The sequence below is a fragment of the Rattus norvegicus genome, chromosome 13 (assembly GCF_036323735.1).
Source record: "Rattus norvegicus strain BN/NHsdMcwi chromosome 13, GRCr8, whole genome shotgun sequence".
Taxonomy (NCBI): domain Eukaryota; kingdom Metazoa; phylum Chordata; class Mammalia; order Rodentia; family Muridae; genus Rattus; species Rattus norvegicus.
The window spans coordinates 3,399,122-3,471,210 of NC_086031.1; positions in this window are offsets into that span (position 1 = coordinate 3,399,122).

The window sequence follows — 72,089 nt, forward strand, 5'->3', positions numbered from 1 at the left end:
TGAATTCTTTGTTTAGCTCTGAACCCCATTTTTTAATAGGGTTATTTGTTTCCCTGCGGTCTAACTTCTTGAGTTCTTTGTATATTTTGGATATAAGGCCTCTATCTGTTGTAGGATTGGTAAAGATCTTTTCCCAATCTGTTGGTTGCCGTTTTGTTCTAACCACCGTGTCCTTTGCCTTACAGAAGCTTTGCAGTTTTATGAGATCCCATTTGTCGATTCTTGATCTTAGAGCATAAGCCATTGGTGTTTTGTTCAGGAAATTTTTTCCAGTACCCATGTGTTCCAGATGCTTCCCTAGTTTTTCTTCTATTAGTTTGAGTGTGTCTGGTTTGATGTGGAGGTCCTTGATCCACTTGGACTTAAGCTTTGTACAGGGTGATAAGGATGAATCGATCTGCATTCTTCTACATGTTGTCCTCCAGTTGAACCAGCACCATTTGCTGAAAATGCTATCTTTTTTCCATTGGATGCTTTTGGCTCCTTTGTCAAAAATCAAGTGACATAGGTGTGTGGGTGCATTTCTGGGTCTTCAATTCTATTCCATTGGTCTATCTGTCTGTCTCTGTACCAATACCATGCAGTTTTTATCACTATTGCTCTGTAATACTGCTTGAGTTCAGGGATAGTGATTCCCCCTGAAGTCCTTTTATTGTTGAGGATAGCTTTAGCTATCCTGGGTTTTTTGTTATTCCAGATGAATTTGCAAATTTTTCTGTCTAACTCTTTGAAGAATTGGATTGGTATTTTGATGGGGATTTCATTGAATCTGTAGATTGCTTTTGGTAAAATGGCCATTTTTACTATATTAATCCTGCCAATCCATGAGCATGGGAGATCTTTCCATCTTCTGAGGTCTTCTTCAATTTCTTTCCTCAGTGTCTTGAAGTTCTTATTGTACAGATCTTTTACTTGCTTGGTTAAAGTCACACCGAGGTACTTTATATTATCTGGGTCTATTATGAAGGGTGTCTTTTCTCTAATTTCTTTCTCGGCTTGTTTCTCTTTTGTATAGAGGAAGGCAACTGATTTATTTGAGTTAATTTTATACCCAGCCACTTTGCTGAAGTGGTTTATCAGCTTTAGTAGTTCTCTGGTGGAACTTTTGGGATCACTTAAATATACTATCATGTCATCTGCAAATAGTGATATTTTGACTTCTTCTTTTCCGATCTCTATCGCCTTGATCATCTTTTGTTGTCTGATTGCTCTCGCTAGAACTTAAAGAACTATATTGAATAAGTAGGGAGAGAGTGGGCAGCCTTGTCTAGTCCCTGATTTTAGTGGGATTGCTTCAAGTTTCTCTCCATTTAGTTTAATGTTAGCAACTGGTTTGCTGTATATGGCTTTTACTATGTTTAGGTATGGGCCTTGAATTCCTATTCTTTCCAGGACTTTTATCATGAAGGGGTGTTGAATTTTGTCAAATGCTTTCTCAGCATCTAATGAAATGATCATGTAGTTCTGTTCTTTCAGTTTGTTTATATAATGGATCATGTTGATGGTTTTCCTTATATTAAACCATCCCTGCATGCCTGGGATGAAGCCTACTTGATCATGGTGGATGATTGTTTTGATGTGCTCTTGGATTCGGTATGCCAGAATTTTATTGAGTATTTTGGGTTCGATATTCATAAGGGAAATTGGTCTGAAGTTCTCTTTCTTTGTTGTGTCTTTGTGTGGTTTAGGTATAAGAGTAATTGTGGCTTCGTAGAAGGAATTCGGTAGTGCTTAATCTGTTTCAATTTTGTGGAATAGTTTGGATAATATTGGTATGAGGTCTTCTATGAAGGTTTGATAGAATTCTGCACTAAACCCGTCTGGACCTGGGCTCTTTTTGGTTGGGAGACCTTTAATGACTGCTTCTATTTCCTTAGGAGTTATGGGGTTGTTTAACTGGTTTATCTGTTCCTGATTTATCTTCGATACCTGGTATCTTTCAGGAAATTGTCCATTTCCTGAAGATTTTCAAGTTTTGTTGAATATAGGTTTTTATAGTAAGATCTGATGATTTTTTGAATTTCTTCTGAATCTATTGTTATGTCTCCCTTTTCATTTCTGATTTTGTTAATTTGGACGCACTCTCTGTGTCCTCTCGTTAGTCTGGCTATGGGTTTGTCTATCTTGTTGATTTTCTCAAAGAACCAACTTTTGGTTCTGTTGATTCTTTCTATGGTCCTTTTTGTTTCTACTTGGTTGATTTCTGCTCTGAGTTTGATTATTGCTACTATAGACCATGGGATTTTTCTACTCCTTTCTAATCTTGACGATCTTTCTCTTCTCTTCTTTTATCTAAGAATGTGGTTGTTTTCTGAATGGCAACGTATGGCATCTGCTTTCTACTTCTACTCTGCCTTCTACTCCTCCTGGGTGTATTTGCTTGTTTTTGTTCTAGAGCTTTTAGGTGTGCTGTCAAGCTGCTGACATATGCTCTTTCCTGTTTCTTTCTGCAGGCACTCAGCGCTATGAGTTTTCCTCTTACCACAGCTTTCATTGTGTCCCATAAGTTTGGGTATGTTGTATCTTCATTTTCATTAAATTCTAAAAAGTTTTTAATTTCTTTCTTTATTTCTTCCTTGACCAGGTTATCATTGAGTAGAGCATTGTTCAATTTCCACGTATATGTGGGCATTCTTCCCTTATTGTTATTGAAGACCAGTTTTAGGCCGTTGTGGTCCGATAGCACGCATGGGATTATTTCTATCTTTCTGTACCTGTTGAGGCCCGTTTTTTGACCAATTATATGGTCAATTTTGGAGAAAGTACCATGAGGAGCTGAGAAGAAGGTATATCCTTTTGCTTTAGGATAGAATGTTCTATAAATATCCGTTAAGTCCATTTGGCTCATGACTTCTCTTAGTCCGTCGACATCACTGTTTAATATCTGTTTCCATGATCTGTCCTATGATGAGAGTGGGGTGTTGAAATCTCCCACTATTATTGTGTGAGGTGCAATGTGTGTTTTGAGCTTCAGTAAGGTTTCTTTTACGTATGTAGGTGCCCTTGTATTTGGGGCATAGATATTTAGGATTGAGAGTTCATCTTGGTGGATTTTTCCTTTGATGAATATGAAGTGTCCTTCCTTATCTTTTTTGATGACTTTTAGTTGGAAATTGATTTTATTTGATATTAGAATGGCTACTCCAGCTTGCTTCTTCTGACCATTTGCTTGGAAATTTGTTTTCCAGCCTTTCACTCTGAGGTAGTGTCTGTCTTTGTGTCTGAGGTGTGTTTCCTGTAGGCAGCAGAATGCAGGGTCCTCGTTGCGTTCCCAGTTTGTTAATCTATGTCTTTTTATTGGGGAGTTGAGGCCATTGATATTGAGAGATATTAAGGAATAGTGATTATTGCTTCCCATTATATTCATATTTGGATGTGAGGTTATGTTTGTGTGCTTTCATTCTCTTTGTTTTGTTGCCAAGACGATTAGTTTCTTGCTTCTTCTAGGGTATAGCTTGCCTCCTTATGTTGGGCTTTACCATTTATTATCTTTTGTAGTGCTGGATTTGTAGAAAGATATTGTGTAAATTTGGTTTTGTCATGGAATATCTTGGTTTCTCCATCAATGTTAATTGAGAGTTTTGCTGGTTACAGTAACCTGGGCTGGCATTTGTGTTCTCTTAGGGTCTGTATGACATCAGTCCAGGATCTTCTGGCCTTCATAGTTTCTGGCGAGAAGTCTGGTGTGATTCTGATAGGTCTGCCTTTATATGTTACTTGACATTTTTCCCTTACTGCTTTTAATATTCTTTCTTTATTTTGTGAGTTTGGTGTTTTGACAATTATGTGACGGTAGGTGTTTTTTTTCTGGTCCAATCTATTTGGAGTTCTGTAGGCTTCTTGTATGTCTATGGGTATTTCTTTTTTTAGGTTAGGGAAGTTTTCTTCTATGATTTTGTTGAAGATATTTACTGGTCCTTTGAGCTGGGAGTCTTCACTCTCTTCTATACCTATTATCCTTAGGTTTGATCTTCTCATTGAGTCCTGGATTTCCTGTATGTTTTGGACCAGTAGCTTTTTCTGCTATACATTATCTTTGACAGTTGAGTCAATGATTTCTATGGAATCTTCTGCTCCTGAGATTCTCTCTTCCATCTCTTGTATTCTGTTGGTGAAGCTTGTATCTACACCTCCTTGTCTCTTCTTTTGGTTTTCTATATCCAGGGTTGTTTCCATGTGTTCTTTCTTGATTGCTTCTATTTCCATTTTTAATTCCTTCAACTGTTTGATTGTGTTTTCCTGGAATTCTTTCAGGGATTTTTGTGTCTCCTCTCTATGGGCTTCTTCTTGTTTATTTATGTTTTCCTGGAATTCTTTCAGGGATTTTTGTGTCTCCTCTCTATGGGCTTCTACTTGTTTATTTATGTTTTCCTGGAATTCTTTCAGGGATTTTTGCGATTCTTTCAGGCATTTTTGCGATTCCTCTCTGTAGGCTTCTACTTGTTCTCTAAGGGAGTTCTTCACGCCTTTCTTGAAGTCCTCCAGCATCATGATCAAAAATGATTTTGAAACTAGATCTTGCTTTTCTGGTTTGTTTGGATATTCCATGTTTGTTTTGATGGGAGAATTGGGCTCCGATGGTGCCATGTAGTCTTGGTTTCTGTTGCTTGGGTTCCTGCGCTTGCCTCTCGCCATCAGATTATCTCTAGTGTTACTTTGTTCTGCTATTTCTGACAGTGGCTAGACTGTCCTATAAGCCTGTGTGTCAGGAGTGCTGTAGACCTGTTTTCCTCTCTTTCAGTCAGTTATGGGGACAGAGTGTTCTGCTTTCCGGCGTGTAGTTTTTCCTCTCTACAGGTCTTCAGCTGTTCCTGTGGGCCTGTGTCTTGAGTTCACCAGGCAGCTTTCTTGCAGCAGAAAAGTTGGTCTTACCTGTGGTCCCGAGGCTCAAGTTCGCTCCTGGGGTGCTTCTCATGGCTCTCTGCAGCGGCAGCAACCAGGAAGACCTGTGTCACCGTTTCCGGGAGTTTCAGTGCACCAGGGTTCCAGATGGTCTTTGGCTTTTTCCTCTGGCGTCCAAGATGTGTGTGCAGAGAGCAGTCTCTTCTGGTTTCCCAGGCTTGTCTGCCTCTCTGAAGGTTCAGATCTCCCTCCCACGGGATTTGGGTGCAGAGAACTGTTTATCCGGTCTGTTTCCTTCAGGTTCTGATGGTGTCTCAGGCAGGGGTCCTGCCGCTCCTGGGCCCTCCCCCACGGGATCCCAGAGGCCTTATACAGTTTCCTCTTGGGCCAGGGATGTGGGCAGGGGTGAGCAGTGTTGGTGGTCTCTTCCGCTCTGCAGCCTCAGGAGTGCCCACCTGACCAGGCGGTTGGGTCTCTCTCTCACAGGGTCTGGGGGCAGAGAGCTGCTGCGGGCCGGGATCCGCGGGTGTGGGACTTCCGGTAAACACAGAACGTGCCCGGTCCTAGAGGAATTCTGCTTCCCTGTGTCCCAAGCTCACCAGGCAGCTTTCTTGCAGCAGAAAAGTTGGTCTTACCTGTGGTCCCGGGGCTCAAGTTCGGTCGTGGGGTGCTGCCCATGGGCTCTCTGCAGCGGCAGCAACCAGAAGACCTGTGCCGCCCCTTCTGGGAGCTTCAGTGCGTCAAATGTTTTAAGAAAAATGAACAGGAGTTGTGGGGAGGAGGTATGCCTATATACTCTGAGCGTATTTATCTTTTATATGGGATGCCTGAGTGTGTCTGGAGGGAAGTAATATAAATAATACCTTTCAGACAGACTAACCATGTGATCCCAAGGCAAAATAAATAAATAAATAAATAAATAAATAAATAAATAAATGAATAGCATTTTTGTCAACCTTGTCAAACCTTAAGAGCTTGCATCATTCCTTCAATGAATGTGTATTATGTTGCTGCCATGATTTGGACATCACCCTCAGTTCTAGTGGAGCAGGCACAGCAACACAAATCTCCATGATATGAAAAGTGAGTATGGAGAAAACTAACTGTGAAGTTCTTCTTTGACAATCAGGACATGCTTTTCAGTGGAGGTAATATTTGAAAAAACTTTTGAGGAAAATGAGAAAGTAAGTGTTTAGATTATTATAACTGTTATTTTTTTCAAAAGCCTATTTTTAGTGATGGTTTGTAAGTGCTTTAACCTCCCTTTTATCCCACTACCCCCCAGAGAGAGTGGAAAAGGATGGGGAAGTAGAACTATTTAGAAATGGTTTTTAAGAGCAACTCTTGTCTCTGTTGTGTGGAAATAGGCAATTCACTTCACAGCAGTAGCTTTGTCCACTTGCAAATACTTCACAGATACATCAACAGTACAGTTTGGTAGTGTCTGGATAGAAAAGAGGAATGAGCAGTGGTGGCACTACCTAGCAGATACAGCCATGCCTCATACCCCATACAAGTCAACTGTAGTGGGCAGGGTGAACAGGAACAGCAAGAAAAGTTCTTGACTGTGGTTCTCTCATCAAAGGGGAGATCAGGGAGGATTCAATACCAACAAGTATTGCTCTGTAAGCAAGCCAAGCTCAGCCTTCATCACTGTCCATTGAATCTTTATATACCCTCTCCAAGCATCATGTGTCATCCACAGGTCACACTTTCTTAGCATGTATATTGCCTTAGCATTTGTGTGCAACTATGTCAGCTGACATAATTCTGTCAATCAACCCAAATCTGAGGAAGTGGCAAGAAACTGCAGCCAGCACAGAATAGTTTTGGTGTGTTTCTATCCATGGAGTCCAAAGAAATGGAGCTCAACTATGGAATGCAAGGCTGACAAATGCATGTGTGTTGTTAGCAAAGTATCCTTCACCACAAATCCTCTCTTGTGCTTGCTTTAGCAAAACATTCTTTCCCATGTGTCTGCTTCAACCTTAACACTTTTATCTGTGTCCACTTCAGGAAAACACTCTTTCACAACTTTGTCCCAAGAAAACATCATCTAAAAAACTTACTTTTCAAAAAACGCTGAAGGTTTCACTCTAGACTATGGAGGATAAGATCTTAGTGACTGAATTAGTGACAGTAGTAGATACTTAAGAAGACAACCAAAAGGTCAGCATTCTTGGATGAGCAATGAGGAAAGTCAAAGGAAATGGAATCATGGGAGTACAAACACACTGACAACATTGTACACTGTATGGCCAGTTAGGACAGTGGAATGATCTGGGAAGGAGCAGGGATTTGGTCCAAATCTTTACAAAAGAGTAGACATAGAGAAGTCACTCTGAGACCCACAGGATGCTTTATGCTTAGAAATATGTCAGTTCTAGAACTTCATTATCCTGTAAAGCTTATGTACTAATACACAAGTATTCAACATTATTCAAACAGTGTTTGAACACTCATCAGAGCAAAAATAATCCATATCAAAAAAAAAAAAAAAACTATGGGTAAAATTGTGGTTGATCTATGGTCTGAGTGCCCTCTTGTATGGTGGAAAAGCAAAAGAATCCTTGGAAGTATGTGGACCAGCTAGCCTTGACTCCACAGTGGTGACCAAAATTGAACCTGTTTCAAACAAAATGGAACATGACAGCATACACAAGACAACATCCTCTGATCGCCACACATATCATAACACATATGCATTCACACATAAACATGCACCCATCACATTCACTCATTTAACATACATTTGTAAAACAAGATTTTAAAATGAACTATGTGTAACAAAACATCTAAAAGCAAATGTATCTGTCAGCTACACACTTGTATATGTGCTTCACATATGCATATCATATCCTATGTGTATATGCAAATTTTCTTTCAGACATTAGTAAACACATAATTAATTTACATGCTTATACATTGGGTGTATCTGACATTCATTTGAATACACATAATAAAAATATATATGTGCAAATATTTACATATGTACATTATGTTCACAGAAAGTAGCCACCGTAAAGTGTGATTCAAGAAGAGTTTTTGCTTCTTCAAATCCCTGTGCACATTCTACAACCTCACATGATGATTTTATATAGAAGTTGTATAAAGTCCTGTGGGGCTTTACTTAATGACTGTGTACTTAATACACATAGGTTGCAACAATGAGTGGTTCTTACTGCAGCATTCTCCTGGATTTTAGTTCAATTATTATTTGGTTGGAAGTCTCTCGCCTGGGGCTGGCATGACTGTGGACTAATATGTGAAATGCCTAGTACTTAAGAAGTAATCTATGTGAGTTTTACATTAACAGACCAAGAATATGTCCAGGATTCCTGCCCAAAAATAGTATGAAAAAATAATTCTGTTACAGAGAGTATTGCCCCATTTGAATATCTAATTTCTAGGTTTTAAGGTATTTCTAATTACAGATAATTGCCTTTTCAGTGGTGTAGAATTCTCACAAGTTCCATCAATCCCATTAGGCAACAGAAATAAGGATACAACAGTGGGCAAGACATTTGTCTGATAAGTTGAATATAAGATTACTGAGATCTCTCTGAAATGAAATATTCTTTAGTGACATAATATGAACATGAGACCTTCCTTGGCTTGTTAGAAGAAAGTGGATACTTTGTGCAGTGTAAATAGTCTTCTATATAAAATCATCATGTCAAATATATGAGCCCAAGAATACAGTTCAATATTGTTATCTAGGAATAAGGAGAAGGGTCAGTTAGTAAAGCGCTAATTTTTAAATCCTGAAGAACTCAATTTGAATCTCCACCATCTATTTCAAAAATGAGTATATGGCTGATATCTGAAAACTTAGTCTGAGCAAGATGGAGGAAGAAAAGTTCCTGAGACTTGTGGTCAGAAATGTCTGTTAGTTTTGTGAGCTTAAAGTTCAGTCAAAGATATGACTCCAAAACTCCAAGTAACAAATCGCTAATGAAGAGAGAGATCATTAGCCTCTGGCTTAATCACATATGTACAAATTGGAATTTGCATAGTCACACACACACACACACACACACACACACACACACACACACAAACCCACACACTATGAACTTCTTTTATGTGGATACAAAAGAGGGCAAGATGATAGTTCAGTGGGTAAAGGCACTTGCTGCCAAGCCTGACTACCAGAGTTAGGGTTCCCCAAAACACATGGTGGATGGAGAAACCCTAATTCATCAAGTTTTTCTTTAATGTCAACATGCATATCTTGGCACATACCATCAACCCCGTACAAATAAAACATTCAAAATATTTTAAAGATTAATTGGGAAGGAAAGTGTCTGTTGTTGCAAGATGTTCTTGGTTAAATATGTTTATGTTTATGCTCATTTCCTTATATAACTGCTTATTGAATATGTGACTCAGAATTTTAGTATTCTAATATGGTATGTAAGAAGGCTCTAGTTAACAGAGTCTCATACAAATGACGAACACAGCTTTTGCCATATTCTTTAACATCTCTAGAAATTGATTTCTGCTGTGTAAGTTGACACACTATGTATTAGGGGTTTTCTGAAGCAGAAGGATAACATAACCCTCAAAATGCTTAGAAGCTTGAGAATTCCTTCAACAACAATTTCTAGCCCCAGAAATATTTACCATAAGCTTCTGAATTTGGTCTTTATAAAAACACTATTTATTAACTATACGATTAGTTCATTTCTAATATTTAATAAGGCTGAATACAGATAATTTTCTAAGAATGTGTTATTTATGTACAATATAGAGAGCTGAGACTATAAGAAGTACACAGTTTCACTACTAATGGGTTCACAGTTATCAATTGTTGGAACATATGCAAATATTTGTGAACATGTTTACAGATATAGATTTGCACCTTTAGTCTACACTGCAAATATTATAGTTTACTTTTAATTCCCTGCTTTTGCATTAGTGAGTTTTTAATTATAATTTTTAAAAATGTCTAAAGAATAACAGAAATGAGTGAACTTTGGGAAATTTAAAGCATGAGAATGAGACAGTCAGGGAGAGAAGAAGAGAGTTATCAAAGGAAGAAAGAGGAATGCATGTTTTAATATTTTGCTATTCTTTATTGTTGATCATTGGATTGATGATCACTCAATCATAAAGACACTAACCTCATGCATAACTTAACCTGTGTGACTCATTTTGTGAAGAGATCATTGTGCAAGTCTTAAGTATTTTCTCTTGAAAGCTTTTATATAACTACCTGTCTCTCTCTGTTTCTAAGCTAACAATGTGGGAACAAATCTTTTCCTTCACCCTCCCCCCAGAATCATATTTTGGAAAAAAATCAATTAATTCTTTAAAAAGTCTTTTTATGATTTCAATCTGTGCCCCAGGTCTTTCTGGAAAAAGCTTGTCTCCCAAGTATATTCAAACATAAGATCACAGGTGATACCACTACTACTGCCCTAATATCTGGTCCAAGTAGGATCTACTAGATCCCTTAGGTCACACGAACCACAGAGCAGCTTCAGACACAATGCTCTTATTTGCATCTGTACCCCAGATCTGATCCTGTGCCATAGCACTCTGAACCCAAAACCAATCTAGAAAGAGCATATCTCCCAGTAAGTGCTGTCACAACTAAAATCACAGGCCTACAGTCTCACAGAAGGGACAAGCTCCAGTCTGAGACAGCAAAACCAGCTAGTTCCAGAAACAAGCAGATGGCAGGAGTCGAGCACAAGAAGTTAAGTAGCAGAAACCAAGGCAGCTTGTCATCATCAGAGCCCAGATTTCCCACAACAAGCATACCAGAATAGCTGAAGGGGTTTGCAACTCCATTAGAAAAAAATACCAACCAACTAGAGTCCCAGGAACTAAAACACTACCCAAAGACTACACACGGACAGACCTATGGCTCCAGCTGCATATGTAACAGATGATGGCCTTGTTGGGCACAAATGGGTGGAAAAGCCTTTGGTACTGCTTGATGCTCCATGTAAGGGATTGTCAGGTCAGAGAGGTGGGAAGGGGTGGGTGGATGGGGGTGGGGGAGTACCCTCATAGAAGAAAGGATGATGGGATAAGGGGTTTAGTGATGGGAAACCAGGAAAGTGGATAAAATTTGAAATGTAAATTAAAAAATCTAAAAATAGGGGTTGGGGATTTAGCTCAGTGGTAGAGCGCTTGCCTAGGAAGCACAAGACCCTGGGTTTGGTCCCCAGCTCCGAAAAAAAGAACCAAAAAAAAAAAAATCTAAAAATAAAAAAGGTTACATTTGTAAACAATTATAATGGATTATACAATTTTTATCTACTACTTCACATATTATTTTCTTTATATTTCTGAAGATAGGTATTTAATATAGTTGAAATCTATGTGAAATATTACTAGATCTATAAATGTATGACATGTAATATTAGTAAGTCAAGTAGTAGGGAAATTTGAATGTAAACAAACCTTTTGAGTAGAGTTGAAGTTCATTTGACATCCTAGAGTCCCTATTGCTATGATAAAACACCACTACCCAAAGCAAAATGGGGAGGAAATTTTTTAGTTTATCTGACAATTCTCCCATTAATGAGGGAAGTTTGGATAACTCAAGCAGAACAAGATTTTACGTATTAGGACCTGAAAGAGGCATGCTGTTTACTGGTTTTTTCCTTATAGTCTTTTTATCCTGCTTTATTATATGACAAAGGTTGCCCTCTGATTTCCATACAAGTCACATTTTTTGACCTTACATGCATCACACACACACACACACACACACACACACACACACACACACACACACATGCATGTACAAACATACACAGAAATTAAAGAAATAAAATGATTAATAAAAATAAAATGATTGCAATAAAAATAAGTTAGATAAAATGAGAATAACAAAATTACATGATAAACATGGAGTACATAATAAAACTAAACCAAGTTCTTCATCATCATTTCTATGTAAATGACTCAAATTATTTCATAAAAAATACATGAGAAGAATAAAGGTTGGAAAAAGAGAGTTAAATATTCTTTAGGAGATTCATTAACATCTTGGGACACAAATACTTTAAAAATTAATAGACTGAAAAGCATTTTAATGCAAATATTAACTGACTAGAAATAAGTATCATCTAAAGACAAGCCAGGTTTAATGTCAAAAAACTAGCAGGATATAAAAGCATGAGGTTTTGCACTGAAAATAAAATGGTAAATTCACAAAGAATCCATAAAAATTGAAACCACTCTTGAGCTGTTTTCAAGCTATCAAAGCTATATCAGCTACAAAATATGGGCAAATATATTGGCAGCATTAAAAGGATAAATAATTATACAATAAAAGAATGTGCATCAATACAGCACTTCCAATAACATCTATAACATCCAGACAGATCACCAGTAAAGAAACACAGGACATAAACAACACTGGAAATAATTGAATTGAGTAGCATTGTATAAAATTCAAAACTATCTCCTGACCAAAATCTATTCAATAAAAAAAGTTCTAGAACTACATGTATCAAAAACAGAAAATTAACAAGTTTGACAAAATTTAGAAAGACTAGAAGTTTTTCAGCCTTGGTGATAGAGTAAAATAGTACATTTATATCTGGTAAGTTGAATAAATTGTCATTCTCTATGAAATCAATAATAGAACTGCATGCAATTCAGTAATTCTCATGTGTATGTATGAACCATATTATTTATTCAGTTTATTTTATTGCTGCCCTATTTTTGAGAACAAAATCATGGAGACAAGTGAATTATCCATGTAGAAATAAATGGGAAAATAAGCAGACAGCAGATTTGCCTGGACTTACCACATGGTACTTCATTCAGATCTGCATATTGCCCTTTCTGCATAGGAAACGTAAGGATTAATAGCATGTTATGTATTCTTCTGAATGAGTCAGCATGAAAGAATGTGAAGGAAAGTGTTTAAACCAGGTATATCAACACAGGCAGATTTCCTTTATATGACATATTTTAGAACAGAGATGGAATGAGCAATGCAGTTTGCTGGGTGTCCCCCGCCAAGCCTGCACAAGTAAGTTTTTCTCTAGTGCCCACATGACAGACGGAAAGAATGAAAGAGTTGATTATGATACAGGCAGAAGAATAGACCACAAGTTGCTAAAGTATTTTCAAAATGGAGAATGAAACTTTGGTGTTTGATGGGTTTCACTTTGAGGGAATGGGGATGTCTTGGGAGAAATGGTGATTAAAGTTTCACAGCAGTGTTTGTACTTTGTGTCTAGAACTTACAACTAGTGATATCAGAATATCTATAGTATATCCCAATAAAATATCACCATCATGGAATTGATGGTCTAAGATTGTAGACAACAAATTTATTAGAAATAATGGCTCACATATCACTCAATAGTTCTTAAAATGAAATAAATAGTTTATTTTTAAATTAAATGAGTGTGTATTTACAAATCACCACCGTTAGATTTGGGGTATGCAGTGTAGATTCAATTATATAGTTTTAGACCAAGGGGACCTAATTAGGAAATGGATAGAGAGAGAAAGCAAGAAAGGGTAACAGAGAGAAAGCATCATTAACAGAAGAAAGACTAGGTAATGATTTTGATGTCAAACTTCTAAGAAAGAAAAGATGCCTGTTCTATACATGGCTGTGAGTATGCCTCCAGGGTTATATACAAAGTGAATTCTGCTATCAGAGGTCTATGCCACCTCATTGCATCTGCCATAGTACATAATTGTCTTTTACTCTGAGGGCCTATGCACATTCCTCTGTCTGAAAACCAGCTATTATCCACCCCTGTCTCCATTCCCAGATGACTCATTCTGATCTTGGAGAATAACACCTAAGCTCCAAATTGATGTTTGCAAAATTGTTCTGAAATCCTTCAAAATGAGATAGGTCCAGCACAACCCTGTTTAATTCTATTCTATTCCAGGTTCACAAGGGCATCTCTGAGGGGTTAATCACAGGTAACATAGAAGATTTTACCACTGTTCATAGTCTTAAAGGATCAATTTGTAGCAGTTGAATTAAAATCTCAAGGGCAAAAGTCAACCATGAATAGAAATGGTCTATTGCTCATTCAGACTCTCACTTTCTATGTAGAGATTTTCAGCTTACAGGGACTACTCTTTTGCCTCCTAGTAAAGAAAATTACAGAAGTCCACATATATTTAACACTTTACTACTAAGCCACTCAGAATATGCTGCCTGGGCCAGTGTTGAAAGTTTCATTGTCACCCTTCTTCCTGTCAGCTTCACAAATACCTGTCAATGCTGCTCCTTTGCTCTGTGAACTGTCTGTCAATAGATGCATAGAATAGCTGTAAGTCTTGCTTCTATTCACATTCAATACAGAGAAACATTTCTCCCCCTATCATCTTTTACAGAAGTAGAATAGAGACCAGAAAAAATCCTGCTTTTCAATTCCTTACCTTAGTGCCCTAAGATGTTATTTCTCACTTATCTAGAGCTTTTCACCCAGCAAGGCCAAGAAAACCTCATATCTGGTTCCCACTGTGTCAAGGTTAAAGATAAGCACATGACCACACACCTGGTTCTGTGAATTGGAGCTCAGATTCTCATCCTTAATTATTAAGTACTTTTGCACACTGGGAAATCTCCCCAGCTCAAGGATAACTTCAGATAAACATGGTTTAAAGACTGTCAGAGATGAGCAAATAATAGTTTGTTATACCATTAGTGACTTCCCATTCTCCTACCACATTCCATGTATATGAGCTGTGACTCTAGAAATAAAACAGGGATTCCGCAGGCTTTGTATCTTCAAAGGAACCCATCGGCTGCAGAGATTGCTTGGAGTTAAAAAGTGCTTACTCCTCTCTCATAAGGACCAGAGTTCAGATCCCAGCAACCACAACTCTCTGTAATCCTAGTAATGGACCTTCCTATTCTGGAAACCATGAGAAATGATGCACAATCACATATCCTCACAGAAACAAAAATTAACATAAATTATAATAAATAATAAAACCTTCAAGATCAGCACATTATTGAAAATCACAACTATATTATGCCATTCATCATGGATGTCTTCTTAAATCAGGCTCTATCATGATGTTTCACAGAATCCTAGTGGACCATTACTCCATAACACTCATTATTCTGTTTGCTGATAAGCTGTGACTGAAACAGTGTTGTATGTCACAGTACATCCTAAATGAAGAAATATTTTATTGTGACATGCATCTCCTAAAATGAAGGAAGTAGCTCTATTTATGTGATGAATATGGGCATCCTATGTATTCTGTATTCAGTTAATATGTGACCACACCATTCTCTAAATCACTTTTAAACCCACAGAATGGATGGAGAAGGAAAATTTCATTTCCAAAGAGTAGCAAGATTATTTCTGACCCTCTGATACATACAGTCAAGTCTATGGGGGCCTCTCAACCAGAAAAAATAAATGTGAGTATTGACCTTCTGGATGATACTTAGAGAAAATATTAGATATTCTTTGGTAAAAATTCATTGTGAGGATTCTGTGACATTCTGTAATTTGCTGTACAAGTTCTTTTTCTTCTCACATTAGGTCTCAGAATAAGTTGATATGGCAGAAAATGGAAGGTTTAAATTATATGATAAACATTGGAAGTCCATCATATGACATATTAAATGCCTTTTTTAAACTCAAATCAAGTTAGACAACTGTGATAATAAACATTGCAGTCAAGAGATCATTATCAGATACTGTTTCTAATTGTATATTTTCATATTGATATCATATATTCAAGTCATCCTTTAATCAAATTTCTTTTTAAAGAAATGGAGATTGTGTAAGTAAATGCATATGTTTTGTGTGTGTATATATGTGTGTGTGTATGTGTGTGTATTCATGTGTTTGTGTACATGTGTGCAAGTGCATATGAAGGACAGAGGATAAAATTAAATGTCATTTCTTTTCAGATTTCACCCATTTTGATTTTTGAGTCAGAGTATTTTAGTGGACATTCAGCTAACCTTGATATTTAGTGAAACTAAGGAAGGTATCTGTTTCTCTTTCCAGTACTGAAACTACAGGAGTGTTCTTCCACAGGTTTTATTTTTCACACAAATGAGTGGTGAAACTAAAGTCTACATGCTTACAGTTGGTTAAGCTATCTCCTTAAGCCCTAACAATAATTCATTTAAAAAGGATTAATTTTTACTTCTTTTCTTAACCATGTAAGCATGTGCGCGCACGTGCATGCAAGCGAGAGAGAGAGAGAGAGAGAGAGAGAGAGAGAGAGAGAGAGAGAGAGAGAGAGACCTGAAATGGTGCTGGGAATTGATCTCTGGTACTAAGCATAGACTAGCAAGCACTGTTGACCACTACGCAGCTCCCCAGCTCCCAGAACTTAAGATTCTTTAGATTCTATGACTTCTATGTCAACTCAAGGTTTGATTCCAATGGCCTGAGATACGAAGCCAGGATCTTTACCACTTTTCTTACCTAACACAAAACTCCACCTATAAGATGTAGGAATATTAAACTATAGTAACACAAAAATCTTCCAGTTCAATATCAGATATTTTTGTGGTTACAGACTCAATGAAGTACAGTTTGAGATTCAGACTCTTTTATTGTCCTTTCTCCTTCCATGGGTTAACTTCCCCACTTAACAATATTCTCTTAAGTATGTGTTGATCTTGATGGCATAATTTTTATTTTCTTATTAATTTTTATTTTCCAGTATTAGCAGAAGGTAATTTAATTGCATCTTTTTGCCCAAAACACATTTATTATTTCTTGTAGAAAGATAAATTTTAGTTCCTAAATTCAAGGAATTTATCTACATATTTTCAATATGAGATAAAATATTTAAAAGTAGACACCAAAGTGAGTGATATCTCCATCTTCTAGACTTTTGAATGTGTGGATTTCTTTAACATTGCATGCTAAACATGCAGATCTTGGAAAGTAGAAAGAGCAATGTGTACTATATGGAACATATGCCATATTTTGGTAGAATGAAGAGAATAAAGGAAGTGGGATTCCATGGGAAAGAATAAAAAATAATCATGCTTTACCATGAGAATCTCTAAGTAAGTGACTTAATGTATAAAGTGTGAATAAGTCAGGTAATATCAGTTCTTTCATCTTCCATGTTAATTTCTGTGCCTCAGGAATGTTTTGAGCACTAGAGAAGTAAAAATCAAAATACAAATGTCATGCTTCCCTTCTCTACAGTATCCAGTTTTTGAATAAAACTTAGCAGATAAAGGTATACAATGGAAAAAAATGAGTGATTTTATTTCTATTTTTCAAATGTATGTAAGGAAATTTTCAGCTGATCAGAAATCTACACGTTATTACCTCTACTGATTGCAATGAATATTTCCAGTAATGAGCCATTCACTTTTCTTTTCTTTTTTTTTCTTTTTTTCAGGGCTGGGGACCGAACCCAGGGCCTTGCACTTACTAGACAAGTGCTCTACCACTGAGCTAAATCCCCAACCCCCCATTCACTTTTCTTGACTCTTGCTTCTGTGAGCAAAAAAGACCTCATATGTATTTTGCTAATGAATATAAGATGAGGAAAACCCAATAATTGCATGAAGGAATGGTGGTTTCATCCCCTGCCCTCCTTCACTCCTGTTTTCTCCACAAAAAAAGGCAGCCTTCAAGGACCCATTTATCTACATGAAATCACTAATTTAAAACTTTACTCTCCAACCTCTCCCCTCATGATCCCATACTCTAGCCAGTAACTTGTCACCCACATGGCCATGTGCCTGAAAACTTGGGACTGTTTTTGTATTGCAGAGCAATTATAATTTGCAATATAGTCATGCTACTTCTGTCAACACAGCCTCACTTATTTTTTCTGGCAAAAGCACACAGGAGAAAACATCACAAATCATGGCCTGGAGACATAGATTAAGAATAAAGTTTGGGATATGCATGGGGGAATAGAAGGACTGGGAAATGAGCGTGGTTGTGATGCATGATGTCAATTTTCCAAAGAATCTATAAAAATATTACATTAAAAAATAAACATGCTTTTTGATTATTATTCTAGAACAAACATAAATTAAGATACAATAGCATGTACCTACAATCTGAAGTAGCCCTGTGTTAACATGGGAGACAAAAGTAGGAAATTTCCTGGAAGTTCATGGTCTGACTAGCATGTGGAATTCATTAGTGAACAACAAGACACTGTCTCTCAAAGAAAGTAAAAGGTAAGGATCAATAGCCAAGGTTGACTTCTGGCCTGTACATTCAAAAATGGTGTATTTGTTCCCCTGTTTCTATGATAAAATATTATGACCAAAAGCAGCTTACAAAAAATGATGTTTTTGCTCACAACTCAGAAGGGAGAGTTCATAATGACAGAAGGCATGGCAATATGTGGCTGAAGCAATATGCTTCCACAATTTTATTGATACACAAGAAATAAAGTTTGAGAGCAGGAATTACAGATGGCTAAAATACTTCAAAGTATATCCCTGGGATATGCTTATTCCAATAAGACATTGTGTCACCAACATTTTCTAACCTCTCCAAAAAACACCACAATCAGGGGAACAATACACAGTTCCAATACATAATCTGATCGGAGATATTTCTTATTTTTTTTGTATTTATTTTTTTATTTTATTTTATTTTTTTATTAACTTGAGTAATTCTTATTTACATTTCGAATGTTATTCCCTTTCCCGGTTTCCGGACCAACATCCCCCTAAACCTCCCCCTCCCCCTCCCCTTCTTAATGGGTGTACCCCTCCCCATCCTCCCCCCATTACTGCCCTCCCCCCAACAGTCACATTCACTGGGGGTTCAGTCTTATCAGGACCAAGGGTTTTCCCTTCCACTGGTGCTCTTACTAGGCTATTCATTGCTACCTATGAGGTCAGAGTCCAGGGTCAGTCCATGCATAGGCTTTGGGTAGTGGCTTAGTCCCTGGAAGCTCTGGTTGCTTGTCATTGTTGTTCATATGGGGTCTCTAGCCCCTTCAATCTCTTCCAGTCCTTTCTCTGATTCCTTCAATGGGGGGTCCTGTTCTCAGTTCAGTGGTTTGATGCTGGCATTTGCCTCTGTATTTGCTATATTCAGGCTGTGTCTCTCAGGAGAGACCTACATCCAGGCTCCTGTCGGCCTGCACTTCTTTGCTTCATCCATCTTATATAATTGGATGGCTGTAAATGTATCAGTCACATGTGGGGCAGGCTCTGAATGGGTGTTCCTTCTGCCTATGTTTTAATCTTTGCCTCTCTATTCCCTGCCAAGGGTATTCTTGTTCCCCTTTTAAAGAAGGAGTGAAGCTTTCACATTTTGATCATCCGTCTTTAGTTTCGTTTGTTCTAGGGATCTAGGGTAATTCAAGCATTTGGGCTAATAGCCACTTATCAATGACTGCATACCATGTGTGTTTTTCTGTGATTGGGTTACCTCACTCAGGATGATATTTTCCAGTTCCAAACATTTGTCTATGAATTTCATAAAGTCATTATTTTAGATAGCTGAGCAATATTCCATTGTGTAGATGTACCACATTTTCTGTATCCATTCCTCTTTTGAAGGGCATCTGGGTTCTTTCCAGCTTCTGGCAATTATAAATAAGGCTGCTATAAACATACTGGAGCATGTGTCTTTGTTATATGTTGGGGCATCTTTTGGGCATATGCCCAAGAGAGGTTTAGCTGGGTCCTCAGATAGTTCAATGTCCAATATTCTGAGGAACTTCCAGACCGATTTCCAGAATGGTTGTACCTGTATGCAATCCCACCAACAATGGAGGAGTGTTCCTCTTTCTCCACATCCTCTCCAGCATCTGCTGTCAGCGGACTTTTTGATCTTAGCCATTCTGACTGGTGTGAGGTGAAATCTCAGGGTTGTTTTGATTTGCATTTCCCTATGACTAAAGATGTTGAACATTTCTTTATGTGCTTCTCAGCCATTTGGCATTCCTCAGCTGTGAATTCTTTGTTTAGCTCTGAACCCCATTTTTTAATAGGGTTATTTGTCTCCCTGCGGTCTATCTTCTTGAGTTCTTTGTATATTTTGGATATAAGCCCTCTATCTGTTGCAGGATTGGTAAAGATCTTTTCCCAATCTGTTGGTTGCCGTTTTGTCCTAACAACAGTGTCCTTTGCCTTACAGAAGCTTTGCAGTTTTATGAGATCCCATTTGTTGATTCTTGATCTTAGAGCATAAGCCGTTGGTGTTATGTTCATTCTTATTTAAGCCACAAGCATCAAATACACACACACACACACACACACACACACACACACACACACACACACACTCCCTCCCAAACACTCATCCCTATGCATCTTTCTCTCTGCTTCCTCTGCCTCTGACTAATGAGATCAGCCCTGAAAGTGGCCCTTCATGATGTGATAAACTTGTTCTTCTTGCCCATGCAGGAATCTTTCACTTTAGTTATATATTTCCACATGCCTTTTTCCCCACATTTTCTATTAACACAATTCATCTTAAAACAAGTGTACAATGTAGTTACATCATGTGTTTCTCACTGTGCCATTAGACCAACTGGAATGCTATAGTGGTTTCTCTTAGGTACATTCAGGAAAAGGCAACACATCAGCCTAAGCACTAGGGTTTTGTTATGAAAACAAAAAATAAATGGTCAATATATTGTTCCTTATTGATGTATAATATTAGTAAATTTGCTTTTAAAAATATAATAAACAAGAACACAGGAACCAAAAAGCAACCTCTGAGAGACTCCTTTCTGATTTCCATCTGCACCAAAGAGCTGACCCTGTGACAAGCTCTCCATACACAAATCCTGTTGTGAGAGAGATGGTCTCCAAAGAGTGCTGTCAAACCTGAGAGCACAGGTAAAACACCTATTCTGCTCAAATACCTGACCCAAGAGGCACACATCTGGAACCCTCTGGAAAAAGGAACCGAGGAACAACCTGAACATATTATTTCCCATTACTATCTCCACCTGGAGCTAACCCTGTGCCAGAGTTCTTTATACCCTCTATATACAGGAACTGGGGAACAACCTGGGACAGGATCTCTCTAGGTCCTGTCTGAGCCCAAGAGCTTACCTTGTCCAACAGGTCTCCATACCTCAGTTCTACCATGGAAGAGCTGATCTACAAATAGTGGTGAAACACAAGCTTACAGATGAAAGAAGCTATAATCAGAGACAGCAAGAACAACTAACACAAGAAGTAACTGTGGTGAGAGGCAAGAGCAAGAACATAGGAAACAGAATCCAAGGTTACTTGGCATAATCAGAACCCAGCACAGCAAGCTCAGGGTACCAGAAAACAACAGGAAAGCATTATGACTAAAAAAAACTTGTCATGATGATGATAGAGGACATTAAGAAGTACATAAATAACTTCCTTCAACAATTACAGGAGAACACAGATAAACAGGTAGAAGCTGTTTAAGAGCAAAAACAAAAATCCCTTAAAAAATTACAGAAAAACACAAGCAAATAAGTGAAGGAATTGAACAAAACAATCCAGAATCTAAATATATAAATAGAAACAAAAAAGAAGTCACAAAGAAAGACAACCTTGGAGATAGAAAACCTAGGAAACAGATCAGGAGACATATATGTAAGCATCACCAACAGAATATAAAAGATAGGAGAGAGAATTTCAAGAGAAGAAGATACTATAGAAAACATTGAAATAACAGTCAAAAAATGCAAAATTCATAAAGTTTCTAACCTAAAACATCCTGGAAATAGAGGAAACAATGAGAAAATCGAACCTAAGGATAAATGGCATAGAAAAGAGTGAAGACTCTCAATATAAAGGGCCAGTAAATAACTTCAACAAAATTATAGAAGTAAACTTCCCTAACTGAAAGATATGCCCATAAACATATATGAAGCCTGCAGAACTCCAAAACGATTGAACCAAAAAAGAAATTTCTCGCCTTACTTACAACTCAAAACACAAATTCACAAAAAGAAAAGAATATTAAAAGTGGTATGGGAAAATGGTCAAGTGACATATAAAGGCAGACCTATCAGAATTACACTAGACTTTCCAACAGAGACTATGATCTAAAAGAACCTGGGCAGATGTCATACCGAACCTAAGAGAATACAAATGTCAGACCAGGATACTATATCAGCAAAACTATCAATTAATATAGCTATGGACAAAAATATTCTGTGACAAACTCAAATTTATATAATATCTTTCCACAAATCCAACCCTAAAAGAATAATAGATGGAAAAAAGTCCAACACAAGGAGGGAAGATACACACTAGAAAAGCAAGAAAGTAATCTTTAAATTAAACCAAAAGAAGATAGCCACAAATATAATACCACTTCTAACAAAAATAAAAGAAAACAACAAACTCTATCCCTTAATATATTTTAACATCAATAGACTCAGTTCCCCATTAAAAGGACTTCAGGGGGAATCACTATCCCTGAACTCAAGCAGTATTACAGAGCAATAGTGATAAAAATTGCATGGTATTGGTACAGAGACAGACAGATAGACCAATGGAATAGAATTGAAGACCCAGAAATGAACCCACACACCTATGGTCACTTGATTTTTGACAAAGGAGCCAAAACCATCCAATGGAAAAAAGATAGCATTTTCAGCAAATGGTGCTGGTTCAACTGGAGGGCAACATGTAGAAGAATGCAGATCGATCCATCCTTATCACCCTGTACAAAGCTTAAGTCCAAGTGGATCAAGGACCTCCACATCAAACCAGACACACTCAAACTAATAGAAGAAAAACTAGGGAAGCATCTGGAACACATGGGCACTGGAAAAAATTTCCTGAACAAAACACCAATGGCTTATGCTCTAAGATCAAGAATCGACAAATGGGATCTCATAAAACTGCAAAGCTTCTGTAAGGCAAAGGACACTGTGGTTAGGACAAAACGGCAACCAACAGATTGGGAAAAGATCTTTACCAATCCTACAACAGATAGAGGCCTTATATCCAAAATATACAAAGAACTCAAGAAGTTAGACCGCAGGGAAACAAATAACCCTATTAAAAAATGGAGTTCAGAGCTAAACAAAGAATTCACAGCTGAGGAATGCCGAATGGCTGAGAAACACCTAAAGAAATGTTCAACATCTTTAGTCATAAGGGAAATGCAAATCAAAACAACCCTGAGATTTCACCTCACACCAGTGCGATTGGCTAAGATCAAAAACTCAGGTGACAGCAGATGCTGGCGAGGATGTGGAGAAAGAGGAACACTCCTCCATTGTTGGTGGGATTGCAGACTGGTAAAACCATTCTGGAAATCAGTCTGGAGGTTCCTCAGAAAATTGGACATTGAACTGCCTGAGGATCCAGCTATACCTCTCTTGGGCATATACCCAAAAGATGCCTCAACATATAAAAGAGACACGTGCTCCACTATGTTCATCGCAGGCTTATTTATAATAGCCAGAAAATGGAAAGAACCCAGATGCCCTTCAACAGAGGAATGGATACAGAAAATGTGGTACATCTACACAATGGAATATTACTCAGCTATCAAAAACAACGAGTTTATGAAATTCGTAGGCAAATGGTTGGAACTGGAAAATATCATCCTGAGTGAGCTAACCCAATCACAGAAAGACATACATGGTATGCACTCATTGATAAGTGGCTATTAGCCCAAATGCTTGAATTACCCTAGATCCCTAGAACAAACGAAACTCAAGACGGATGATCAAAATGTGAATGCTTCACTCCTTCTTTAAATGAGGAAAAAGAATACCCTTGGCAGGGAAGGGAGAGGCAAAGATTAAAACAGAGACTGAAGGAACACCCATTCAGAGCCTGCCCCACATGTTGCCCATACATATACAGCCACCCAATTAGACAAGATGGATGAAGCAAAGAAGTGCAGACCGACAGGAGCCGGATGTAGATCGCTCCTGAGAGACACAGCCAGAATACAGCAAATATAGAGGCGAATGCCAGCAGCAAACCACTGAACTGAGAATAGGTCCCCTATTGAAGGAATCAGAGAAAGAACTGGAAGAGCTTGAAGGGGCTCGAGACCCCAAAAGTACAACAATGCCAAGCAACCAGAGCTTCCAGGGACTAAGCCACTACCTAAAGACTATACATGGACTGACCCTGGACTCTGACCCCATAGGTAGCAATGAATATCCTAGTAAGAGCACCAGTGGAAGGGGAAGCCCTGGGTCCTGCTAAGACTGAACCCCCAGTGAACTAGTCTATGGGGGGAGGGCGGCAAGGGGGGGAGGGTTGGGAGGGGAACACCCATAAGGAAGGGGAGGGGGGAGGGGGATGTTTGCCCGGAAACCGGGAAAGGGAATAACACTCGAAATGTATATAAGAAATACTCAAGTTAATAAAAAAAAAAAAAAAAAGACATAGACTAACAGACTGGTTACATAAACAGGACACAGCACATTGCTACATACAGGAAATGTGCCTCAGTGAGTAAGACAGACACTTCCTCACAGTAAAAGGCTGGAAAAGTTTTTTCCAAGAATCGGATCTCAAGGAACAAACTGTAATAGCCATTCTAGTATCAAAGAAAAATGACTTTCAACCAAAAGCTATCAAAAAAGATAAGAAGGACACTTCACACTCTTCCAAGGAAAAAACTACCAAGATGAACTCTCAATTCTGAACATGTATGCTCCAAATAGAAGGGCACTCACATTTACATATATTAAAAATTTTACTAAAGCACATAGCACACATTCTACATCAAACAATTATAGGGGGAAACTTCACCACCCCACTCTAATCAATGGACAGATCATGAAAACAGGAACTAAAGAAAAAGACAGTAAAACTAACAGAAGTTATGAACCAAATATATGTAACAGATATCTGTGGAACATTTCATCCTAATACAAAAAAATACTTTCTTCTCAGTACCTTAATGTACCTTCTCCTAAACTGACCACATAGTCCAGTCAGAAAACAGGCCTGGAGAGATACCAGAGGATTGAGGTAATTGATATATCCAATTAGATCACCAAGTTCTAAGTCTGGTCTTCAAGAACAACAACAACAACAACAACAACAACACAAAAACAAACAAACAAACAAAAAAGCAGAAACCTGCACACCTGTGCAACATAAACAATGCTCTACTCCATGAAAACTTTTTCGAAGGAAAAAAAAGGCAGAAATTAAGAGTTTTTAGTATTAGAAAAAAGTGCAAAGAATAAAAAAACCAGGAGCTGGTGCTATGAGAAAATCAATAAGATAAATAAACACTTAGCCAGACTAAACAGAGGGTACAGACATAGTATTCAAATTAACGAAATCAGAAATTAAAAGGGAGACAAAACAACAAAAGCCAAGGCAATTCATAAATGTCTTGGCTCCTATTAAAAAGGCCTATAGTAAACAAAACTGAGAAATCTGGATGGAATGGACAATTTTTCTACACAGTTACCAGATCTGAATGTTAAATCAGGACTATATAAACCCTCTAAATAATCCCATAACTCCTAAATAATTAGAAGCAATCAGCAAAATTCTCCCAACCAAAAAAAAAAAAAAACAAACCAAGACCAGGTGGATTTATTACAGAATTCTATCAGTCCTTCAAAGAAGACTTAATACTAATATTCTTCAAGCTATCTCACAAAATAGAAACAGAAGGAACCCCTACCCAATTTTTTCTATGGAGCCACAGTTATGCTTAAACCTAAACCATACAAAGACCAAACAATGAAACATCTTCAGACCAATTTTCCACATGAATATCAATGCAAAAATATTCAATAAAATCCCTACAAACTGTATCCAAGAACATATCAAAAGTAATATCCATCATGATCAAGTAGGATTCATGCCAGGATTCAGGGATGGTTCAATATGTGGGAATCAATCAACGTAATTAACCACATAAACAAACTCAAAGAAAAAAAAAACACATGATCATTTCATAAGATCCTGAAAATGCTTTTGACAAAATTCAATACCTCTTCATGTTAAAAGTCTTTTAAAGATCAGAAGTTCAAGGCACAAACCTAAACACAGTAAAAGCAATATAAAGCAAACAGTAGCCACCATCAAACTAAATGGATAGAAACTTGAAGCAAACCCATGAAAACCAGGTTCTAGACAATGTTGCACTCTCTCTCCATATTTATTTAATTTAGTACTTGAAATTTTACCAAGAGAAATTAGACAAGAAAATGAGGCCAAAAAGATAAAAATTGAACAAATGAAGTCTAAATATCACTATTTGCAGATATGATAGTACATAAGTGACCCCAATGATTTCACCAGAGAACTCATAAACCTGATAAACAACTTCAGCAAAGTGGATGAATTAAATTAACCGAAACAAATCAGAAGCCTTCATCTACACGAAGGACAAATGAACTGTGAAAACAAGTAGGAAGACAACACCCCTCACAATAGTCACAAAACTCTAATGAAACAAGTCAAAGTTCTATATGATAAGTAATTCAAGTCTCTGAAGCAAGAAATAGAAGAAGAACTCAGAAAATGAAAAGGTCTTCCATGCTCATGGATTGTCAGGAAAAATAAGGTAAAAATGCACATCTTGCCAAAAGCAAACTACAAATTGATTTCAATCCCCATCAAAATTTCAATTCAATTTTTCAAAGAATTTGAAAAAGAATTTGCAAATTCATTTGGAAAGACAAATAGGAAAAATGATTCTCAACAATAAAAGAACTTCTGCAGGGGAAACCATCCCTGACCTCAAGCTGTATTACAGAACAATAGTGATAAAAACTGCCTGGTATTTTATTGGTACAGATACAAGCAGGTAGATCAGTGCCACAATATTGAAGATGATCGACCTATGGTCAATTGATCTTTGATGAAGGAGTTGAAACCATCCAGTGGCACAAAGACAGTGTTTTCAACAAATGGTGCTGTTTCAACTGGTGATCAGCATGTAGAGTAATGTAAGTTGAGCCAATCTTATCTCCTTGTACAAAGCTCAAGTCTAAGTGGATAAAGGACATCCACATAAAACGAGATACATTGAGTCTAGTAGAAGAGAAAGTAGGGAAAAACCTGAACACATGGGTACAGGGGAAAATTTCCAAAACAGACCACCAATGGCATATGCTCTAAGATCAACAATCAACAGGTGGGAGGACTAATATCCAATATATATAAAGAACTCAATATGATAGACTCCAGAGAACCAAAAAACTGTATTTAAAACTGGAGAACAGAACTAAAGAGAATCCTCTATGGAGGGAATGCATATACCTGAGAAACTCCTAAAGAAATGTTCAACATCCTTAGTCATCAGCGAAATGCAAATAAAGGAACCCTGAGATTCCACCTGCCACCCCTCAGATTTGCTATGATAATAAACTTGGGTGAGAGCAGATGTGGAAAGTGGTGAAAACTCCTCTATTGCAGAGTGGGTAAAACCACTCTGGAAAGCAGTTTGGAAGTTCCTCAGAAAATTGGATGTACTACAAACTGAGGACATAGTTGTATGGGCATATATCGAAAAGATGCTCCATCATATAATACGGACACATGCTCCACTATGTTCATAGCAGCCATATTTATAATAGCCAGAAACTAGAAACCACCCGGGTATCCATCAACAGAGGAATGGATACAGAAATGGTGGTACATTTACACAATGAAATACTACTCAGGTATTAAAAACAATGTCTTCTTGAAATTCTCAGTCAAATGGATAGATCTAGAAAATACCATTTTGAGTGAGGTAACTCAATCACAAATAACACACATGGTATATAAGCAATGATAATTAGATATTAGTTAAAGATCTTTGAACACCCATAATACAACTCAAGATTACATGAAGATCAAGAGGGAGGAACACCAAAGAGTGAATGCTTCAGTCCTTCTTTCTAGGGGGTATTGATGTAAAATGAAAATGGTAGGACCAGTTCCTTCCAGTACCCTGGCAGTCGCTCTCTAGAAAGTTCAAGCTCCAGTGGGGCATTGGAACTAGCGCTCTAATTTACCTCAGGTTCCATGTTGCCCTCAACTTCTTTCTGATCTGAGCAGTCCATGAGCCATTCCAGAGTGACACCCTGTCAGGCTGCCCACCCTCATTCACACCTTTCTTGGCAGGTTCCCACCATGCCAGGCATACACATTCCAATTATGTTGTGCACCTGGTGTGTCCTGCCACCAGGCACTCCCTTGAACTCAATTTGTCACATGCAAGAAGACACCACACAATATCCTCTGTTCCAATTGATAAGGTATAATTTGCCCATCTAGATGACACAAAATCTTGTACACTTCCATCCCTTAACAACAATCATAACAACCTGTATCTATCGAAGTAAATAATCTTAACATCTGTTGTCATGTTCTCTCACCTCCTTCCTCCTCAGTCTGGCCTCTCTTTCCTCTTCTCCATCCTTTCTAAAACATCTGTTCCCACAGCCCTTCCTTTTTGTCCAATGACAAGCCTAATTTTATCTTTTCTGCCTTCTCCTGCATAATGACATCAACCCACAAGGGGGACCAAAATACTTCAATGGAAGTAGAGAATGAGAGGGACATGGGAGAAAAGAGGGGAGGGAGAGGGGAAAAGAGGGGCAGAATCAGATATGGGAGGAAACAAAGGTTATGTTAGATGGGACAGGAAACTGAACAGAGGTATATAGCAATGACAGATGGAGAACTGGGGATAGCACCAAGAAATCACAGATGTCAGGAAAGCAAGAGCCTCCCTGGATACAACAGGGCTAACATTAGCTGAAATATCCCACAAAGGAAAGGGGAAACCTGTCAGGACCATATCCAGAGGTTAGGCATGGCCCCTTGGTTGATGGATGGAGCCACCCACAAAAGTCCAAAACTTTAACACAGAATTGCTCCTGTCAAAAAATATTACAGGGATAAAGAGCGGAACAGAGACTCAAGGAAAGGAAAGACTGTCCCACATGGGGATCCACCCTACATGGAGACACTAACACCAGAGAGTATTGCTGTTGCCAAGAAGTGTTTGGTTTTACAGCTGTCTCCTGAGAGCCTCTGCCAGATCCTGACCAATACAGATGCAAATCCTTGAAGGTCACCATAGGACTGATCAGAGGGAACCCAATGGAGGAGGTAGAGGAAGGACTGATGGAGCTGAATGGGACTTATCTGACATCAATGAGATGGGAGGCCCTTGGGCCTACGAAGGCATACTGTCCCAGTATAGAGGAATGCTAATGCAATGAGTCAAGAATGAGTGGGAGTGTGCGTGGGGGAGCACCCTTATAGAAACTAGGTAAACAGAGCATGGGATAGGGGGTTTGCACATGGGAAACTAGAAAAGGGTATGGGATTTGAAATATAACTAAATAAATATCCAATTAAAAATAAAATGTAATAAACATGAATGCTCAGGGTTGGGGATTTAGCTCAGTGGTAGAGCGCTTGCCTAGCAAGCGGAAGGCCCTGGGTTCGGTCTCCAGCTCTGAAAAAAAGAAAAAAGAGAAAAAAGAAGAAAAAAAATAAACATGAATGCTCATGAATATGAAAATCAGTTCAAAAACAAGAAAAATATTTAATAATCAGACAAAAACAAGCAATCTTATATATTCACAAATGTCTGCTAATATTTTTTAGGAGAAATTAAAGATGTTTTTTGTAGTTTGAGGGTTTCATTCATTTTGATTTTAAGTAAGTAATCCTCCACAATAATTCTGCTAAAATGTATTCTACTCATTATCTGTTATCATCATTCCAAGTAGTCACAAATAATATAATATACCTTGTTGTGACACTAATGAAGTGAGTGAAAGATCTGTATAACAAGAACTTCAAGTCTCTGAAGAAAGAAATCAAAGATCTCAGAAGATGGAAAGACTTTTCATGCTCATGCATTGGCAAGATTAATATAGCAAAAATGGCCATCTTCCTGAAAGCAATCTACAGATTCAATACAATCCCCATCAAAATTCCAACTCAATTCTTCATAAAGTTAGAACAATTTGCAAATTCATTTGAAATAACAAAAAACTGAGGATAGCAAAAACTATTCTCAATAAAAGAATTTCTGTGGGACCACCATCCCTGACCTCAAGCTGTATTACAGAGCAGTAGTGATAAAAACTGTGGTATTTGTACAGAGACAGTCAGGTAGATCAATGGAATAGAATTGAATCCCCAAAAATGAACACACATGCTTATGGTCATTTGATGTTTCACAAAGTCACTAAAACCATCCAGTGGAAAAAGGACAGCATTTTCAACAACTGGTGCTGTTTCAACATGTAGAAGAATGAAAATTGACACATTCCTATCTTCTTGTACAAAGTTCAAGTCCAAGTGGATCAAAGACCTCCAAATAAAACCAGATGCACTGAAACTGTTAAAAGAGAAAGTAGGGAAGAGTCTAAAACACATAGGCAGAGGGGAAAATGTTCTGAACAAAATACCAATGACCTATGCTCTAAGATCAATAATTGACAAATGGGACCTCATAAAATTGCAATGCTTCTGAAAGGCAAAGGACACTGTCAATAGGACAAAATGACACCCAACAGATTGGGAAAAGATCTTTACCAATCCTACACCTGATAGAGGGATAATATCTAATATATGTATTAGATATATCAATATCCATATATATTATATAATCTTATATTATATATTATAATATATATTATATTATATATTATATATATTATATATATATATATCTCATATATATATAATGTTCAACTCCAAAGAATCAAATAACCCTATTAAAAATGGGATACAGAGCTAAACAAAGAATTCACAGCTGAGGAATATCGCATGGATGAGTAGTACCTAAAGAAATGTTTAACATCTTTGTCATCAGAGAAATCAAAATAACCCTGAGATTCCACCTCAAACCAGTCAGAGTGACTAAGATAAAAATCTCAGATGACAACAGATTCTGGTGAGGATGTGAAGAACTAGGAATACTCCTCCATTTTTGGTGGGATTGCAAGTTGGTACTACCACTCTAGAAATCAGTCTGTAGTTCCTCAATAATTGGACATAGTACTACAGAAGGAATACCACTCCTGAGTATATACCCAAAAGATGCTCCAACTATGTTAATAGCAGCCTTATTTATAATAGCCAGAAGCTGGAAAGAATCCAGATATACTTCAACAGAAGAATGGATACAAAAAATGGATTTGCCCAATGCAGTACTCCTTAACTGTTAAAATAATGACAAATTAAATTCTTAGGTAAGTAGCTGGAACTGGACTATAACATCATGAGTGAGGTATCCCAGTCACAAAAGAACACCCATGGTATGCTCACTTATAAGTGGTTATCTTCCCAAAAGCTCAGAATAACCAAGATACAATTCACAGACCATATGAAGTTGAAAATGAAGGAAGATCAAAATATGGTGCTCAGTCCTTCTTATAAGGGAGAACAACATACAACAGAAAATGTAACACAAGGGGAAAAAGTGGATCAAGGCTGAAGAAAAAGGTCATCCAGACACTGACCCACCTGTGGATCCATCACATATGCAGCCACCAAATCCAATCACTGTTGCTGATGCCAAGAATTGCTTACTGACTGGAGACTGATATGGATATTTCCTGTGCAACTCTTCCAGAGACTTATTGATCCAGATGAGGTTACTTACAGCTAACCATCAGAATGAGCACAAGGACTCCAATGGAAGAGTTAAAGGACTGAAGGTGTTGAAGGGTTTTGCTACCCCATGAAAAGCACAATATCAACCAACCAGACCCTCGCCTCCAGAGCTCCTGGGGACTAAACCACCAACCAATGAGTAAACATGGAGGGACCCATGGCTTCAGCCTCATATGTAGCAGAGGATGGCATTATCTGGTATCAATAGGAGGAGAAGCCCTTGGTCCTGTGAAGGCTAGTCTCCCCAGTGTAGAGGAATGCCTGTGCGTTGAGGTGACTGTGAGTAGGTGGGAGTGAGAACATCTTCATAGAAGCAGGGGGAGGTTGGAAGGGAGAGGGGAATGGTGATAACATTTGAAATGTAAGTACATAAAAGATCCAATAAAAATACAATAAAAATAAAAATAGACTCAGAAATCAGAGACAAAAACAAAATTATAGAAATATATTCACTAGCCTTTATACGAGTTCATGAACTACTCTGCTTGCTTATAAAAGAAATAGGTAAACATGTTCATGTCTCTATGTTCATTATATAAATACTTAACATTTATACTTTGTTTTGAACTTATTTCTCCCAAATATCTGTTGTTGCTTTTGGGAAAGTGTTTTGAACTTATTTCTTCCAAATTCCTGTTGTGTGTGCTCTTGCAATATGCAACCAGCTACTTTTGAATGTAGTATCTTTTGTTTTAGCCTCTTGAGTGCTAAGATTTCAGATGTGGGCTATTACATTTTTACAAGCAACCTGAAAGTTTGTGACATAGTATGCCAGGTGAGAGAATCTTCACAAAGCATTGACACCAGACTACTTAATCATAAGTAGATAATTGTCCAATAACATGAAGAGGAATGGCCCACTTTACTGGAAACATGGAAGACTGCAGTACAGGAAAGACTTGGCATATCCAGTCATCTGCATACAATGTTCTAACACAGAAGTCATTATTATTGCATATGTTTCAACATAGAAAAGAAAGTGCACATCTCTAAATGAGATAACTACTTCACAACAATTCCTCCCAAAGCTCTGTGTCATTTATAGATGAGGGTAGGTAAAAGATTTGAGGAGCCAGATGTTAGCTGTACAAACAGCAGGAAAGCTGCACATGTATGTTCACATCAGTTGAGACAGTTTCACATGACCTGTGAAAGCTTAAGCTGAACAAAATCCTAGTATGCAGCAGGGAGAGAGACACATTGTCTCACATCCAGTTGAAAAGTTAATAGCAATTAATAGCTGCTGGGAAAGGGACTATCAGTTTTCTTTAACGGTGTGACCACTTGTGGTTTAACCCTCCATGATGAATTCCACACATAAAAGAGTTTATTGGCAGCACAAGATGTTGACAATGTCCTAATAACTTAAAGATGAAGGTACAGTTGCATTGATAAGGAAAAGTTAAAGGGTAGGAAATAGAAGAAATAAAAGCAGAGATAAGTTAGTGGATAAGAGCACATGCTGCTGTTGTGAATTTTATTCATAGCGCTCATGTTGTGTAGCTAATTAAAAGACTAGAAATCCAGATCCAGAGGATTCAGAACTCAATTCTGGTGCCTGTGGATGCACACATACACACACACACACACACACACACACACACACACACACAAGTGCACACACATATCTTTCAAAAATTAACACAAAAGTTAAAATAGTAATAAATAGATTTAAATGAAGTGTTAAAATTCAGCAAAAATTTTGAAAACAGAACTGACACAAATGTTTACTCTTGTATTAGGAAAGTTATGAATATAGCAGATATTCAGAGTGCAACCAGGGCAGTAAATCCATTTGTCTATCTATTAGCAGCTACTGTGTTTCTCTGCAAGACTAAGAAAATGCCAAATTTACTATATTAACACAGTTATTGTAAATTGGAGTCCAGAAGTAAAGATGAAGGTTCTCAAGACAAGGTCAGTTGTACAGAGACATTTATACCAAGAAGATATTTATATCAGATATGGAAAATCCCCTCGGGGTTCTATAGAAAATGAGACTTGAATGAGCCTTAGAGAATAAACTGACATTGTTCACCTTGTAATTTCTGACACACCTCTCACCTAAGCTGGGATATGCGCAAAAGTAGGATATGAAGTCATCGGAAGTCTCTTTTAAACTTTAATATAATTTCATAGTCAGGTTCTCAGAGCTGGATGAGTATTGGTCTTTTAAGAATCATTGCTGAGAGCAAGAGAGCTCAAGAGATTTGCTACAGGCCACAGAGATAATTACCTGCTTCCTAGAGACAGGATCTTGTTTTCTAATATCACAATATGGAGAAGCAGCCAAAATATGCAGGAAATGTGATAGGGCAGTCACATAAAAACATATAATTTATTGACAAACTCTCATCTTAGAATCTTTGCCAAGTCTTTGTGGTGCCAAATGTGATAGGGAATAGGTTCTCTTCTGTGTCTCCATGCTTTCTCAGATTAGACTGCAATTGAACCCTCAAGGGTAACTCACAGTGGACAGGAGGGTATTGATGCCAAGTAACCAGTTCAACTGTGGGACAATTCACTAGAGAACTCAGAAACTAAAATCAAACATGAAAGAATTTATTAAAGGCCCGACACTTATACAATATGTAGTGTCATGCCTTGTTAGAGTCTACTGCCATTCTTTCCTTAACACACATGAGCAGAACAGATTAATACTGGGCCATAGAATGTCATTTTTGAATTTTCTTCCTCCACTTACAATGAAACTGAAAATGCAGTATTAGTTTTGCTAGCTCTGCCTTAATAAGAGCTTACAAAATTGACATGAGTGTTGTATAAGGGACAGGAATCTCTTTGTGAATGAATGTCTGGGAATGGATTTAGTGTGTGTGGCTTCAGATGCATAGAATGTATATGCACACATGTGTGGGAATATGTGTGAAGGACATACACAAACTCAAGTCCTATTCCTCAGGAGTTATCTCTCTTGTATTTCTGAGACAAGGTCCCTCTGGTGCCTGTAACTGATTAATTCATTTTCTCTCATTTTCAAGTTAACCATTTGATTCTCTGGAGTCTAACTATTTCAGTTCTTTTTATATATAGGATAGTAGCCCTCTATTGGATACAGGATTGGTAAAGAACTTTTCCCAATCTGTTGGTTGCCTTTTGTCCTAATGACAGTGTCCTTTGCCTTACAAAAGCTTTGCAATTTTACGAGGTTCCATTTGTTGATTCTTGATCTTAGAGCATAAGCCATTGGTATTCTTTTCATCAATGTGTTTCTCAGTGCCCATATGTTCAAGCCTTTCCCCATTTTTTCTTCTATTAGTTCTTCTATTAGTCTTGTTTTATATGGAGGTTCTTGATCCACTTGGAATTGAGCTTTGTACAGGGCAATAAGAATGGACTGATTTACATTCTTTTGCATGCTGACTCCAGTTGAACTAGCACCATATGTTGAAAAATGCTATCTTTTTTTCCACTGGAAGGTTTTAGCTCCTTATTAAAGATCAATTGACCAAAGTTTCATGGGATTATTTCTGGGTCTTTAATTCTATTCCATTGATCTACTTGCCTATCTATTTACCAATAAAATACATATTTTATCACTATTTCTCTGTAATATAACTTGAGGTCAGGAGGGTGAGTCCCCCAGATGTTCTTTTATTGTTGAGCATAGATTTTGCTATCCTGAGATTTTTTGTTATTCCAAATGAATTTGAAAATTGTTCTTTCGATTTTTAATTGGATATTTTTGATTTACAATTCCAGTGTTATTTCCTTTCCTGGTTTCCTGTCTATAAGTCCTCTATCCCATACCCTCCCCCTTCTTTTATCAGGATGTTCTCCCTCCCCAACCACTCACTCTTCTTGCCTCCCAACTTTTGCATTCTTCTACACTGGAAAGGGGGGTGTCCAGCCTTGGCAGGACAAAGGGATTCTCCCACCATTGGTGCCCAGCAAGGCTATGGGCTGGTACATATGCAGCTGGAACCGTGGGTCTGTCCATATGTATGCTTTGGGTAGTGGTTTAGTACTTGGGAATTGCAGTTGTTGGTATTGTTGTTGTTATGTGGTTGCAAGACCCTTCAGATCTTTCAATCCTGTCTCTAACTCCTCCAATGGGGAACTTGTTCTCTATTAGTTCTGTTAGCTTTTACCTCTGTATTGGTCATGGTCTGGCTGAGCCTCTCAGGAGACAGCTATATCAAGCTTGTGTCAGCATGCACTTTTTGGCTTCGTCAGTATTGGCTAACTTTGGTGACTGTATATATATATGGGTTGGATTCCCAGGTAGGGCAGGCTCTGAATGCCCACTCCTTCAGTCTCAGCTACAAACTTTGTGTCCATATGCCCTCCTAGGACTTTCTTTGTTCCTCCTTTGAAGGAATGAAGTATCACCACTTGGTTGTCCTCCATCTTGAGCTTCATGTGGTCTGTAGATTATATGTTGGTTAATTTGAGCTTTTGAGCGAATATTCACTTATCAGTGAGTGGATACCATGCTTTTTATTTGTTTGTTTGTTTGTTTGGGGATATTTTGTGACTGGGTTGTGAGGATGATATTTTCTAATTCCATCCATTTGCCTATGAATTTCATGAAGTCAATGTTTTTGATACCTGAGGTTAAGGATTATGATTCTCCTAGAAGTTCTTTTGTTGTTAAGGACAGTTTTTGCTATCCTGTTTTTTTTTTATTCCAAATGAATTTGCAAATTGGTTTTTCTAACTTTGTGAAGAATTGAGTTGGAATTTTGATGGGGATTGCATGAATCTGTAGATTGCTTTTGGCAACATGGTCATTTTTACTGTATTTATCCTGCCAATTCATGAGCACAGGAGGTCTTTCTCTCTTCTGATACCTTCTTCAATTTATTTTTAAGAGATTTGAAGTTCTTGTCATAAAGAAATTTCACTTGCTTCTTTAGAATCACAACAAGGATATTTATGTTATTTGTGACAATTGTGAAGGTGTCATTTCCATAATTTTTTGCAGCCTGTTTATACTTTGAGTAGAGGAAGGCTACTGGTTTGTTTGAGATAATTTTATACCCAGCCACTTTGCTGAAGTTGTCAGGTTTGGTAGTTCTCTGGTGGATCTTTTTCAGTCACTTAAGTATAATATCATATCATCTCCAAATAGTGATATTTTGACTTCATGCTTTCCAATTTGTATCTCTTTAACCTCCTTTTGTTGTCTGATTTCTCTGCCTAGGATATTGAGTACTATATTGAACAAGTAGCTCCCTTAAGTGGGCAACCTTGTCTATTCCCTGATTTTAGTCGGGTTGCTTCAAGATACTTTCCATTTAAGTCAATGTTGGCTACTGATTTGCTGTCCATTTCTTTTACTGTTTTTAGGTAGAAGCCTTAAATTCCTGATATTTCCAAGACTTTTAACATGAAGTGGTGCTAAACTATGTCAGATGCTTTCACAGTACCAAATGAGATGGTCACATGATTTTTTTAAATTTGTTTACATGGTGGCTGACATTGATGGGTTTCCATATACTTATACTGTATCATCCCTGCATACCTGGGCTGAAGCTTACTTTATCATGACGGATGATTGTTTTGATATGTTCTTGGACTCGGTTTAGGAGAATTTTATTGTGTAATTTTGTGTCAATGTTTGCAAGGGAAATTGTTCTGAATTTCTTTTTCTATTTTGAGTCTTTGTGTGGTTTAGGTATAAGTATAATTGTGGCTTCCCAGAAGGAATTGGGTAGTGCTCCTTCTGTTTCTGTTTTGTGGAATAGTTTGGACAGTGTTGTTATTGGGTTTTCTGTGAAGGTCTAATAAAATTCTGCAAGAATCCAACTGGAACTGGTCTTTATTTGATTGAGAGACTTCTAATAACCTCTTCTATTAATTTAGAAGTTATGGTACTATTAAGATGGTTTATCTGACTCTGATTTAACTTTGATACCAGATATCTGTCTAGAAAATTGTCCATTTTGTAGTAAGATATGATAATTTTTTAATTTCCTCAGATTCTGTAGTTAAGTTTCCCTTTTTATTGCTGATTTTGTTAATTTGGATACTCTCTCTGTCCCTCCAGTTAGTCTGGCTGAGGGTTTGTCTATCTTGTTAATTTTCTTAAAGAACTAGCTTCTGGTTTTGTTGATTCTTTGTATAGTCCTTTTTGTTTCTACTTGGCTGATTTCATTATTGTGTTTGACTATTTCCTGCAGACTATTCCTCCTGTGTGTTTTTGCTTCTTTTTTGTTCTAGACATTTTAGATGTGCTGTCAAGCTGCTGATATATGCTCTTTCCAGTTTCTTTTTCCTGGCACTCAGAGCTATAAGTTTTCCTCTTAGTACCGCTTTCATTGTGTCCCATAAGTTAGGGAATGCTGTGCCTTCATTTTCATTAAATTCTAAAAAGTCTTTAATTCCTTTCTTTATTTCTTCCTTGAGCAAGTTATAATTGAGTAGAGTGTTATTCAACTTCCAGACAGAAACTAGAAGCATCCTGTTCCAGACTGTTCCTCGATTTTTGTGTCCTGAGAGTCCCTGTTGGGTCCTCTGGGTGGAAATCTTTGTCTAACCTCTACAATCAGGTGTTTCAGCTCTCCTTGTGACTGACTTTCATTTCTGGGCACAGTCAGAGACTGGAAGGATCCTCTCCCTGACTGCTACTAGGTTCCTATGTCCAAAGGGCTCTAGGTGGATACTTCTTGGGCCAGGAATGTGAGCAGAAGTAGTGGTCTCCCCTGAGCTCTCAGGATTGTCAGCATTTCTGAGAGTCCAGCTTTCTTCCCCATGGGATTAGGGTACAGAGAGCTGTGGGACCCTGTCAGCTCTGGGCACAGGCAGAAACCAGAAGCTTTGTTACTCTTTAATATGAGTTTTCTTTTCACAAAAGTTAGTCCTCAATTATGATGTTTTCAAACAGAAAACATTATAAATACTCTTAATTTAATCATCTAAAATTTCTATTAATTTGGTTTTATTATAAAACTGCTTATATTATTTGATTAAATATTCCAAAGTATCATGAGGACATTTTCTGGGAGTAAATATTTTCACAAAAGGAAATTATAATGTTTAGTAGCTTACTTTTTCTTGTCTCTAAACAGTGACAGAGGGAAGTAAGAGCCAGAAGATCCTCTTTGGATTTGAAGGCATCACTCCTTCTTGGCCTCTCTTCACTGCAAATGATCATTTGAAGGCTATGTAGAGACTAGTCTGTTCACTGAAAGGAACATTTATTGATGTAATTGCCTTGCAGTCAACAACCAAGATTGGGTAGGAGTAGAGAAAAAGAGGGAGAGAGAAACTGAGCTGATGAGAAACTGACCTGGTGTTTGCTAGAAGGGACAGGCAGTTACATGATCTATAAATCAATAATCATCAAAATCAACAATAAACAAATAAATACTTTAGTCCTTTTTTTAAATATTCTATTAGAATTTAGAAAATTATGGCAAAATTCTCTTATTATATATCTTTTCATTCTTAGGTATTGTTACTGAAAGACAGAATCCTCTCATTTCTAAACAACATACAATGAGGTACACAGCACTGTTTAATTCCAAAGCCTATGGGCAGCCAACAACAGTAGTCCTTTTATAGGCAATAAGCAAAGGGAACAGTAGCACAGACATTCCTGACTTCATGAAACCATTCCATGTCATTAAATCATCTTCAGTGAGCAAACAGGATGTTTGGCTGTCATTATGAAGATTAGTTGGCATTCGGGGTGGTGGTCAAGCTGGTAAGTTTCATTTACAACTGGTTTCCCATAAAACCACTTAGCCACAGATGCTCCTTTGAGCCTCATCCCCACCCTCATTTATCTCCAACTGCTTCTCAACTCATGCCTACTCAACACATCTCATTTCATGGTCCCCATGTTCTTTCCCCCTTAGGTGACAGCAATTTGCTAGTGTTTCTTCAAGATTTTGGTGATTTTTATATGAATTTTTTCCTCCAAAGGATTCATATTCCTTTGCATCTCATCAATGTTCCCACCATTTCTTAAAACATGTATATGTATATGTCTCTATATGTTCTGCTCTGTGAATATGTTTAGGAACACATCTATATCAGGAGAATGAGAGGAAGTCAGAATACAATATTGGATATTGGTCTTTGGCTTCTCTCATGCTTGATATGGGATCTCTTGTGTTTTGCATCACATATAGCTATCTGCTGTAAAGATTTCCAGGGATTTTCCTGTATCAAACTTCTGTCTCTTCCAACAAGTCCAAACAATTGCTGTTGTAATTGACTTTGGCTGATTGTATTCATCATGTTTGTGTTCATCATGTTTGTGTAAAAGAGCATTTTTATACACTGGGCCACCTCTTCAGCCCACTTCATTCCTTTTACTAATTGTTGATCTTAGTGTGTTTCCTATAAGTATTCTATTCATAAAGTCTCTTGAAAGAGTGTATTCAAGACTGGTCCCAGTTTCTCTTCTGTTTGGTTCAGTGTATCTAGCTTCATGTTGATTTCTTTGTTCTATGTGTACTAGAGTTTTGTGCAGTGTGATAAATAAGAATTGTGTAGCATTATTTAAATACAGATATCTAATTTGGTGAACACAAATTGTTGAAGATGTTTTCTTTTTCTTCCTTCTTTATATAAAATCAGATGTTCATAAGCGTGTGGATTTATGTCTGGTTTTTCAGTTCAATTCCACTGATCAAAATGTCTGTTATTATGCCAATAGCATGAGGATTTTATTGCAATAGCTCTATAGTCCAACTTCACATCAAAGATGGTAATAACTCCAGCAGATCTTTGTGGTCTAGTAATTTTTTAACTATGCTGGGTTGTTGTTATTTGTTCATTTTGTTTTGTTTTTGTTTTTCCTTCTGATGTAGAAAATTGTTCTTTAAAGGTCTCTAAAGAATGATGTTGGTATTTTGATTGGGATTGCACTGAATCTGTGGATTACGTTTGGTAGGACACCCATTTTTTCTTTGTTAATCCTACTGATCCATGAGTATAGGAGATCATTTCCAACTTTAAATACCATCTACATTTTCTTTTTTCAAAAATTGGAGTTTTGTCACACACATCTTGTTTAGCGATACCCCAAAATATTTCATAATATTTTAGGCTACTTTTTAAAGGTGTTGTTTTTTGATTTCTTGATCATTCACTTTGTTGTTAGTATATAGAAAGTCTATTGACTTGTGTGAATTAATCTTGTGACAGCTAGTCCAGTGAAGCTAAGTTCCCTGTTACATTTTTGAGGCCACTTACACATATTATCATAACATCTGGGAATAACAATATTTTTAATTCTTCCTTTCCAATTTGTATTCCTTTGATCTCTTTTGGCAGTTTTATTGCTCCAACTAGAATTTCAAGTACTATATTAAATATAGACGTAGAGTGTTGCCTGGTTTATGATTATAGTGGAATTGCTTTACTCCATTTAATGTGGTGTTGTCCAAAAGCTTTATGTAAATTCCTTTTAGTATAATTTGTTATATCCCTTATATCCCTAAGATATCTAAGACAATTATCATGCTGGGTTCTGTCAAAGAACTTTTCTACTGAGAAAACCTTGTGTGCTTTCTTCTTTTCTCTTTTTTCCTTTTCTCTTTCCTTGACTCATTTTCCATGCAGTAATGAGCTATTCGCTTTCCATGAGTCTATAAAGTGGCTTATGCAAATGTGGTAGAGGCTTGCATTTTTGCTGAATCAAGCCTTTGCCACCGATTTGTGTTTGGTGATTTATATTGGACTGAGGTGAGAATAAAAAGCCAAAAAGCCCACCTCCATAATGTACTATTTCCAACAAGGTTACACCTTTAAAAGGTTCCATAACCTCCCCAAGCATCACCATCAACTGGAAACAATTGATCTAATATGGGAGCCCTTGGGATATGTTTCACATACTAACAAAAAGCAAACCAAAGCAAATAAAGAAATTGATGCACAATTGCTGAAATTAATCATGTGGAATCTTTTATAAGCTTTCTCTGACTCAATTTTTTTCCCTTACACCTACTTCAAACAAGCAAACCTTCATTGCTGGGAAAACCAGAGTTAGTTAGATCATCACTGAACCCAAATATAAACATATATTTGATGTTTTAAGGAAAGTCAAATGTTTTTAAACCAGCAAATTACTAAGCAATTGCTGGTTAAGCCAAAAAAAAAAACCCTAAATTGCAATTTCTTGGTTAAATTATACAGAAATCAGAATGTTCGTGTAGAAGAAGGGGAACTAAATTTGATAAAACCTATGTGGACTTTTCTCATCTGCTTCTAATTTTTCTTAATAGCTAGCAAAGCATCGCTCTTTTCTTATTGGTGGGATTGTGGTTCTCTCTCTCTCCCTCTCTCTCTCCCTCTCTTCTGGCTCTTCCCCTGTGTGTGTTTGCCCAGATACTTTATCCTGTCCCCAAACAATGATGCTCAAAATCAGTTACATACTGTGACAGCAGTCAATGTGTGAGGTTGCATTACTTCCTACTCCAGCCATGGGTTTGGGTTCATCTTAGCCACTCCCTTCAAGTAGCTTTGAGTGTATCATATTCTTAAAACGAAAAGACCATGTTCATACAGACAGCCGTGCCTGCCTGCCCCAGACAAATCAACTGTTGAAATGTGCCAGCAAGACAAAAGAACATCATATCTATTCTGAGATTTGTCTGTGGGAAATAAATCTCCTGTTTTCTACTCAGGAAAGAAATCTGGAAAATACACACTTCATTCACAGTTCATTTCTCTATGTCCACCTTACTTTGCCCAATGTGTGCTTACTCCCTAGCATCTCACCTCTACCTCACATTGCCCTACTTAAGGGATGGCAGAAGCAAAGCACAGTAATAAGCTTTACATAGCATTGATGTTGAGGTTGAAGATCCTATAATAAAACATACGGAAGGAAAGTGAGACCAGAAAAGTGAAGTACATTGGCTTTTATCATTCAAAAGTCTAGTCTGGTCTTTAATTATTTGGTGTGCTGACATACAACTTTTTGAGTTCTTTATACATTTTGGATATTAATCCTTTGTCAGGTGTTAGTGAAGATCTTTTCCCAATATGACATTTTGTCCTATTGACAGTGCTCTTTGCCTTAAAAATCTTTTCAGTTTCAGGAGGTCCAATTTTTATCAATTGTTGAGCTTAGAACCAGAAGCATTTGGTATTCTGTTTAGAAAATTATGTCCTGTACGAATACATTCAAGGCCGTTCCCTACTTTCTCTTCTATTTTTACAATTAGTGTATTCACTTTAATGTTGAGGACTTTAATCATCAACATGGAGTTGAGTTTTGTATAGTTTGAAAACGGAGACATATTTGTTTTCTTCAATAAGCAGACATCCAGGTAGACTAGCACTAATTGTTATAGATGCATTATGTTTCCCACAGTGTGTTTTTGACTTCTTTAAAAAAAAAAGGAGAAGTGTTTATAGATGTGTGAGTTTATTTCTGTGTTTGTATTTCTATCCCATTGTGGGTTTTTTGTTTGTTTGTCTTTGCTTGTTTTGTTTGTTTGTTTTTACTATTGCTCTTGAAGTCAGGGATGGTGAAGAAGTTCTGTTATTGTTTAGGATTGTTCTAATTATTCTGTTTTTTGTCATTGCTATTGTTGTTGTTTTCTTTGTTTTGTTTTTTTTCCATATGAAGGTGACAATTGCTCTTTCAAAGTTTATAAAACTCATGTTGAAATGTTGAAGAGAATTGCATTGAACCTGTAGATGACTTTTGGTAAGATGGTTATTTTCACTATGTTAGTCCTATGAATCTATGATTGTGGCAGATCTTTATATCTTCTGATATTTTCTTTATATTTTCTTTCAGGTACATGAAGGTTTTGTCATACAAGTGTCTCTTTCTGGTTAAAGTTATACCAAGATATAGTATACTACTTGTAGCTCTTCTTTTTCTTTTCTTTTTTTTTTTTTGGTTCTTTTTTTCGGAGCTGGGGACTGAAACCAGGGCCTTGCATTTCCTAGGCAAGCGCTTTACCACTGAGCTAAATCCCCAACCCCTACTTGTAGCTCTTCTAAAGGGTATTGTTTCCTTATTTTTTTCTCAGACCACCTATCATTTCTATAAAGTAGGTTTTTGATTTCTGTTAGTTAATGTTTATTAGTCAAACGTGTTCATCAACTGCAAGAGTTATTTCGCAAAATTTTGGGAGTCACTTAACACCGTCTGATTGTTCCCCATCCCATACCTCCTCTGTTCCCTCCTATATCCATAAGGATGCCCCTAAACCCTAACCACACCAGACCTCTAGACTCCCAGGTGCCTTCTGTCCCTTGAGGGTTAGGTGCATCTTCTATGATTGAACCCAGACCCAGGAGTCTACTGCTATACATGTTAGGGTCCTCATCCCAGCTGGTGTATGCTTCTTGATGGGTGATCGGGAGTCTGAGAGATCTAAGGAATCCAAGTTAATTGAGAATGCTGGTTCTCCTACAGGGTTGCCCTCTTCCTCAGCTTCCTCCAGATTTTCCCTAATTCACCAGAAGTGTCAGCTGCTGCTGTTCATTGATTTGGTACACATATCTTCATCTGAATCTTTCAGCTGCTTATTAGGTCTTTTGGACAGCAGTCATGCTAGGTTCCTTTTGGTGAGTGGCCCATAGCTTCAGTAATGGTCTCAGGTCTTGGGGCCTCCCCTTGGGCTAGGTGCTACTTTGGGCCTCTTGCTGTACCATCTTTTTCTCAGGTTCTTCTTGATTCCCATCGTGCCTTTCTTTCAGACAGGAAGAATTATGGCTCAGAGCTTTGACTGGGGAATAAAACCCCCATCCCTCACTTGATGACCTGTCTTTCTGCTTGAGGTTGGTTCAATAATTTCCTTCTCCCCACTGTAGGGAATTTCATCTATGGAATCATTGCTTTGAGTCCCTGGAATCTCTCCTTTCCCAGGTCTCTGGTACATTCTAGAGGGTCCCCCCAATCTCCTTCCTTGGAGGTCACCTGATTTTGTTTTTGTTTGTTTGTTTTGTTTTGTTTTTTGTTTTAAATTTTCTTTCTGCTGGTCCTCAGTACTTCTCCCCCACTCAATAACAGATCATGTTCCCCTCCTCATCAAGCCCCATCGCCAGACCCTCCCTCACTCCCCCTCTTATGGTTGCATATTTGCCCTATCCAGTGATACTCAGTTCTCAGTTGTCCTCAATTGAGCGCTTCAACTTTTTTTTTGACTAATATATACTTACTAGTGAGAACATTCCACCATGCATGTCCCTTTGCCATGGTAGAGGAAAACCTATGCATTTTGCAGAATCAACTTCTGTTCTTCAGATCATTTCTGAGGATCTATGTTCCACCTGAGAAGTTTTCTCATTTCTTTGCGGCTCTCTGTTCTTTTTCATAGATGGTTAAAGATGAAAATAAATGTAATACTTATTTCTGAGAATTGAACCAGATATATAAAAGAAGATATAGGGGTTCTGGAAGAAAGTTCAGTCGGTAGCACAATAGTCATACAATCATGAAGATCCAATTTAAGGTAAAGCCCCAGAACTGAAGTGAAATGCCATACACAGTGGTTTGAGCCTGAATTTCTAGTACCAACAACGTAAAGTAAGGCTGATATCAGGGGGATACTTGAAAACCAGTTTATCTGAACTGATGAGATTCATGTTTATTGAGACATCCTGTCTCATCACGTGATATGAAAACACCTAGGAAAAGACTCATTTTCAGCCTATGGCTTCTACACATGTATGTATACATGCACAAACACACACATAAGAACTCATACATATACATAAAATACAGAGATTCAGGGAGAAGTTAATATAAACTCTCTACTAAAAAAAACTTTCCATAGTAATTTTGGAATTTGACAAGCATTTCTACTTTTATAATTTTAGTAATAGGAAGAAATAACAGAAAATGTGATGAAAATATATAATAGAGAAATAGAAACATAGTTTCACAGGTAAAGTTGCTGGCCATCAAGCCTGAATATCTGAATTTACTCCCCTTGTCTCATCTAAACTCAGAAGGACAGAACCAACTCCACAAAGTTTTCCATCACCTCCATATATGTACCATGGCATATGTATACAGAAACTCACAGGTCCTGTTTCAGATTTCAAGCTACTGGGGAATATAAGTTTCTCTTGATTTCCAGTCATCTCCACTTTACTTCTAAGTTGACTTCTCACAGGCATTTGAATGTCTGGCAATATTTCCTGTTCTAAATACACTTGAATACCTTTATGATGCTCTTACTTGTCGATGAACTAAATCAAGGAAGAAGATATGGTGATGATATTGCATCTATAATAGATCAGGTGTAGTCCTGTGCTGAATCCATCAAAATTTTGTTAAGTAATTAGTAGCAAAACCTGTCATCAGTAGCAATACCCTCACATAAAAATTGCTTCAGGAAAGAGTTACAATGAGAATAAAATCTTTCCAGCTAAGAATCAACAAACTATAGTGTTTTATGCGACTCCAGAGTAGGTAAACCAATGGGCTCTTTCCATCTATTGGTTTGTCTCTTGTCAAACTTCTATGTGATAATATTTTTTACTATATTTTATTTTATTATATTTTACCATTATTTTCAGAAATATGTCATTTTCTAGTAAGACAAAGTTTGGCTAGATCTAAATGAAAGGGAATGTAAGAAAGAATTGGGAGCCATAGAGGGAGGGGAAACTCCAATCAATCAATATATATATATATATATATATATATATATATATATATATATATATATATGTATATATAATATGATAAATGAATATATTTTTAATAAAAAGGAAAAATTGATAAGGAATTACAAATTAACTAAGTTGTCTTAGAATGCACCATATAAAATTTCTACTGTAACTAATTATAATTCTCATTGTAAATATGTGACAGAATAATTTTTATTTAGTGTTTCTATATTACATACATATTCTTGTATGTGTTTACTTTAAAACAAGGTCTCATATGGTGGAAGAATATATCTGCTTCCACACAGTTGCTTTTGACCTTCATATGGCCACTCTAGCTCAAGCATTGGCACATACACGCAAACACAAACAAACAAGCACATGCACACAAGTCCATGCATACATGCAAACAATCAGAGAGAAATAAAAAGAGATGAGAAATGGGAAGAAAGAAGAAAGAGCAGAGGGAAAGTTCAAGTAGATGGAGGGAGGAATGTGGGTGGTGGAGACAGATTTTCATATAAAGAAATATACTTATTTAGAAGTGGAGAGAAAAGGGGGTGGGATACATTAAAAGGTATAAATCCATAGAGATATAAGATTTAAAAATTTAATATGCAATATAAAATTATACTAATAAAACTGGGTGATATGAAGTACGTTTGTTAAGTAGATTTTATCTGCTTGTATCCTACAAAGACTGTAGTTAGGTGAGTTTGCAGTTATGTATAGGAACATTAGTTGGCTTTATACATAGCAACATTTTATTGTCTGGATATGTTCAATACCATTTTCTAAACTCCAATAAACAAAAAAAGTTTGTTTCTTAAGTAAAAATGAAGAATATAATGATGCAGAAAGTGCTTACATAAAATTGTGTCTGACGTTGAATCAGGAACAAATATACCATCTAAACAACCCCATAATTCCTAAAGAAATAGAAGCAGTTATTAAAAGTCTCCCAAACAAAAGAGCTCAGGACCAGATGGGTTTAGTGCAAAAAACTATCAGACCTTCATAGAAGACCTCATACTAATACTTTTGAAATTATTCCATGAAATAGAAACAGACAGATCACTACCTAATTCCTTCTATGAAGCCACAAATACTCTTATACTGAAACAACCCAAAGACCTAACAAAGAAAGAAAACTTCAGACCAATTTCCCATATGAATATCAACGCAAAAATATTCAATAAAATTCTTGCAAACCGAATCCAAGCGATCATCCATCATTATCAAGTAGGCTTCATCCCAGGGATGCAGGAATGGTTCAATATACTCAATCTCCATGAAAATTCCATCCCAATTCTTCAAAGAGTTAGACTGAAAAATATGCAAGATCATCTGGAATAACAAAAAACGCAGGATAGGTAAAACTATTCTCAACAATAAAAGGACTTCCAGAGGAATAACTATCCATGAACTCAAGCAAGTATGACAGAGCAATAGTGATAAAAATTGTATTGTATTGGTACACAGACAGACAGATAGACCAGTGGGTTAGAACTGAGGACCCAGAAAAGAACCCATACAACAATGGTCATTTAACTCTTGACAAAGGAGCCAAAACCATCCAAAGGGAAAAAATTGCATTTTCAGCGAATTGTACTGGTTCAACTGAAGGTCAGCATGTAGAAGAATGCAGATCAATCCTTTCTTATCACCCTGTACAAAGCTTAAGTTCAAGTGAAACAAGGACCTCCACATCAAACCTGGTACACTCAAAGTAATAGAAGAAAAAGTGGGGAAGAATCTCAAACACATGGGCACTGGAGTAAATTTCCAGAACAAAACACCAATGGCTTATGCTTTAAGATCAAGAATCGACAAATGGGATATCATAAAACTACAAGGTTCTGTAAGGCAAAGGACACTGTTGTTAGGACAAAATGGCAACCAACAGATTGGGAAAAGATCTTTACCAATTCTCCAACTGATAGAGGGCTTATATCCAAAATATACAAAGAACTCATGAAGGTAGACTACAGGCAGAAAAATAACCCCATTAAATGGGGTTCAGAGCTAAACAAAGAATTCACAGCTGAGGAACGCCAAATGGCTGAGAAGCACCTAAAGATATGTTCAACATCTTTAGTCATAAGGGAAATGCAAATCAAAACAACCCTGAGATTTCACCTCACACCAGTCAGAATGGCTAAGATCAAAAAGTCCGCTGACAGCAGATGCTGGAGAGGATGTGGAGAAAGAGGAACACTCCTCCATTGTTGGTGGGATTGCAGACAGGTACAACCATTCTGGAAATCGGTCTGGAAGTTCCTCAGAATATTGGACATTGAACTATCTGAGGACCCAGCTAAACCTCTCTTGGGCATATGCCCAAAAGATGCCCCAACATATAACAAAGACACATGCTCCAGTATGTTTATAGCAGCCTTATTTATAATTGCCAGAAGCTGGAAAGAACCCAGATGCCCTTCAACAGAGGAATGGATACAGAAAATGTGGTACATCTACACAATCGAATATTGCTCAGCTATCGAAAACAATGACTTTTTGAAATTCATAGGCAAATAGATGGAACTGGAAAATGTCATCCTGAGTGAGGTAACTCAATCACAGAAAAATATACATGGTACACAGTCATTCATATGTGGCTATTAGCCCAAATGCTCGAATTACCCTAAATGCACAGAACACATGAAACTCAAGAAGGATGACCAAAATGTGAATGCTTCATTCCTTCTATAAAAGGGGAACAAGAATACCCTTGGTAGGGAATATGGAGGCAAGGTTCCTATTAAGAGCCTGCCCCACATGTGGCCAATAGATAAACAGCCACCACAAAAGATAAGATGGATGAAGCAAAGAAGTGCAGGGTAACAGGAACCGGATGTAGATCTCTCCTGAGGGACACAGCCAGAATACGGCAAATATATAGGCGAATGTCACTAGCAAACCACTGAACTGAGAATGGGACCCCCGTTGAAGGAATCAGAGAAAGGACTGACAGAGCTTGAAGGGGCTTTCGACCTCATATGGACAACAATGCCAACCAACCAGAGCTTCCAGTGATTAAGCCACTACCTAAAGACTATAAATGGACTGACCCTGGGTTTCAACTGCATAGGTAGCAATGAATAGCTTAGTAAGAGAACCAATGGAAGGGGAAACCCGTGGTCCTGCCAACACTGAACCCCCAGTGGAGATAATTCTTGTGGGGAGGTCAGTAATGGGGTAGGGTGGGGAGAGGAACACCCAAATAGAAGGGGAGGGGGAGGGGTGAGGAGGATGTTGGCCTGGACTGGGATAGGGAATAACTATTTAAATGTAAATAAGAAATAACCAATTTAATAAAGATGGAGGAAAAAATATATGGAAATCCTTCAACTCAATCCACTATATAAACAACCTCAAAGATAAGAACCACATGATCATTACATTAGATGCGGAGAAAGCATGTGACAAAATTCAATATCCCTCATGATAAAAGTCCTGGAAAGATCAGGAATTCAGGGCCCATATCTAAACCTAGTAAAAACAATATACAGCAAACCTGTAGCTAACATCTAACTAAATGGAGTGAAACTTGAAGCAATCCCACTAAAATCAGAGACTAGACAAGGCTGCCTACTCTCTCCCTACTTATTCAATATAGTGGTCTAAGTCCTAGATAGAGCAATCAGACAACAGAAGGAGGTCAAAGGGATACAAATTAGAAGGGAAGCAATCAAAATATCACTATTTGCAGATGATATGATAATATACTTATGTGATTTCAAAATTCCACCAGAGAACAACTTAACCTGATAAACAATTTCAGCAAAGTGTAGGGTTATAAAATTTACTCAAACAAATCAGTAGTCTTCCTCTACTCAAAGGATAAACAGGCTGAGAAATAAATTAGGAAAATGACACCCTTCACAGTAGTCACAAGTAATATAAAATATTTTCATGTGACTTTAACCAAGCAAGTGAAAGATGTGTATGACAAAACTTCAAGTGTCTGAAGAAAGAAATCAAAGAAGATCCAGAAAGATGGAAAGACCTCCCATGCTCATGGATTGGCAGGATTAATATTATAAAAATGACCATTTTGACAAAAGCAATCTACAGATTCAATACCATCCTTACCATAATTCCAACTCAATTCTTCATAGATTTGGAAAGAGAAATTTGCAAATTCATTTGGAATAACAAAAAACCACGAATAGCAAAAACAATCCTCAATAATAAAAGAACTTCTGAGGAATCACCATCTTTGACCTGAAGCAGTATAAAAAGAGAAATAATCATAGAAACTGTATGGTATTGGTACAGGTAGATCAATAGACGATAATTAAAGATTCAGAGATAAACCACCACACCTATGCTCACTTGATATTTGACAAAGGTGTTAAAACTGTACAATGTAAAAATAAGGCAACATTTTTAAAAAATATTGTTGGTTCAGCTAAAGGTCAGCATGGAGAAGAGTGAAAATTAATCAATTCACCTTGTATGAAGCTCAAGTCCAAGTGTATCAATGACATCCAAGTAAAACTTGATACACTGAAACTAATAGAATAGAATATGTAGAAGATCCTGGAACACATATGCACAGGGGAAAAATTTCCTGAACAGAACACCAATGGCATATGCTTTAACACCAAGAATTAGCAAATGGGACAAAATTGCAAAGTTTCTGTGAGGCAAAGGTCATTGTCAATAGGACAAAACAGCAGCCAACAGATTGGGAAAAGGTATTTTCCAGTCCTATATACAATACTGGACTAATGTGCAATATATACATGGAACTCAAGAAGTTAGACTCTAGAGAATCAAATAATCATATTAAAAATGGGGTTCAGAGCTAAACAAAGAATTCTCAACTGAGGATATTGAATGACTAAAAAGTACCTAAGCAAATGCTCAACATCCTTAGTCATCAGTGAAATGCAAAACAAAACAATGCTGAGATTTCAACTCACACTAGTCTGAAGGGCTATGATCAAAAACTCAGGTGGCAATAGATGCTGTTTAGGATGTGAAGATAGAGGAACACTCATCCATTGTTGGTGGGATTGCAAGCTGGTACAACCACTCTAGAAATCTGGCTATAGTTTCCTCTGAAAATTGGACATAGTACTACCTGAAGACACAGTTGTAGCACTGCTGGGCATATGCCCAAAAGATGATCAAAATATAACATGGACACATGCTCCATTATGTTCATAGCAACCTTATGTATAAAAGCCCGAAGCTGTAAAAATCCAGATGTCCTTCAACAGAGGAATGGATACAGAAACTGTGGTACATTTTTACAATGTATTAAAAACAATGACTTCATGAAATTCTTAGGCAAATGAATTGGGGAACAATCCTGAGTGAAGTAACCCAATCACAAAAGAATATACATCATATATCCTCATTGATATATGTATATTAGCCCAAGTCCCAATGCACAAACCACATGAAGCTCAAGCAGTTTTAAGACCCAAGAATGGATGCTTCAGTCCTTAGAAGGGAGAATAACCTATTCACAGGAGGGAATACAGAATGTAACTGTGCATAAGAGTATGAGGAAATGTCATCTAGAGATGGCCCCACCTGGTGAATCTTCCAATATACTGTCACCAAACCCAGAAATTATTGTGGATGCTAAGAAGGGCATGCTCATAGGGACCTGATAAAGCTGTCTTTTGTGAGGCTCTGTCAGAGCTTGACAAATACAGAGGCAGGTGCTTACAGTCAAACATTGAACTGAGAACAGGTTCTCTAATGGGGGAGTTAGAGAAAGGACTGAAGGAGTTGAAGAGGTTTACAACCCTGTAGGAAGAACAACATCAATCAACCAGAACCCCAAGGCATGCAGAGACTAAACCACCAACCAATGAGTACACATGGAGGGACCCACGACTCCAGCCACATATGTAGCAGAGGTGCTTGGGCCTGTGACGTCTCAATGATCCTGTGTAGGTGAAAGCCAGGGTAGGGAGATTGGAGGGAGTGGGTTTGTGGGAGAACACTCTCATAGTGGCAGTCGGAAAGGATAGCGGGACTCTAGTGCGGAACCTAGAAAGGTGACATTTGAAATGTAAATAAAGAAAATATCCAATAAAAATAAAATAAGAGAGATAAACCTGATTTGAAGTGCCCATAATGCCAATCTCTCTTCCTGTTTGTTAATTGTTGGCTAATAAAGCAACATGTATGTACTACTACCACAATATGCTATCCTGAGTCTCGGGCACTTACTTTATAGCAAATAACAGGATGTTTTGATGCTTGAAGGAAAGGCTAAACAGATTTTTTTCCTCAGCAAAAACTATGTATCACACCAGATACATTTCTACTCAGAAAGAAATGTTTTCTTCATTAGAATCTCCTAGACAGAGATATTGGGTGTGTAGTGATATTTTTGATATCATATTTCACTCAAGAACATCAAGTGCTTTATGCATAATTACAGCATGAATGTGTTTGTTACCTCCCCTGGTAGCTAGAGGCCATGTATTATTTAAAATCACTTACTTTACTCAGTGAGAAACCGAGATAGGAAAAAATTTAGTAGTTTGATAAAGGTAATGGAATGAATTTCAAGTCACTCAAAATAAAAACTCAGCCCTGAGGCAGCTGGAATGCTACATGAACAAATCATAGGATATTTACTTATCAGGGATAAAATTTAGTCCTGCTTTTAGAAAAAAACTAGAACTTTTCCTAATGTTTTTTTAATTAATATATTTATCTAATTACCATTTGTGTGTGCATGTGTGTGTGTGCATGTGTGTGTGTGTGTGTGTGTGTGTGTGTGTGTGTGTGTGTGTGTGTAGGGGGTGTGTACAGCACAGTGTACATGAAAGGAGAAATATATATGAAGCATCTTTCTCCATTGCTCTCCAGGGACTCACTTGAACGTAGAACTCTGCAATTAGACTTTTCTGGCATTCGGGCTTCCTGTTGAGTTACTACAAATGTCTGGCATTTGCATATTTTCTGGGAAGTCAAATTCTCAGGACTCTCACTTGCATAGTAAGGGACTTTATCCAGTATGTGATCTCCCTAGATTCCTTTTATATTTCCTTTACCTGCTTCTATTCACATACCTCCCACACAACACAGACTTTCCAGAGGGGGAAAAATTACTTTAACTATAGGCTTATGAACAAAGAGTGCTAAGGACCAGTATTACCTATCACCTCAGGTGAGCAAAAGTGGCTAGAAGATCTGGAAAGAAGCAGGTCCTATAACCCACAGTAGATCAAATAGGAGAATGTCATTTTTCAAGGAGATGTTGATTAATTCTCCAAATTCTCCCAAACTCAGAGTCCTTGACTCAGTCATAAACATTTATATAAATGATGTATGGTACACTATTATTAATGTGACCCAGAAAGCTTCCCTATAGTTCTTAATGTCATATTTTGAACATGCATCTAAAGTTTTATAATTTTCTTTAATTTACCTTGATTTTATATTTAAAATATTATCTTGTATTTGTTCAATTAAAGGGTTGTTTTGTGGAGAAAGAGAAAATGTAATTATGCTTTGGTATATGTGTGTGTAGGTCTGACTAAAACATACAATACTTGGTTCTCTCCTTCCAGCAGGTAGGTCTCAGGGCTCCAACTGAGATGGTCATGGGTTTGCAATAAGTGCCTTTGCACACTGAGCTATCTCTTCAGCCCATTTATTTTCATCATTCCATACTATCATGATATTATTGACAGCAAGGCATAGAAATCACGTTTGCCACTGAAACAACACAATTTGATGGATTGTATGCTTGAAAACAGTGAGGGAACATCACCCAAGAATATCCCCCATGTTTCTAAGCTACCCCACAACCAAGCATCAACTTGAGACACTGCCATGGATAATATAGATGTTACAGGTCTCTTGGTAAGGTCCATATAATATGAACATGGAGATATATATATATACTTTCCCCACAGCTGACAATTTATGTGTAGGATCGAATAAAACAACTCTCCCCCTATGCTCCTCAAAGCAATTACATTACACAACTCAAGCTAGTGCTAAGCTTGGGCACCCATGATTGACAGAATTCTGCATATTGGTTAACAGGAGAATGACATTGGACTTGAAAATGGTTCTTCCACTTGACCTTGAAAAGGATTGTATAATTTTCTGGACCTCATTCACTTTATATGCAAAATAAGGGCATCAAGACTTAACTTAAATGTAAGTTGCATAAATTAAATGGAATAGTATTGGTATCATTTAACTCATGAGTAAATCGTATTGTGCTCTTCACAATAATGGTCACCTTTAATAAGGTATTTTAGTAAACTGAAGTTGGAAATCTTGAAAGTATGTAATCTTTTAAAGGTAGGCTTTTGAGAGGGAACTGCATGATCAAATTATGTACAAATATATTTCAAAAGGTTCATTTAAATTAGAATTCTCATTTACAAACTATTTGTTTCTTCTTAAACAGTTAGAACATAGAGCACTTTGCTTAGGTTAACTAAAAGGCTTTATTCATTGTATAACAGCTTAATCAACAGAAATATATTCGCTGTGGGGTTGAATAATAATGGTGTCCATAGGCTCTTGTGTTTGAATACATGGGCCCTAAATGATAGCAGTCTTTGGGTAAGATTAGGATATGTGGTCTTGCTGAATTAGTGAGTTACTGAGGGTGGGCTTTGAAATTTCCATTTTCGTGTGATTCCCACTGTGTTTTCTGCCTCCTCCTTGCAGTTTGAGGTATGAAGTCTCTATCTTCCTGCTGCTATAACTTTACTCTGTCATCCTAGTCTTGGACCCTCTGAAATATTAACTTCAATTAAATACTTTTTTGACAGTTAATTTTTCATGTTTTGTCATTAGAAATAGAAAAGAAACTAATAGATGTGATAATTAGATAAAGGAAATTATTTTATTACACTAGTCCATTAAATATTCTCTCAAAATTTAAATATATATTCAATTTATAGTGCTACACAAGGAAGAGAAGTAAATATAAAACAATATTATTACAGAGCTGCAGAAATGGCTTAAATATGTATTCACAAAATTAGCCTGGGTAGGTTATAAGACTATAACCAATCTTCAATCCTGTCAGAAATCTGAAAAAGACCAATATATCTGTATATATAGAATCCTAACATGGCTTCTGGAACTGAGACAGGTCCAGGAGATAATTTTCTATTTGCACAGTACCCTCTTATCAACACGGGAGAGCAAGTCTTCAGCTTTCTGGCCTAGGATCATTTGACAGTCTTTTGAAAGACAGAAGTTTGAAGAGCTTATCAGTCAACTATTCTGTAATGTGTCCTTTTCTGGACAGTATTTAGACTGTAGAAGAAACAGGCAATTCTTGCCTACAGGATTTCTTACCACAATATATCACATTACCTGGAGGCTGAGATGTTCTATTTCTTTTTTGAATCCACCAAAAGGGAGCTGTTAGGAATGTTTCAATAAGTGATAAATAAAAATAATTGTCACATTTTGTAGATTTCTGACATTTTAGAAAACCAAATAACAATATATGTAACCTGAACTGTTGTCCATTAATTATCTTAACAAATTGTCTTGAAAACATTCTAACGTTAAACTTAGAGCCATGAATTTTCTTTTTTTTTATTTTTTTATTAACTTGAGTATTTCTTATATACATTTCAAGTGTTATTCCCTTTCCCGGTTTCCGGGCAAACATCCCCCTCCCCCCTCCCCTTCCTTATGGGTCCCCCCCTCCCAACCCTCCCCCCATTGCCGCCCTCCCCCCATAGTCTAGTTCACTGGGGGTTCAGTCTTAGCAGGACCCAGGGCTTCCGCTTCCACTGGTGCTCTTACTAGGATATTCATTGCTACCTATGGGGTCAGAGTCCAGGGTCAGTCCATGTATAGTATTTAGGTAGTGGCTTAGTCCCTGGAAGCTCTGGTTGCTTGACATTGTTGTACTTTGGGGGTTTCGAGCCCCTTCAAGCTCTTCCAGTTCTTCCTCTGATTCCTTCAACGGGGGACCTATTCTCAGTTCAGTGGTTTGCGGCTGGCATTCGCCTCTGTATTTGCTGTATTCTGGCTGTGTCTCTCAGGAGCGATCTACATCCGGCTCCTGTCGGTCTGCACTTCTTTGCTTCATCCATCTTGTCCAATTGGGTGGCTGTATATGTATGGGCCACCTGTGGGGCAGGCTCTGAATGGGTGTTCCTTCAGTCTCTTTTTTAATCTTTGCCTCTCCCATCCCAGCCAAGGTTATTCTTTTTCCTCATTTAAAGAAGGAGTGAAGCATTCACATTTTGATCATCCCTCTTGAGTTTCGTTTGTTCTAGGGATCTAGGGTAATTCAAGGATTTGGGCTAATAGCCACTTATCAATGAGTGCATACCATGTATGTCTTTCTGTGATTGGGTTAGCTCACTCAGGATGACATTTTCCAGTTCCAACCATTTGTCTACGAATTTCATAAACTCGTTGTTTTTGATAGCTGAGTAATATTCCATTGTGTAGATGTACCACATTTTCTATATCCATTCCTCTGTTGAAGGGCATCTGGGTTCTTTCCATTTTCTGGCTATTATAAATAAGGCTGCGATGAACATAGTGGAGCACGTGTCTCTTTTATATATTGAGGGATCTTTTGGGTATATTCCCAAGAGAGGTATAGCTGGATCCTCAGGCAGTTGAATGTCCAATTTTCTGAGGAACCTCCAGACTGATTTCCAGAATGGTTTTACCAGTCTACAATCCCACCAACAATAGAGGAGTGTTCCTCTTTCTCCACATCCTCGCCAGCATCTACTGTCACCTGAGTTTTTGATCTTAGCCATTCTCACTGGTGTGAGGTGAAATCTCAGGGTTGTTTTGATTTGCATTTCCCTTATGACTAAAGATGTTGAACATTTCTTTAGGTGTTTCTCAGCCATTCGGCATTCCTCAGCTGTGAATTCTTTGTTTAGCTCTGAACCCCATTTTTTAATAGGGTTATTTGTTTCCCTGCGGTCTAACTTCTTGAGTTCTTTGTATATTTTGGATATAAGGCCTCTATCTGTTGTAGGATTGGTAAAGATCTTTTCCCAATCTGTTGGTTGCCGTTTTGTCCTAACCACAGTGTCCTTTGCCTTACAGAAGCTTTGCAGTTTTATGAGATCCCATTTGTCGATTCTTGATCTTAGAGCATAAGTCATTGGTTTTTTGATCAGGAAATTTTTTCCAGTGCCCATGTGTTCCAGATGCTTCCCTAGTTTTTCTTCTATTAGTTTGAGTGTGTCTGGTTTGATGTGGAGGTCTTTGATACACTTGGACTTAAGCTTTGTACAGGGTGATAAGGATGGATCGATCTGCATTCTTCTACATGTTGCCCTCCAGTTGAACCAGCACCATTTGCTGAAAATGCTATCTTTTTTCCATTGGATGGTTTTGGCTCCTTTGTCAAAAATCAAGTGACCATAGGTGTGTGGGTTCATTTCTGGGTCTTCAATTCTATTCCATTGGTCTATCTGTCTGTCTCTGTACCAATACCATGCAGTTTTTATCACTATTGCTCTGTAATACTGCTTGAGTTCAGGGATAGTGATTCCCCCTGAAGTCTTTTATTGTTGAGGATAGCTTTAGCTATCCTGGGTTTTTTGTTATTCCAGATGAATTTGAAAATTGTTCTGTCTAACTCTTTGAAGAATTGGATTGGTATTTTGATGGGGATTGCATTGAATCTATAGATTGCTTTTGGTAAAAGGCCATTTTTACTAAATTAATCCTGCCAATCCATGAGCATGGGAGATCTTTCCATCTTCTGAGGTCTTCTTCAATTTCTTTCCTCAGTGTCTTGAAGTTCTTATTGTATAGATCTTTTACTTGCTTGGTTAAAGTCACACCGAGGTACTTTATATTATTTGGGTCTATTATGAAGGGTGTTGTTTCCCTAATTTCTTTCTTGGCTTGTATCTCTTTTGTATAGAGGAAGGCAACTGATTTATTTGAGTTAATTTTATACCCAGCCACTTTGCTGAAGTTGTTTATCAGCTTTAGTAGTTCTCTGGTGGAACTTTTGGGATCACTTAAATATACTATCATGTCACCTGCAAATAGTGATATTTTGACCTCTTCTTTTCCGATCTGTATCCCCTTGATCTCCTTTTGTTGTCTTATTGCTCTGGCTAGAACTTCAAGAACTATATTGAGTAAGTAGGGAGAGAGTGGGCAGCCTTGTCTAGTCCCTGATTTTAGTGGGATTGCTTCAAGTTTCTCTCCATTTAGTTTAATGTTCGCAACTGGATTGCTGTATATGGCTTTTACTATGTTTAGGTATGGGCCTTGAATTCCTATTCTTTCCAGGACTTTTATCATGAAGGGGTGTTGAATTTTGTCAAATGCTTTCTCAGCATCTAAACAAATGATCATGTGGTTCTGTTCTTTCAGTTTGTTTATATAATGGATCACGTTGATGGTTTTCCATTTATTAAACCATCCCTGCATGCCTGGGATGAAGCCTACTTGATCATGGTGGATGATTGTTTTGATGTGCTCTTGAATTCGGTTTGCCAGAATTTTATTGATTATTTTTGCATCGATATTCATAAGGGAAATTTGTCTGAAGTTCTCTTTCTTTGTTGTGTCTTTGTGTGGTTTAGGTATAAGAGTAATTGTGGCTTCATAGAAGGAATACGGTAGTGCTCCATCTGTTTCAATTTTGTGGAATAGTTTGGATAATATTGGTATGAGGTCTTCTATGAAGGTTTATTAGAATTCTGCACTAAACCCGTCTGGACCTGGGCTCTTTTTTGGTTGGGAGACCTTTAATGACTGCTTCTATTTCCTTAGGAGTTATGGGGTTGTTTAACTGGTTTATCTGTTCCTGATTTAACTTCGATACCTGGTATCTGTCTAGGAAATTGTCCATTTCCTGAAGATTTTCAAGTTTTGTTGAATATAGGTTTTTATAGTAAGATCTGATGATTTTTTGAATTTCCTCTGAATCTGTAGTTATGTCTCCCTTTTCATTTCTGATTTTGTTAATTTGGACGCACTCTCTGTGTCCTCTCGTTAGTCTGGCTAAGGGTTTATCTATCTTGTTGATTTTCTCAAAGAACCAACTTTTGGTTCTGTTGATTCTTTCTATATTCCTTTTTGTTTCTACTTGGTTGATTTCAGCTCTGAGTTTGATTATTTCCTGCCTTCTACTCCTCCTGGGTGTATTTGCTTCTTTTTGTTCTAGAGCTTTTAGGTGTGCTGTCAAGCTGCTGACATATGCTCTTTCCTGTTTCTTTCTGCAGGCACTCAGCGCTATGAGTTTTCCTCTTAGCACAGCTTTCATTGTGTCCCATAAGTTTGGGTATGTTGTATCTTCATTTTCATTAAATTCTAAAAAGTTTTTAATTTCTTTCTTTATTTCTTCCTTGACCAGGTTATCATTGAGTAGAGCATTGTTCAATTTCCACGTATATGTGGGCATTCTTCCCTTACTGTTATTGAAGACCAGTTTTAGGCCGTTGTGGTCCGATAGCACGCATGGGATTATTTCCATCTTTCTGTACCTGTTGAGGCCCGTTTTTTGACCAATTATATGGTCAATTTTGGAGAAAGTACCATGAGGAGCTGAGAAGAAGTTTTATCATTTTGCTTTAGGATAGAATGTTCTATAAATATCCGTTAAGTCCATTTGGCTCATGACTTCTCTTAGTCTGTCGACATCACTGTTTAATTTCTGTTTCCATGATCTGTCCATTGATGAGAGTGGTGTGTTGAAATCTCCTACTATTATTGTGTGAGGTGCAATGTGTGCTTTGAGCTTTAGTAAGGTTTCTTTTACGTATGTAGGTGCCCTTGTATTTGGGGCATAGATATTTAGGATTGAGAGTTCATCTTGGTGGATTTTTCCTTTGTTGAATATGAAGTGTCCTTCCTTATCTTTTTTGAAGACTTTTAGTTGGAAATTGATTTTATTTGATATTAGAATGGCTACTCCAGCTTGCTTCTTCTGACCATTTGCTTGGAAAGTTGTTTTCCAGCCTTTCACTCTGAGGTAGTGTCTGTCTTTGTCTCTGAGGTGTGTTTCCTGTAGGCAGCAGAATGCAGGGTCCTCGTTGTGTATCCAGTTTGTTAATCTACGTCTTTTTATTGGGGAGTTGAGGCCATTGATATTGAGAGATATTAAGGAATAGTGATTATTGCTTTCCATTATATTCATATTTGGATGTGAGATTATGTTTGTGTGCTTTCATTCTCTTTGTTTTGTTGCCAAGACGATTAGTTTCTTGCTTCTTCTAGGGTATAGCTTGCCTCCTTATGTTGGGCTTTACCATTTATTATCCTTTGTAGTGCTGGATTTGTGGAAAGATATTGTGTATATTTGGTTTTGTCATGGAATATCTTGGTTTCTCCATCAATGTTATTTGAGAGTTTTGCTGGATACAGTAACCTTGGCTGGCATTTGTGTTCTCTTAGGGTCTGTATAACATCAGTCCAGGATCTTCTGGCCTTCATAGTTTCTGGCGAGAAGTCTGGTGTGATTCTGATAGGTCTCCATTTATATGTTACTTGACCTTTTTCCCTTACTGCTTTTAATATTCTTTCTTTATATTGTGTGTTTGGTGTTTTGACAATTATGTGACGGGAGGTGTTTCTTTTCTGGTCCAATCTATTTGGAGTTCTGTAGGCTTCTTGTATGTCTATGGGTATCTCTTTTTTTAGGTTAGGGAAGTTTTCTTCTATAATTTTGTTGAAGATATTTAATGGTCCTTTGAGCTGGGAGTCTTCACTCTCTTCTATACCAATTATCCTTAGGTTTGATCTTCTCATTGAGTCCTGGATTTCCTGTATGTTTTGGACCAGTAGCTTTTTCCGCTTTACATTATCTTTGACAGTTGAGTCAATGATTTCTATGGAATCTTCTGCTCCTGAGATTCTCTCTTCCATCTCTTGTATTCTGTTGGTGAAGCTTGTATCTACAGCTCCTTGTCTCTTCTTTTGGTTTTCTATATCCAGGCTTGTTTCCATGTGTTCTTTCTTGATTGCTTCTATTTCCATTTTTAATTCCTTCAACTGTTTGATTGTGTTTTCCTGGAATTCTTTCAGGGATTCTTGTGTCTCCTCTCTATAGGATTCTACTTGTTTATTTATGTTTTCCTGGAATTCTTTCAGGGATTTTTGTGTCTCCTCTCTATGGGCTTCTACTTGTTTATTTATGTTTTCCTGGAATTCTTTCAGGGTTTTTTGCGATTCTTTCAGGCATTTTTGTGATTCCTCTCTGTAGGCTTCTACTTGTTCTCTAAGGGAGTTCTTCACGTCTTTCTTGAAGTCCTCCAGCATCATGATCAAAAATGATTTTGGAACTAGATCTTGCTTTTCTGGTGTGTTTTGATATTCCATGTTTGTTTTGATGGGAGAATTGGGCTCCGATGGTGCCATGTTGTCTTGGTTTCTGTTGCTTGGGTTCCTGCGCTTGCCTCTCGCCATCAGATTATCTCTAGTGTTACTTTGTTCTGCTCTTTCTGACAGTGGCTAGACTGTCCTATAACCCTATGTGTCAGGAGTGCTGTAGACCTGTTTTCCTCTCTTTCAGTCAGTTATGGGGACAGAGTGTTCTGCTTTCCAGCGTGTGGTTTTTCCTCTCTACAGGTCTTCAGCTGTTCCTGTGGGCCTGTGTCTTGAGTTCACCATGCAGCTTTCTTGCAGGAGAAAAGTTGGTCTTACCTGTGGTCCCGAGGCTCAAGTTCGCTCATGGGGTGCTACCCACGGGCTCTCTGCAGCAGCAGCAACCAGGAAGACCTGTGCCGCCGTTTCCGGGAGCTTCAGTGCACCAGGGTTCCAGATGGTCTTTGGCTTTTTCCTCTGGCGTCCGAGATGTGTGTGCAGAGAGCAGTCTCTTCTGGTTTCCCAGGCTTGTCTGCCTCTCTGAAGGTTCAGCTCTCCCTCCCACGGGATTTGGGTGCAGAGAACTGTTTATCCGGTCTGTTTCCTTCTGGTTCTGGTGGTGTCTCAGGCACAGGGGTCCTGCCGCTCCTGGGCCCTCCCCCACGGGAGCCCAGAGGCCTTATACAGTTTCCTCTTGGGCCAGGGATGTGGGCAGGGGTGAGCAGTGTTGGTGGTCTCTTCTGCTCTGCAGCCTCAGGAGTGCCCACCTGACCAGGCGGTTGGGTCTCTCTCTCACAGGGTCTGGGGGCAGAGAGCTGCTGCGGGCCGGGATCTGCGGGTGTGGGACTTCCCGAGCCATGAATTTTCTATGTGGCCCTTAACTAACATGCTTAGCAGGTCAGATAAGTTTTAAATAGCAGTAAAGGTCTGGGTATATAAGGACTTTTTATACTTAAGTGTGTTGTATAGACAGAATGTCTATACATGAGAGTAGCAATAATAATTTTAAATCATATCAAAGAAAATCTAAATTTGTATCAAATAAATTTTGTACCAATGTAAAAGTTTATAACTTAAACTTAGTAACAAATATAAGTATTTCTATCAAATGAGATTATGGCCATACAATCAATTCTAACTAAATCCTCCCTTTTAAATTATGGCCAATTCTAAATTCTCTAGAAAGACAACCTTAGAATAACCACTTTTAGTCTCTCAAACTTTAGGTCATTGGAGCAATTATTCTTCAATAGTTTCTTCTAGCTGTACATGGGTGTTGAGATACCCTTGGGAGATGGGGTAGTGAAACTGAGAAAGTTGTTGCCTGATGTCTATCTTGACTGGACCCAGCTGAAAGCCTTTGATATCAGGAATCTAAGCAGGTCATTTCAACATTTTTATGAGCTTCACCACGTTGTACATTCTATAATATATAATGCTCAAAATGAAAGTTTAGTATCAAGATATCTTTCCGTTTGATTCTCCTGAATTTAGTTTATCAGGAGGTCTACCTTTATCAAATATAAGTAGTATAACTCTAGAAGGTGTCCAAAGCTTAATCACACTTTTTTAAAAACACAAACAAAACCTTTTTCCCAAAAATACTGTGTTCTGTACTCTGCAACCAGAAAAACATTGTATCTTGTACTCTCTTGCAGAGAAATAATAGAACCCTTTTTTTCCTGAGACCCATAGACTCATATTTCATGGTCTACCTCCATCAGACATGCCAGAGTCACCTTTTGCAAAGTTCGTCTGACAGAGTTAATTTTTTTTTAACTTCTGAATCTCTGTTTTAGAAAAACAAACTATAACTGTTTTCAAAAGTGATAATGAAACAATGAGAAAAAGAGGAACATGGTTGTACTTTTTATGTATCATTATATTTCCTACATAGAATTTAAACAGATTTATAATTTTATTATGTCTGAAACTGAATGCATTACTTATGCAACTTTCAAAATGAAGGATTTATTCCATTCATAGTTTCAGTCGGGGTCACTTTAATTTTTCAGTACATTGTGCAGAATATTATAGCACTAGAAGAGATGACACATGGCTCTATCTCTTCCCCAAGACATGCTTGCGTGTGTGCATGTGTGAGTGTTTGTTATGGCTACAATATTTGTTCCAGGCAAGGTCTCTACTGGCCTGCAATTTTGCCTCTTGAGCCAGGCCAGCTGGTCTATGAACTTCAAAGTGTTCTTACATTCTTCTTCCTTTCTCAATATGCTGGGCTATTGCTTGATTTTATAAGCTTCATAAGCTCTTTACTTTACAGATAGGGGGAGGAAAGAGAGAAAAATAGGTAGGGAGGGAAAAGATATAAATAAAGGCCTAACTTCAGTGAACTGCCTTCTTTGGCAAGATGACTCCTCCTAAAGTGAACCTCTCACTATAGTGTCACCAACTTCATACCAAATACTTTATAAGTAAATTTATGTGGTCAGTCTATATTCAAGTCATTATAAATTCCAATGTGATAAAATTAATTGAGGTGCATTAGGAGTTGATGATGTCATATGTTTGTATTCTTATGGATGGGGTTAGTAAGCTTATTTTTAAACTAAAGCGTACAGAAGGAATATTGATTCTGTCTACACTTTCCCTGCCTTCATTGTAAAAACACCCTGAAAAGGTAAGGTAAGGGTTGAAGAGTTTATTTTGGCTTGCAGTTCATAGACTGGAAGTCATCAAACAGGAGTTGCCAACTGTATTTGCAGTAAAAACAAAACAACAATGAATTCATCTTGCTTATGCTCTCTCTGGTCACTATTGTTTTATATTGTCCAAAATCTCCACCAGGGAAATGGGTTTCACCATACTGCACTGGTCATTCCAGCTCAAATCATGAAATCAAGAATACACATACTAAAAGGCATACACATACACTAAAAGACTCAAGTGTCTCTAGCTGTGACATGTTCAACACTTTCCAGTGTGAAACTGTTGGATCTATACTCTCCATGAGATGTCCTTCTATGACAGAAGTTTAATTAGGTGACTTCTGAAAAGAAAAAACCCGACACAAATATCTGCAGGATCTTCTGGATGAAATTGTCCAGTTATAAAGATATCTGGATAAAGGATTTTACTTTTTGCCTGTTTCTTATCACCTAATGGCAAGAATGGCTTCTCTGCTGATGTCATGGCCCTGCTGTCTTTGCTGCCACAAGAACCCATATTTTTCAGCCTCCCAATGTAGACTGAAGACCTGCAACCTTTAGAAATCCTCCAGGCTTTATATTCTTTGTTAGTACTTTTGAGGCCTCCAGACTCCCAGGCAAAATAACTACCAATGTCTATTTAGTGAAGGCAGATACTGTTACACTATTCAGGGATTATTTGTAAGACATTCTTGTAAACTATCTTTTAGTTTTTACCCACTGCATTGTTTCAGTTCTTCTAGAGAATTCTGATAGACATAATAGCTGATATTTTTCTGACCATTTAATTGAGAAGCAATCCTGACAAAACTGTATAGGCTTCGTGGCTTGGACAGTTTGCTCTCATATCTTATCAACACTGTGATTAGAAGTATTCATCACATAAACTAGTGAATGTGGATTTGTGCCAGGAAGGCTTTATTTACATACTCAGGTACTTCAATTGCATGAGATTTTTCCTTACATCATAGAATTAATATTTTTATTGCTTTTAATTACTTCAAAACTTTTGTTTGGCCTGAAAGACATATGGAAACAGGAAATAAATGAAATTTGAATCAAATAATGCATAACCTGCCTGTTTTTGAAAATCACTATGACGGGCTATTATAAGTCTCAGCATGCATGGAATCCTGGGTTCTGTCTCCTATTCTGAGAGAGAGAAGAAGAAAAAGAGAACGAGAGAGAGAGAGAGAGAGAGAGAGAGAGAGTCAGAGACAGAGACAGAGACAGAGACAGAGACAGAGAGAGAGGATGTGCTCACAAATTCCTGTAATTCAGACACTAGATAGCAATGGAGAGGCAGCATGTTAAGTTTAAAGCCATCCTCAGATACACACTGAGTTAGAGACAAGCCATGCCTACAGGATTTCTTCTCCCCAAATAAAGAAACAAACTCAAAAACCAGAAAATTGCTCTAAGTCAGTGGCTGAGAGCTAGGTTCAGATGCTGGCTAGATCAAATTTACTCTGGCGAAGTGAAGTGCCTGGTTGACCTTGAACTCCTTAGGTTCCTTAAAGGGGGCCAAAGTGTAGGACTCAAACTCCTCTTCCTGAATTTGTTAGGCAGCGACTTAAATATTTTTAATTATGCAGAGGAGTAGTATGCTTTGTCTTCAGAAAACCTCCCAGGAGGAGGTGGATTCTGGACCATCATTGACCAGCTAAATAAAGGTCACGCGATGGGGAATGACATAAGTTATTGGAATTTTTAGTATTTTATCTTCTTTTTGAATACTGAGAGTAACATAATTAGAATATTTCCTCTGATTCCTCGACCACGTATAGAATTTTTAAAAATTACTAATAATTGGTCACTTATAATTGCAATTATCTGGGCTGGAGGTATGTGTCTTGATTAAGAGAATGTCTTCTCCCTTTTCAGGAGACTGTAGTTCAGTTCTCAGTACCCATGTTGGGCAGCATATAACCAATTACAAATCTAGTTCCAGAAAACCTGATGCCTTCATTTGGCCTCCTTGTGTACTGAGCACAGTGTCTTTTCTACAAGAGGAATATACATTTCACTGTTAAGCATGGAACAGGAATCTAAATTTAATTGGCTCATAATTTTGAACTAATGATACTATATTTGTCTAGCAATAACAGTTTCAAATATCTTATCTTTTCCATTTCAGAGAACTGAGAGGTCAAATTCTCCATGAACTTGTAAGATTGTATTTGAAAGCACTGCGTCAAAAGACTGTTTCCTGCAGATATCAATGCTTTCCCCAAGTGCTTTTACCAGGAACACAAAAAATCTATTCCCTTTGGTGATACAATTTCTCACTACACAACATGGTTCCAAATGAATAATGAGATTGGTTTTACAAGTCAGCTTTATCTGTTGTCACAATGATTAATAACCATAGAGCCAAACTCACTCACATGAAAAGAAGAAACACTTGAGAACAGGTTTGTATTTGTAGGAGCTAAATCCTTATCCTGTGAGCAAGATTAAAGATTGAAAAAGCAAGATAAAAAAAACTGAACAGATTTCCATTGTTCATAATAATAAAAGTGTGTGGGCTGTTATCTTGTGCCTGTGGTGATTAATAGATTTCCAGATTTACAAGAGCTAGGTGACATACATATGATAATATCAATGACGATGTTTCCACATTAAGTTAAGTAAGGTTGGAAGACCCTGTGGATCAAACCAACTACGGACTTGGGATACTGGACTGAATAAAAAGGAAAAAGTACGCTGTCTTATTTTTGTGTTTTTTTTTTTTTATGGTTTATTGACAGTCTTGGGGGTGTGTAATAATATCTCACTGTTGCCCACATGTGCTTATTGTTACCTTTATATATTTATCTATAGAACCACTCACTTCTTAAACTCTCTATTTTTTTCATGCTTATTTTAATTACATTTTAGTGTGTGGGGGTGTGGTATGTATGTACAGGTAGATGTGAAGGACCAGAGTCAGCCTTGGATCTCATATGCCTTGGTTTGTTTGTTTGTTCGTTTGTTTTTGTTTTTGCTTAGTTTTGTTTTAATTTTTGAAATAGGATTTTTCTATATAGGTCTAGTTGTCCTTGAATTCACTAAATATACCAGGCTGCCCTTCAATTCTTGGGGCTCTGTCTGCCACTTTCTCCCCGGTGTTGGTATAAAAGACTAACCTTACCTGACTAAACTTCTCAGTTCCTTGTTTTTGTTGTTCATTTGCTTGTCTTAACGCCCATAGTATGTAACACCAGGCAGAGTGAATATAGACACATATTATAGGAGTTATTATAAATAAAAGTCTGACACTCAAGGTAGAGAGCTTGAGAGATAGATGGTAATATTTTGGTCTACAGTATACTCAGATTCTCTAATGTGGGCTCCATGGGAATTTTGGGTTAAAAATTCTAGTTTGACATGTTGCCTGCATCTTAATGATAGGTATTAATGGAAATGTGATTAAATTTGTTTTTATAGTAAGAGCATGAGAATACAGAATTTATCTGAATCACATGGGCATATTTACTAGAATTTCAGAACTTAGGGAAAATTAGTCTGCCATAGAAGTCTAAAGACAGTGTCAATGGAGCTAACACATTGGCAGTTTTGAGTTAACTGACATAGGGTATAAATCTGAAGGAAAGGCTGTTTACAGTCTGCCCCACCTGGGAATCCATTTCATATACAGACAGTATTGAAGATGCCGAGAAGTGCTTGCTGACAGGAGCCTGATATAGCTGTCTCTTGAGAGGCTGTGACAGAGACTAACAATTACAGAGCCGGATGCTGCCAGCTAACCATTGGACTGAGCATAGTGTCCACAATGGAGGAGTTAAAGAAAAACTGAAGGAGTTGAAGGGGTTTGCAACCCATAGGAAGAACAATAATATCAATGAACCAGACCTCCCAGAGGTATCAGGGACTAAACCAACCACTGAAGAGTACACAGTGAGGGAACCAGGGCTCAATGTAGCAGAGGATGGCCTTTTTGGAGATAAACGGGAAGAGAGACCCATGGTCCTGAGAAGACTTGATGCCCCAGGGTAGGGAAATGCCAGGGTAGGGAGGCGAGAGGGAATGGGTGGGTGGGTGGGGGAGCACCCTCATAGAAGAAGGGGGAGGGAGAATGAAATATTTGGTTTCCATAGGGGAAACTGGGAAAGGAAATAACACTTGAACTGTAAATACATAAAATATATAATAAAAAAGAGGAAAAAATATTGTGGGAAAAATAGAAAGAACCAAATTCAGGTCCAGGCAATATTTTATTTTAGTTTTTCTTTAAGCTGATTTACCTTGCTCATTTATTCAGGTGTTCTTTGAACTGTGGTTCTTAGCTTTTTTATTTTGATTTTTTTTGCTTTTTATTTTTATTTTTGGGAGAGAGAGAGAGAGAGAGAGAGAGAGAGAGAGAGAGAGAGAGAGAGAAAGAGAGAGAGAGAGAGATATTGAGATACAATCTAAGGTCTTTAAGGTCTTCTAGTTTCGGATCTTTCTCTAGTTTTTCTTTTCCTTTCTTACTTCTTCCTTTCCTTCTTTATTCCATTCTTTCTTTCTTTGCTTTGAATTTTGAAATAAAGTTTCCTAAGATCCTATGCTGTGAAATCTAGCTTTGAATTACATTGTAGCACAGGAAAGCTTTAGATGTTTCTTTTTTGCATCAGATTTCCCAAAAGATAGTTATAGGCTTGTATTACAGAAATAGCTTTTTTTTTTTTTAAAAAAAGGATTTTACTGTCATCTCAAAATTCTTGCTTTAACTCTTAGATACAATTGCTTGTGAGGAATTCCTGAAATCTCCTTACTTCTTAGGGTGGCTGATCATTTTAAAGAAATAGAAACAACACTGTTCTTGAGTCAAAATGTTTATTACATGGATTGGCTCAGAGGATAAGAAGACTTACCATCTGTAAGAAGTTTTGTCATTTGTAGTGATAAGTTCTTAAAAGTCAGCTATTTAAATTCCCTCACACACACAATGTTACATCATATTATACCTATATGAATTCCATGAAGCACCCTAAACTATTAAACTGTTAAGTGTAAGATATGGAAAAGTGTTGACCTAATGAAATGGCTCAGAACTTGTCAGCACTTGATGTTCTAGAAGAGAATACAGGTTTTGTTACCAGCACCAAAATAGATAGGGCATATCACAACATCCTATAACACACATTTGGAAGACCAATCTTCATTTTCTAGCTTCTGCAGATCCTCCTCACACACATGGCGTAGCCTCACACAAATATACACAGAAATGCATAAAAAGAAATGTTGAAAATTGACAAGTATGTACATTTGATTTTGATGTACTAGGAGGAAGACAAATGAATGTTGTCTCTGCAAAGACTAACTCTGATATGGCTTTTCTGCAGCTGGTAAGTTTGAAAGGTTTTCTGTATATTTAGAGTAACAGTCATGTAGCTATGCCCAGCTTGGGGAGGTGGAATATGGTGATGTTAGCCATACTCACTAGCTAAGTTCCAAACCACAGAGAACCATGTTGACCCATGACATGGAACCACTATATCCAGTACTAGTTTTGTCAGAGCCTAACTAGAAAATGATAAATGCAGCATTTTTCCACTTTGAATTATCTCAATTAGCCGCTACTTATTTTGACAATTTTGTTTTAAATAAAGGAAGTGTGATTTGAAGGTTGGATATGATGTGTGGAGTTGAAGTGCCTTCTGGTGGGGGTTTCCCTGGTGGAGGTTACAGGGACCTGGGTGAACACGTGAAGATGTGAAAGAAAAACTTCAGGGAAGAACTGGCTAGAGCATTTGATTGGAACTGATTTTCTTAGAGCTGGAATCAGATAATCAGGATGACAGTGCAGTTAGAGTGACTTATGGTAGTCTTCTATGGGTATACCTTAAATAAAGAGTACCAGCTCTCTTTAAGGCAGCAGCAAATTATCAAGCCACATTTTGCAAAACAATTCATAAAATTGGAAGGAACAATTCTGGAAACTATATGTCCAATGAAAAGGATTTATTCTGCTGATATAAAAATCACTAATATATGTCTGTCAAAAGAAAAAGTAAAATTGCAGATCATGGAAATGCTGTCCTCTTTAATTAATCTACATGGAGGAAATGAGTACTGACAGTTTGCTGATCTGAACACATACACACTGAGTGAATGTATTATGAAATATAACAACAATATATACATAACAATTTCTGAAATATTTTGTCAGTTGGTAATGTGAGGGCTTAAGGTAGAATAGTTTGAAATTTTAACACGTATTTTTGGTTCTAATCACATAGGGATTTAACACACAAAATCTGCTTGTCTATATACCATATAAAAATAAACAGTATAAATAAATTAATACTTTAATTTGGGCATAAAAATACATTGAATTTATAGAAACAATATTAAAATTAAATATAAATTGAACAGAAGATGTACTTTCAGGGATGGGGACATGGTTCTCTCAATATACCTTATGTCACATAAGTGTACCAGTTATAAGGACCTGTGTCAGGATTCACAGGTATGGCAGTCTACCTGTAATACTGGCATATAGAAAGCAGAAACAGGATCATCAGAGCCACATGTTAAACTAGACTATAAGAAACAATGGGTTAGGATTCACATGAGAAACCACTTCTTCAATATGTAAAGTTTAGAGCTGTGGGGTGGGGAGCTATTCAAGGTATGCTGATTACTGGTGGAGACCTGTTGAATCTGTAGAAACCCTAATAGGCATGGCAGGTGCATTCCCAGCTTCCAAGATCAAGGTCTCACTATCTGTAGTCCCCCACAAACCCCTGTAGAGAGGTTTGAACCAAACCAGTCACACAGAGCAACACCCCAAACCCCTCCTCCACAGGTGAGGACATGACCACAAGTTACGAAGCTCAAGATAGATCAATCAAAGAAGCAGAACCAAGTCTCCAAATATGTAGATGAGGTCTTTCCAAGCTCTTAGACCACACCAATAGGAGGTACCTACTGTCAGACATTGACTCATCCAAAAAATGTATTTAAGAGTTATGTTCAAAATTAAAGGTGTGGAGGAATTATTCCATCGTCTGACAGCTTCTGTCATAAGAGTTGTAATACCTCCACTTGGGGAAGATTTCTGCTCTCATGAAATTGCTGTCAGAAGCTCCTCTGAATCCCTAGCTTTCTAGTGAGTCTCCTGCTGCATCAGTCCAGCCCAAGATATTGAAGCAGCAGTGGCAATAAGGAGAAGGACTGGCAGCTGAGGCAGTGGAAGCATTCACCCCTCTCTGCATGACTTCTTCCCCCTCACCTGAACCTGCAAATTTAGTGTGACCAGAGATCATTGTGAAGAGCCCCCAGCACTAGTGCCCTACAGAAAGTTATCAAAGAAAATACTAGATGCCAACCTTGGACATGTATGTGCACTCAATCTTTATGGGCATGCATCTGCATACATGCATATAATATTGAAACAAAAACTGAAGTTACTATTAAAATAATTCCTTTATACCATCCTTAGATAAAAACAAAAATCTGATATGAATTCTACCCATCATTCCAACACTGTACTTTTGAGAGCTATGGCTTTGGCTTGGTACTACATGGCATGGCTTTCTGTGTTATATTCTTGATTGGTGTTCAGTTTGAAATTTTAGATGGGGCCTTTTATAACCTAAGCTGCTATTCGAAAAAGTGACTGGATTTAGCACATTTACTTGCCAGATTTGTTGAACCACTGAGCCGCAGACTAATTGAACAGAAGTGAAACTTAAAGGAAGATAAACACTAAAATACTTGATGTTTATTTCTGTCATAACCATACATTTACACACATATACATACATATACATATGCACATCCATATGTGTAGTGCACACACATACCCTTAAACATATGTATACACATAAATGCATGTGACATACTTGCATATCATACATACACAAACACATGTACAGATTTTCAAAACATACTACCTATTGCTTTTAAATGTTTCTCCATGTGGGTGTTCATGTGAGTGCAGATGTTCTCCAAAGACCAAAAGATAATACCAAATGCAATGGAGCTGTAGTTACAGTTGACTCTGAATTGGTCAACATGGCTGCTGGGATCAAAATTAAACCTATGCAAGAACTCCATTTGCTCTTAACTGCTGAGCTATGGTTTCTTTCTCCATTTTTCAAATAATGAGTGAGTAAATGAATGATGATTGAATGTGTGACTTGATGAATGATGATTAAACAAATAAGCAAATTCAATATCAACAATAACAAACAATATCACTTAAACATAAAGCAAAACAATGAATCTTACAATATATAATTAAAAAAATAATGCACCAGGATGAAGTGGGATTTATTCTA